At 57.6% G+C, this 51,853-nt stretch overlaps 5 protein-coding genes and 1 non-coding gene across 7 annotated transcripts; 3 read left to right on the forward strand and 3 right to left on the reverse strand.

Moving 5' to 3' along the window:
• The first annotated feature begins 315 nt into the window (after window positions 1-315).
• Window positions 316-12,749, forward strand: SLC18A1 (solute carrier family 18 member A1). The gene is made up of 15 exons (XM_059870570.1): window positions 316-430; window positions 2,354-2,741; window positions 4,914-4,972; window positions 5,141-5,224; window positions 5,418-5,510; window positions 6,256-6,345; window positions 7,100-7,143; window positions 7,254-7,314; window positions 7,459-7,554; window positions 9,148-9,226; window positions 9,322-9,373; window positions 11,049-11,112; window positions 11,194-11,313; window positions 11,398-11,531; window positions 12,334-12,749. The coding sequence occupies exons 1-15, from the start codon at window positions 316-318 to the stop codon at window positions 12,433-12,435; spliced, it is 1,581 nt and encodes a 526-aa protein (XP_059726553.1). The 3' UTR covers window positions 12,436-12,749.
• Window positions 12,750-13,097: 348 nt separating this feature from the next.
• Window positions 13,098-18,974, forward strand: MAK16 (MAK16 homolog). Its single transcript, XM_059870548.1, has 10 exons — window positions 13,098-13,257; window positions 13,587-13,636; window positions 13,826-13,935; window positions 14,775-14,839; window positions 15,510-15,661; window positions 16,808-16,862; window positions 16,990-17,064; window positions 17,885-18,001; window positions 18,125-18,181; window positions 18,401-18,974. The coding sequence occupies exons 1-10, from the start codon at window positions 13,243-13,245 to the stop codon at window positions 18,587-18,589; spliced, it is 885 nt and encodes a 294-aa protein (XP_059726531.1). The 5' UTR covers window positions 13,098-13,242; the 3' UTR covers window positions 18,590-18,974.
• On the reverse strand, window positions 18,942-24,240 carry TTI2 (TELO2 interacting protein 2). Of its 2 annotated transcripts, XM_059870546.1 has the most exons (7): window positions 23,216-24,236; window positions 22,825-23,011; window positions 21,935-22,027; window positions 21,466-21,650; window positions 20,666-20,809; window positions 20,090-20,252; window positions 18,942-19,082 (listed from the first exon to the last, which is right to left on the reverse strand). In XM_059870546.1, exons 1-7 carry the CDS (start codon window positions 23,833-23,835, stop codon window positions 19,002-19,004), a joined length of 1,473 nt encoding a protein of 490 aa, XP_059726529.1. In that variant the 5' UTR covers window positions 23,836-24,236; the 3' UTR covers window positions 18,942-19,001. The 2 variants fall into 2 exon arrangements, with proteins under 2 accessions (XP_059726529.1, XP_059726530.1); XM_059870547.1 differs by lacking the exon at window positions 21,935-22,027 and having other exon boundaries at window positions 23,216-24,240.
• A 241-nt stretch (window positions 24,241-24,481) lies between these two features.
• LOC132340042 (small nucleolar RNA U13) lies at window positions 24,482-24,575 on the forward strand. The gene has a single exon (XR_009489795.1). It is a non-coding gene; the product is annotated as a small nucleolar RNA U13 (small nucleolar RNA).
• Window positions 24,576-25,389: 814 nt separating this feature from the next.
• Window positions 25,390-31,991, reverse strand: RNF122 (ring finger protein 122). The gene is made up of 6 exons (XM_059870549.1): window positions 31,909-31,991; window positions 29,928-30,084; window positions 28,086-28,131; window positions 27,843-27,884; window positions 26,840-26,922; window positions 25,390-26,414 (listed from the first exon to the last, which is right to left on the reverse strand). Exons 1-6 carry the CDS (start codon window positions 31,931-31,933, stop codon window positions 26,309-26,311), a joined length of 459 nt encoding a protein of 152 aa, XP_059726532.1. The 5' UTR covers window positions 31,934-31,991; the 3' UTR covers window positions 25,390-26,308.
• A 2,262-nt stretch (window positions 31,992-34,253) lies between these two features.
• DUSP26 (dual specificity phosphatase 26) lies at window positions 34,254-43,383 on the reverse strand. The gene is made up of 4 exons (XM_059870627.1): window positions 43,211-43,383; window positions 38,780-39,052; window positions 37,120-37,328; window positions 34,254-34,845 (listed from the first exon to the last, which is right to left on the reverse strand). Exons 2-4 carry the CDS (start codon window positions 38,956-38,958, stop codon window positions 34,646-34,648), a joined length of 588 nt encoding a protein of 195 aa, XP_059726610.1. The 5' UTR covers window positions 38,959-39,052; window positions 43,211-43,383; the 3' UTR covers window positions 34,254-34,645.
• Between the last annotated feature and the right edge of the window lie 8,470 nt (window positions 43,384-51,853).

Raw genomic sequence — 51,853 nt, forward strand, 5'->3', positions numbered from 1 at the left:
TGGCACTGGGATCCTGGAAAGGGCACTGGGATCCTGGGGATGGCACTGGGATCCTAGAAATGGCATTGGGATCCTGGGAATGTCCCCAGCCCCTGGGAATGTCCCTCAGCCCCTGGGGATGTCCCCCAGCCCCTGGGGACACACTGAGTGACCCCAGGAGTTTCCTTCCCACGGGAGAAGCCACGGCCCGTGGGAGGTTTGACCTGGAATGTTCTCTGGGCAGGTTTGTGGAGGGGCCTTGATCCCTGAGCGCAGGAGCCCACGGGAGCCTGGCCGTGTCCCCAGCCTGTCCCCAGCCTGTCCCCAGCTGTGTCCATGTCCCCAGGCGGGTCCCAGCCCTGGCTGGCCGCGGGCAGGGCCTCGCCCAGGCTGGTGCTGGGGGTTGTGTTCGTGGCGCTGCTGCTGGACAATGTCCTGCTCACTGTCGTGGGTATGGCTGGGCTGGGGGGCCTTGGGGACACACTGGGGGGCCTTGGGGACACAGTCTGGGGCCTTGGGGACACACTGGAGGGCCTTGGGGACACACTGGGGGGGCTTGGGGACACAGTCTGGGGCCTTGGGGACACACTGGGGGGGCCTTGGGAATACACTGGGGGGGTCTTGGGGACACACTGGGGGGCCTTGGGGACACACTGTGGGGGTCTTGGGGACACACTGGGGGTCCTTGGGGACACACTGTGGGGGCCTTCGGGACACACTGGGGGGCCTTGGGGACACAATGGGGGACCTTGGGGACACACTGTGGGGGTCTTGGGGATACAGTCTGGGGTCTTTGGGGACACACTGGGGGGGCCTTGGGGACACAATGGGGGACCTTGGGGACACTGGGGGGACCTTGTGGACACAGTCTGGGGCCTTGGGGACACACTGGGGGGCCTTGGGGACACAGTCTGGGACCTTGGGGACACACTGGGGGGGCCTTGGGGACACACTGGGGGGGTCTTGGGGACACACTGGGGGGGTCTTGGGGACACTGGGGGGGCTTTTGGAGCTGTCTCATTGGTACATTGTGGGGCTCTTTGGGGCTCTCTCAGGGGTACATTATTGGGGTTCTTTGGGGTTGTTTCTTGGGTACATTGTGGGGTCCCCTGGGGTTGTCCTATGGGTGCAGTGTGAGGTGCTTTTGGGGTTGTCTGATTGATACATTGTGGGGTTCTTTGGGGTTGTCTCAGGGGTGCAGTGTGGGGTTTTTGGGGCTGCTCACGGGACAGTGTGGGGTTCTTTGGAGCTGTCTCATGGGTACATTTTGGGGTTTTTGGGGTTGTCTCATGGGTACAGCATGGGGTTCTTTGGGGTTGTCTGATTGATACATTGTGGGGTTCTCTGGAGTTGTCTCAGGGGTGCAGTGCGGGGTTTTTTGGGGCTGCTCACGGGACAGTGTGGGGTTCTTTGGAAGCACATTGTGGGGTTCTTTGGGGCTGTCTCAGGGTACATTATGGGTTTTTTTGGGGTTGTCCCATGGGCACATTGTGGGGTTCTTTGGGGTTGTCCCATGGGCACATTGTGGGGTCCTTTGGGGTTGTCCTGTGGGTGCATTGTGAGGTTTTTGGGGTTGTCCCATGGGTGCAGTGTGAGGTGCTCACAGGACAGTGTGGGATTTTTTGGGGGCACATTGTGGGGTTCTTTGGGGCTGTCTGATTGATACATTGTGGGAAAAATTGGGGCTGTCTCATGGGTGCATTGTGGGGTTTTTGGGGTTGTCTCAGGGGTACAGCATGGGGTTCCTTGGGGTTGTCTGACTGATACATTGTGGGGCCCTCTGGGGTTGTTTCATGGGTACAATGTGAGGTGCTTTTGGGGTTGCTCATGGGACAGTGTGGGATTCTTTGGGGGCACATTGGGGGGTTCTTTGGGGGCACATTGCGGGGTTCTTTGGGGCTGTCTCAGGGGTACATTGGGGGGGTTCTTTGGGGGCACATTGTGGGGTTCTTTGGGGCTGTCTCGGGGTACATTGTGGGGCTCTTTGGGACTCTCTCAGAATGCATTGTGGTGCCCTTTGTGGCTGTTTGTGGGTACAGAGCAGGGCTCTTTGGGGGCTGCCTCGGGGGTACATTGTGGGGCTCCTTGGGGCTGCCACTGTGGGGTTCTTTGGGGACACAGAGTGGGATGATTGGGGCTCTGTCTCAGGATACACTGTAGGGCTCTTGAGGCTGTCTCAGGGCACAGTGTGAGGGTCTGTGGGGCTCTTCAGGGCTGCCCTGGGTACCCCTCTCCATCCCTCCCTGGGTGATGCCAGGTGACCTTCCAGGACCCCCCAGCTGGCCAGCACCGCTCAGCTCAGCTTCGAGCCAAGCCAGAAACTGCAGGAAAATCCCTCAACCCCTCACTAATCCCTTCCCCGGCTTTTTTCCAGTCCCCATCGTCCCCACCTTCCTCTACATGACCGAGTACGAGGGCGCCAAGAGCTCCGCCAGCCCGGCCCTGCCCGAGCCAGGTCCCGCCGGAGCCCGCGGGGCTCCTCCCTTCTCCTCCCTGCTCTCCTACTCTGACAACACCACCGTGCCCGGCCGGGCCTCCAGCATCCCCCCGGGGCCGCCGAACGGGACAGGGAGCGGCTCCCCCGGGCACCCCCCGAGCAGCCCCCCAGGACCCCCGCCCAGGGCACCCCCAGCTCCGGGCAGGGGCTGCCTGGAGGGAGGGGAGTTCCTGGCGCAGGAGAACACCCGCGTGGGGCTGCTCTTCGCCTCCAAGGCTCTGGTGCAGCTGCTGGTCAACCCCTGGGTGGGCGTGCTGACCAACAGGTGGGTTATTGGAATAAAATCCCAATATTGCCGGGTGGAGCGTGCCTGGGCTCGTCCGGCCCTGGTGCTGGACCAAAGGCAGCAGCTGTGGATGTTTCACCTCAGAGACACCTTTGGCTGGCTGGAGGTTGCAGTTAGGCACTCAGAATGAGTCCAGGCACGGTAGAAACTCAGTTTACCTCTGGTGGAAAAGGTTCAGGCGATGGTGAAGAGGAAAGGGAGCGGATTCTGCCGGAGGGTTAAATCCAGAGTTTATTCCAGGGTGACAGAGCTCTGAATCTCGGTAACAGCTCCAACAGAGTCCCGACCCCATGGTTCCAGTGTCTTATAAACCCACAGGGAGGGGGGAGGGAGAGGATGGGTGAGCCACCAACCAGGTGGGAGGGGGAGGGTCTCAGGGGACAATGACACCTGGACAGGCCAATGACCCCAGGGCTGAGAAGCATCTTTTGAACTTCTGCCAATCACACGACGCCCTTGCTGGAATGTGGAACTGGACAGACAGCACTTAGGAAGGGGGCAAGGGGAGGGGAAGGAAAAAGTTGGCACAGCTGAGGGACAGGATATTGCTTCACACCACAACAGTAGGTCATGGTCACACCTATTGTAAATCAAAGGCAACTCTAATGAAGGGGAGAGAGAGTGATGCATCTGACTCCATCATCAGAAGGCCAATTAATTACTTTATTATACTGTACTATGTAATTTCATCTAAACTGAATCTGCCAGGCACTCACTCTTGCTCACACTGCACAGCGCTGCACTCATCCCCAATTCTCTCATGACAGTCCCACACACACCTGGCCCTGATAGGCCAAGGGAACAAAACATCCTCACTTTGGGTAAACAATCTCCAAATTGCATTCTCCTCTAGCACAGCAAGCGAGATAAGAATTGTGTTTTCCCTCTCTCTGTTCAGAGGGCATGTGAATACCACACACACCTGGGGTTCCTGCCATTCCGGGGTGAGGAATGACACTCACTTTCCACCTGGGAAAGGACAGGGTATCTGAGACAATGATGTCACACGGCTGCACTCAAGCAGAGGGAATGCACACAGCCTGCACCTCTGGGAGCTCCAGATCCTTTTCTATTCCCCTCTCAAATGCATATGCATGCCAGTTCACAATAGGTTCATGCATATTCATTTTTATGATTTGGAGCTAATTCTTCTTTACCAGAAAAAACTCCTGGGTCAGACTGCCCTCTCTCTGTCTGCCCCCCTTATCTCTTCTCCTTCAGCTGCAGCAGTTTCGCTGAGCACAGGATTTTTACCAGAACAGGCAGCTATAAACAGCTTTGTTTTCAAGCTACAGATTTAACTCCAAGATGTACATTTCACCTAAATCAAAATGGATTTCTACTCTGGAAAATTTCCATTCTGCCTCATTTCGGCACTGAGAGCAGAGGATTTTTCCCACCACAGTGGAGGTTTTGCCTTTTAACCCTTTAACCCCTCCCAAAGCTCTGTGCAGTGGTGGAGGGCACCTCCTGACACTTTGATTGCAGGTCAGCTGTTGCCATGGAAACGAGCCAACCCTCCCAAATATCCCAAACTCAGGCCACCCCATAATAACAACTCAAGGGGGGTAAAACATAACTATAAACCTATAAAACTTCTCCTATGATATTTGCCTTTTAACTGAGAGCCAGCCATGGATCTGTCACACACTTGATCCCTCTGCTCCTGCCCGCTGCTGGAACCACCAGGAGCTGAGGAATCGCCTGGAACTGCAGGGATTGCAGGAGGAAAACAGCAAGAGGTAAAATCTATCTATGCAAAAGGCAGCAGTGACACCTTTTCTACCAGCCTGCAGGTGCCTGGTGAGTTTATGTCCCAGCATAAAGTCACTGGTGCTCTCCTCAGGTGCTGGCAGGTGAATACCAGCAGGCAGGGGATAAACAAGCACAGCCTCCCAGCCTGCTGGGGATGGATCAAATGTTATTTTCAGGTTTTCTTTCCCTCCTGCAGATGCTGGGCTGGGCACAGGGGCTGGGGAGCAGAGCTGCGGCCCTGGGGGGGTTTGCAGAGTTATTGGGGGGCACTGGTGACTCTCTGAGCAGCACTTGTGGGGACAGCACCCCCTCAGGAGCTCTTTCCCAGCCCACAGACATTTCCCAGGGGGGAATGAGGAGCCCTTCTGAGCTGGGGCCTCTTTTTTCCCGTTCCAGGATCGGGTACCACATCCCCATGTTCCTGGGCTTCACCATCATGTTCCTCTCCACAGTCAGTGAGTACCGCCCTCCCCACCACCTGCTCCGTGTGACAAGGACAGAGCAGAGCCCCCAGGCCCAGGAAAGGGTGACAAGGACCATCTCTCTGCCCTCTCACCCCTTCCAGAGCCAGCTGGGGCCAGCTGTGCCACAGCTCTGAGCCCAGCTTTGCCCTCCCTCTGCAGTGTTTGCTTTCTCAGGCACCTACACCCTGCTGCTCATCGCCAGAGCCCTCCAGGGCATCGGCTCCTCCTTCTCTTCGGTGGCAGGTGACAGTTCTGGCTGCACCTCAGTCCCTGCAGCAGCTCCCCCTGGCTGGGTTCTCCTCTTCCTCCTCTTCCTCCTCCTCAGTGCACCTGCGCCCAGCCAGGGAGCAGCTGGACCCCCGAATTCCCAGCTGCTCCCCGAGAGGAGCCCCCACGGCCCCAGCTAGGCTGAGGGGGGCTCTGTGTGTGCCCCCAGGCCTGGGGCTGCTGGCCAGCGTCTACCCGGACGACTCGGAGAGAGGCAGCGCCATGGGCATCGCCCTGGGGGGCCTGGCCTTGGGAGTGCTGAGTACGGAGCCCCTGTGCCCAGGGGGACACGGCCACAGCGTCACCTGCTCCTGCAGTGCCACCTTCCACGGGCTGTGTGCTCCCCTCCCTCCCTTTGCCCCTTCCCTGGGCACTGCTGGGTGCTCCCTCCCTCCTTCTGCCCCTCGTTGGCACTGCTGGGTGCTCCCTCCCTCCTTCTGCCCCTCGTTGGCACTGCTGGGTGCTCCCTCCCTCCCTTTGCCCCCTCCATGGGCTGGGTCCTCCCTTCCCTTCCTCCCTTTGCCCCCTCAATGGGCTGGGTGCTCCTCTCCCTCCTCTGCCCCCTTCATGGCACTCCTGGGTGCTCCCTTCCCTTCCTCCCTTTGCCCCCTCCATGGGCTGGGTGCTCCCCTCTCTCCCTTTGCCCCCTCCATGGGCTGGGTGCTCCCCTCTCTCCCTTTGCCCCCTCCATGGGCTGGGTGCTCCCCTCCCTCCCTCCCTTCCTCCCTCTGCCTCTCCCTCTCTCCCTCTGCCCCCTCCAAGGCACTGCTGGGTGCTCCCCTCCCTCCTGCTCCCCCTGCCCCTCCCTCTCTCCCTCTGCCCTCTCCAAGGCACTCCTGGGTGCTCCCCTCCCTCCCCCTGCCCCTCCCTGGCACTGCCTGTGGGACTGACACCTCCCCAGCCACCCAGCAGGGACTCAGAGCAGCCCCAGGCTCTGGGGACAGTGGCACTGCCAGGCTCTGGGCACGGTGGCACTGCCAGGGTGTGACCCAGCCCTTCCCTTGCAGTCGGGGCCCCCTTTGGGAGCATCATGTACGAGTTCGTGGGGAAGGCGTCGCCCTTCCTGGTCCTGGCCTTCCTGGCCCTCCTGGATGGAGGTGAGAAAGCAAAGGGTTGAACTCAGATAAAGGAAATTATTGAAATGTGGATGTGGGGAGGAAGAGACACATCAACATGGGTGGGTGACACCACCAGCACCGGTCATTCCATCATCATCATCATGAAATGAATATTAAATCCTGTTTTTGCCATCTCCAGATGACTGACACTGCCACAGAGCAGGAATGAATCCCTCATTACTTAATAAGCCCCTGATTGCTTTAATGGCTCCAACAGCCCATTCAGTGAAGCTCTTTGAACTGTGAATTCTTTGGCAAGGCCCCTTGTCTGCAGCCATGAGTGGCTCCTCGCCCTTGCTCCCAGACAGAGGCCACGGCAACTTCCCGAGTGCCACAGCAAAGTTCCAGCCAGCAGGAGCTGCCTTTGCAGTGGGAAGCACGGAGTTAATTAAATTACAGCCCCAGTTCCCGTCCTGTTCTGGTTGTAAAGCAGATATCCCTAATGAGGCTTGTGCCTCATGCCTATCAAACTTCCTGCTTTAACCCTTTCCTTCTCCTCATCCCACTCCTGTCACACTCCAGCTCCCCGGCTGGCAGCCCCAGGGCTTGACAAAACCCTTCCAAACCTCTCCAGGCAGTTTTGGGGCTCCCTGCCTGCTTCCAGCAGGTTCCCAAAGAGCTCCTGGGGCCAGGGCTGTGCTCTGGGCTGGCTGGGGCTGAGGGGAAGCACAGGGGGATGGAAGGAAGGAGTGGTGGCTGCAGGAAGGAGCCCCCAGCCATGTTCTGTCCCCAGCCCTGCAGCTCTGCATCCTGCAGCCCTCGCGGATCTCCCCGGAGGTGAGCACGGCGCCGGCTGGGGGAGGTGGGCACTGCCCGGGGCTGGGGGCTGTGCCAGGGCCAGCTGAGGGCACACACACAGCCCCCAGCCCACGTCACCCCCTCTGCAGAGCACCAAAGCCACCCCAGTGTCCACCCTGCTGCGAGACCCCTACATCCTGGTGGCTGCAGGTAAATTTGTCCCCTGCCTAAAGATTCCCTCGCGCCTGCTTGAGACAGCAGCAAAAAAGGGCTAAACCAGAGCTTTTCTCCCTTTTCTTCCTTTTCTTCCTTTTCTCCCTTTTCTCCCTTTCCTCCCTTTTCTCCCTTTTCCAGGAGCCCTCTGCTTCTCCAACATGGGTGTGGCCATGCTGGAGCCCACGCTGCCCATCTGGATGCTGCAGACCATGTGCTCCCCGCAGTGGCAGCTCGGTAGGTCCCGTCCTCTTCCCCTGAGTTCCAGAGAGTTCAGAAGCCCAGAAAAACCCTCCAAGGGCCACGGAGCCCAGCCTGTGACTGATCCCAGCCCTGAGCACTGAGTGCCACATCCTTGGGCACTTCCAGGGACCAAGATGTGGCCCTGCCTGGGCACTGCAGGAGGGGTTGAATCAACACCAATTCCTGATCCAGAAGCCAAAGTTAAAGCAGCTGACACCATCTTGTGCAGGGCAGAGGATGGGCTGGGGCTGGTGAGGCCAGATGGGCTCTGCAGAGCGAGCTGAGGCCGTGCCCAGCACCCCGGTGTTGTAGGGTGTTGTAATACTTTGTAATAGTTTTGGTTTTGTATCTCAGTATTTTCCCCAAATGGTTTACCCCAGATTGTACCCCCTCCCTCCACCTGTGTAATCCCTCCCTTTGCTGAGATCATCCCTGGCTCTCTGGCAGTCACTCAGCATCCCTTCCCCTCCATCTAGAACTTTCAGTCCAGGACGTTGAGTGATTAGCCAGAGGCCAGGGGGTCATCCCCCCAAGTGTTACCCCATACACTGTCCTAAATGTCCATTCCCCACATCCATCCCTTAAATTCACTTATTGTTATTATTATTATAGTCACCCCAGGCAGGTCAGGGTGGGCTCTGCTGGCTGCCAGCTGCCTGGAAAATGGGATGTGGAGATAACAGTGCCTGTGCTCGCTGCAGGAACAGCCAGCAATGGTGATAAAAGCCAAGTGGAGCAGGAATCAGCCCAGGGGTGCACTTAGATCCCAAATTGGATTGCAGGCTGCGAGCAGGGGGCTGGAATTGCTCCTGATCCAGTTATCCTCAGGGACAGCAGGCGCTGAAAGCTTCTCTGGAAGGAGGGAGGGCGAGGGGAAAGTGGCACCCAGGGAAAATGCACTCAGGGCTCCCCTGTCACCATGGGAAACCACAGGTAGCTGAACATCTTAGGGGATATATTTGGGATTTTGTCAAAGTCACCTCAAAGTGATTTAGCAGAAGAAAATCCCAAATATTCCCAAATATGGGAAGAATGTTCCCAAAGAGATTTGAGAGCAGTTTGGATTCAGAGTTCAACACCACCCCTCTCACGAGCTGTTCTAAGCTCAAGGGGCTTCTCTATTTTGTCTCTTTCTCCCGTAACTCTGGGAAAAATAACCCGGAAGGGCTCGGGCTAAAGCTGCAGGACTGAGCACGTTGTGTGCTGTTAGAGGAGAGGAAATTAAACACAAACCAGCCTGCTCCAATAAGGAAGCTGTCCCAGGGAAATGGAGCTGACCACTTTTATTTATTGTCAGCAGGAGAGGATATGAAAAATAAACAACTGGTAAAGCAGCAGGGAGAGCAAATATTTAATTGTGAGCTACATAATGATCCCCGAGCTTTTTACTTGAGCAGCTTTATTCCTCTTTATTTAGTGAGGGAAAAGGTGGAAAGGTGGAAGAGGGAGAAATGGTGACAGGAGATGTTCACGTGCCTGGCCTAGCTCATGATATTCTCCAAATGAGGCTGTTGGGGAGTGGAAAATTGTGAAAAATCTGTGTTTTCTTGGGCACAAGACACTTAAAAAATCCTTTCTGTCTCCCAGGGATGGCGTTCCTGCCTGCCAGCATCTCCTACCTCATTGGCACCAACCTCTTTGGGATTCTGGCCAACAGGATGGGCAGGCAAGTGGGAAATGAAAGATTTGGGCTCAGCCCAGCCCAAATTTCAGCATGTTCTGCTCGAGGCTGAGATCTCCTGCCCTGTGCTCACCTTGCAGGTGGCTGTGCTCCATGATTGGAATGGCTGTGGTGGGAATCAGCCTCCTCTGTGTGAGTAGCACAGGGAGATCCCAGGGGATCTGAGGTGGGATCCACAGCCCTGACCCACAGGGGGATCTGAGGTGGGATCCCCACAGCCCTGACCAACAGGGGGATCCGAGGTGGGATCCCCAGCCCTGACCCACAGGGGGATCTGAGGTGGGATCCCCACAGCCCTGACCCACAGGGGGATCTGAGGTGGGATCCCCACAGCCCTGACCCACAGGGGGATCCGAGGTGGGATCCCCACAGCCCTGACCCACAGGGGGATCTGAGGTGGGATCCACAGCCCTGACCAACAGGGGGATCTGAGGTGAGATCCACAGCCCTGACCCACAGGGGGATCTGAGGTGAGATCCACAGCCCTGACCCACAGGGGGATCTGAGGTGGGATCCACAGCCCTGACCCATGGGGGGATCTGAGGTGGGATCCCCACAGCCCTGACCCACAGGGGGATCTGAGGTAAGATCCACAGCCCTGACCCATGGGGGGATCTGAGGTGGGATCCCCACAGCCCTGACCCACAGGGGGATCTGAGGTGGGGTCCACAGCCCTGACCCACAGGGGGATCTGAGGTGGGATCCACAGCCCTGACCCATGGGGGGATCTGAGGTGGGATCCCCACAGCCCTGACCCATGGGGGGATCTGAGGTGGGATCCACAGCCCTGACCCATGGGGGGATCTGAGGTGAGATCCACAGCCCTGACCCATGGGGGGATCTGAGGTGGGATCCCCACAGCCCTGACCCACAGGGGGATCTGAGGTGGGATCCACAGCCCTGACCCATGGGGGGATCCAAGGTGGGATCCCCACAGCCCTGACCCACAGGGGGATCTGAGGTGGGATCCCCACAGCCCTGACCCATGGGGGGATCTGAGGTGGGATCCCCACAGCCCTGACCCACAGGGGGATCTGAGGTGGGATCCACAGCCCTGACCCACAGGGGGATCTGAGGTGGGATCCCCACAGCCCTGACCCACAGGGGGATCTGAGGTGGGATCCCCACAGCCCTGACCCACAGGGGGATCCGAGGTGTCCCTGAAGGAGAATCCCCAGGGATTTTCACCGTCCTGGCACAGCAAATGCTCAGGGCTTGCACCTCTGGATGGGTTTTGCAGATCTCCAGCTCTTCAGGCTGAGGTTTGGGACTGTTCAGCCTGGGAAAGGCTGCGGGGTGACCTGGGGCTGTCCAGGATCTGAAGGGAAGATGGGGAGAGAGGATTCCCAAGGGATGGAGGGACAGGATGAGGGGAAATGGCTTCAAAGTGACCCAGAGCAGGATTAGATGGGATATTGGGAAGAAATTCCTCCCTGTGAAGGTGGCAAGGGGCTGGGATGGTGTTAGAGCTCTAAACACTAAAAAATTTAAACTCTCTATACTAAAAAACTCTAACTCCTGAGGGAACACTGCATTTAACCTAAAGCCATAAAAAACTTCCAAAATTAAGTAATAACACTAAAATGACAAATGTGTAGTAAATTAGAAGTGTGTAAAATCCCAGAGAAGCTGTGGCTCCCCCTGGATCCCTGGATGTGTCCAAGGCCAGGCTGGAACACCCTGGGAAAGTGGCAGGGGTGGGACAAAAAGAGCTTTAAGGTCCCATTCCACGATTCCACGGCCTGTGTCCCACCTTGCCCCCTCCCACAGCACTCCTGGCCTCCCACCTCCTCCCTCTCCTCCCCAGGTCCCTCTGGCCACCAACATTTATGGGCTGATCGGCCCCAACGCCGGCCTGGGCTTTGCCATAGGTAAGCTGGGGGTGCTGGGGCTGCCCTGGGGCAGCTCCCCCGGGGCTGGGGGCACTGAGGAGCCCCTCACACCCCGGGCAGGAATGGTGGACTCCTCCATGATGCCCATCATGGGCTACCTGGTGGACCTGCGGCACACCTCAGCCTACGGCACCGTCTACGCCATCGCCGACGTGGCCTTCTGCACGGGCTTTGCCGTGGGTAGGAGGGCGTCACCCACCGTGGGGCCACTTGGGGGGCACCCCCCGGTGTTTTGTCACTTGTTTTCGAGGCTGGAATTTGCAGGTCCCTCCACGGGCGGGGCGATGGTGCGAGCGCTGGGCTTCCCCTGGCTGATGGTGATGGTGGGCGTGCTGAACGTGGCCTACGCCCCGCTCTGCTGGCTCCTGCGCAGCCCCCCGGGCACCCAGGAGGGCATGGTCAGTGAGGGTGGGCTCCGTGGGCAGTGAGGGTGGGCTCCGTGGGCAGTGAGGGTGGGCTCTGTGGTCAGTGAGGGCTGGGCTCTGTGGTCAGTGAGGGTGGGCTCTGTGGGCAGTGAGGGTGGGCTCTGTGGTCAGTGAGGGGTGGGCTCTGTGGGCAGTGAGGGTGGGCTCTGTGGTCAGTGAGGGTGGGCTCCGTGGTCACTCAGGGGGTCTCTCCTGGGGTCCCAACTCCCAGGGGTGCTCTCCTGGGCTCCATGGTCACTCAGGGGGGCTCCCCTGGGGTCCTTGGTCACTCAGGGGGCTCTCTGGTCAGTCAGGGGGGCTCCCCTGGGGTCCATGGTCAGTCGGGGGGCTCTCCTGGGGTCCTTGGTCACTCAGGGGGGCTCCCCTGGGGTCCTTGGTCACTCAGGGGGGCTCTCTGGTCAGTCAGGGGGGCTCTCCTGGGGTCCTTGGTCACTCAGGGGGGCTCTCTGGTCACTTAGAGGGGCTCTCCTGGGGTCCATGGTCACTCAGGGACACTCTTCTGGGCTCCATGGCCACTCAGGGGGGCTCTCCTGGGTTCCATGGTCAGTGAGGGACACTCTCCTGGGATGACACCTGTTGGGCTCCATGCCGCCCTCAAAAATGGACAAAAAAAAAGTTAAAACAGGGAAGTTTAGAGGGTCCTTCCTTGCACTCACAGCTTGTGTTATTCCCGGGGGAAAAGTTTACTTTGGCTTTTTCCAGATGTGACATTGCTCCTGTTACCTGTTCAAATGAATCATTACTTTTAATAAAACACCATTTCTGCTTCACCCAGGCCATCCTGGGCCAGGAGCGCGCCATGAAACCCAAAAGCTGCACCCCGAAGGAACCCCAGCGGGAACTGGAGAGCGACAGGGAGGCGGAAAATGAGGAATAGCTGAGGAATGTGTGTGCAGTTTGGAATTGTAACTCTGGGCACAGATCAGGGGTGTGAGGGCAGCCCCTGCCAGCCCGGCCTGCCCCACACTCGTGAATTCCCAACCTCTGCTCCAGGATTTGGAGGCTCCGTCCATTCCGTGAAGGCTTAGCCATGGAATCAGCCGGCACCAAGGATGTCACTGCAATGTCACCGCTCCTCTGGGGACACTAAAAAACCTCATTTGTGTCGTGATATAGTCTGATGTATTGTGCTATGTCTGTGCTGCTCGCCTGTCCTTCCCAACATGCATTAAATTCATCTATTCGTTTGAAGAGCTCTAAAGAAACTGAGGTGGGAATAAGGTTTAGACTCAACATAGCCAGTTAGATTAAATCGCTATATTTAATGTGGCTTTGTCAGGTGCTGCAGCCGGGGAGGGTCTCTCAAGCTCTGAGGGAAAAGCTTGGCAGAGAATCTGCATTTTCTCCCACGGCTCCAGAGTGCAGATTTAACCTGCCCCAAACACACCACTTGGGGCCCCTCAGCGTCTCTTTGAACGAGGCTTCGGGCTCTCTCCACCCTGAGGGGGCGCGGCCGCCATGACAGCGCGGCCCGCCCTCCTTCCCGCCCTTTTCCCGCCCTTTTCCCCGCCCTCAGGGCCGCCGCTCTCGCGAGACTTGGCGCGCCTTCCCCCCCCTTCCTGTAATGGCGGCGCCCTAGACCGCGCGGCCGGCACCCTCAGCACCGTCAGTGCCCGCTGTCACCGCCACCGCCGTCGCCGCCACTGTCGTCTGTGTCACCGCCGCCACCTCTGCCACCGCCACCATGCATTCGGACGATGTGAGTCCCGCCGTTCTTTCGGCCCCGTGTCAAACGCCCGCCCCGCCGCCGGGCCCGGCCGTGCGCCCGCCTCACGTGGCTGGGGGTCCCCTGAGTGTCCCCAGAGCGGCTGTGGCTCTGAGGGGACCGGGGGGCTGAATGGGGACTTGGCAGCAGCTCATGTGCTGTGCCTGGGCGCTCTCCCTGCAGGGGGACACCCAGCAAACCCCGATGTTTGTGGGGTGTCCCCCGTCAGAGCCGCCCCGCAGGCTGCCGGAGCTGGCGGGACACGGGGGTGAGGGGTGTCACCGTGTGTCACCGTGTGTCACCCGCTGTTTGTCCCCCCGCAGGTTGTCTGGAGCATGCTGGGGAACAGGCAGTTCTGCTCCTACAAGATGACGTGAGTTTGGGGGACGGGGTGGGCTGAGCCCAGGGGGGCTCTGGGGGATCCAGCAGGGACGCGCTCGGGTCTCCCTAAAGTGTCCCCTCTGTGCCACCACATGCGAGAGTCACAGAGGATGGGGTGAGCTGCGGGAGCAGTGGGGTCTTCCTGCCCTCCCCTGATGAATTCCTGTCCCGTTTTTTGCAGCACCAAAACGCAGAATTTCTGCAGGAACGAGTACAACCTGACGGGGCTGTGCAACCGCTCCTCCTGCCCGCTGGCCAACAGCCAGTACGCCACGGTGCGGGAGGAGAAAGGTGGGAGCAGGGATTCCTGCGTGGAAAGGGGATCCCGGGGGGGTTTGGAGTCCCCATTCCCCATGGGAATGGCTGGATGTGGCACTGGGGATCAAAGGCTGGGTTTGATCTTGGAAGTCTTTTCCAGCCTGGATGGGTCTGGGATGCAGTGGGCAGGGAGGGGTGGGTGGCGCTGCCTGAGGGCAGCCTGGCTCTGGGGAGGGGCTCTGGGGGTTTGTTCCCTGTGAAAAACACCAATCACTTGTTTTTTTTTTAATTTTAAAAGTTTAATGATAATAAAATGGTTATAAAAATAGCAATATAATTGGAGTAATAATAATGTGGACAATTTGGATTAGGACAATAAAAACAAAGAGTTACAAACAGTCTGAGTTCCTCTTTCTGGGCAAAATAAGCCCCAAAAGGCCCCACGTTAACAGAGGATTAACCCTTAAAAGCAACAGCCTGTTGCACATTCCTACACCGCATCCATGGTGCATCAATTCCATTCACATACAGCATTCTGTCTGGGCAGGGTCAGCTTCTGCCTCTGGATCCTGACATGAGCAAGGCAGGAAGAAGTTCATTTCTTCTGATAAGGGAGCAATAAATTGTTTTTCTCTGAAAGATTCAGGTGTCCTGTGGCTGCTGTCTCACTGCGAGTCCTTTCTTTAGAAAAAAAAAGTATCTTACATAGCACAGCTTCTACTTTAACATTTTGTTATAACCCAAAACTATTTAAGACACTACTTAAGAGAATTAACACAGCACAACATTCTAACACAACACATCTAATATTCATTTGAATATTTGAAAAGCCAGTTACAAACCAGGCATTTTTTCCACCTCCCTGTTCCCAGGTCGCTGCTATCTCTATATGAAGGCCATCGAGCGGGCGGCGTTTCCCCGGCGCCTCTGGGAGCGGGTGAGCTCGGGGACACGGCAGGGACAGCAGCCCTGGTGTCCCACAGAGGGCAGGGAGGCTGTTCCAGGGGAGGGACAGGGTGGACAGCAGCAGGAATTTCTCCATGGAAAGGCTGCTCGGGCATGGAACTGTTGCTGTCGAGGCAGTCACAACACAAAGCAGAGACCACAAGCAGTCTCAGATGGGAACTCTTTGTTATTGAACGTGGCTGACCTTTTATACACTTTCTAATTTTTCATACTTCTTCTGCCCTACTGGCCACAATAAATCAACGTGGTGGAAAGTTACAGTGACTTCAGGTAACTTTCTAAAAATACTTTGTCCAGCTGCAAAGTTCTCATCTTTCTTCAGTTCCTCACTTCTCTTGGTCTCCTTGGTCACAGCCTTGGAGAGAGCTCCTTATCGCTTCTTCTTGCTTCTCAGCTTCTTCCTTCTTCTCACTCCTTTAGCTAACAGGCCTGCTGTTAGCCCCTTCCACATGGAAGTGCCCAGGGAGGTTTGGAATCCCTATCCTGGAGGTGGCACTCAGTGCTCAGGGATGGGGACAAGGTGGGGGCCACCTTGGACAACTTTTCCTTAACGATTCCGTGACTCTGGGGGCCATGCAGCCCCTCCCAGATGTCCCTTTTTTGTCCTGCTCTGTCACCCAGCCCTTCCCCTGTCTCTGCAGGTGCTGCTGAGCAAGAACTACGAGAAGGCTCTGGAGGAGATCGATGAGAACCTCATCTACTGGCCCCGCTTCATCCGGCACAAGTGCAAGCAGAGGTTCACCAAGATCACGCAGTACCTGATCCGCATCCGCAAGCTGACCCTCAAGAGACAGTAAGGGACACGGGAGTGACCATGGGAGTGACCTGGTGGCTTCTGGAGCCACTGCCCCTCTCCTGTGCTGCTGGGACATGGAGCTGGTCCTGTTTTCCTGAGGGGTTTAGGTGGATCTGACACGGATAAACTGCAGGAACGCAGTGTAGAAATGCACTGAGGGAATGTCCTGAGCTGGAGGGAACCCACAGGGCCCCCAACAACCCCACCTGTGCATCCCTGGCTGCAAGAATGCAGCGTAGAAATGCACTGAGGGAATGTCCTGAGCTGGAGGGAACCCACAGGGCCCCCAACAACCCCACCTGTGCATCCCTGGCTGCAGGAATGCAGTGTAGAAATGCACTGAGGGAATGTCCTGAGCTGTAGGGAACCCACAGGGCCCCCAACAACCCCACCTGTGCATCCCTGGCTGCAGGAATGCAGTGTAGAAATGCACTGAGGGAATGTCCTGAGCTGGAGGGAACCCACAGGGCCCCCAACAACCCCACCTGTGCATCCCTGGCTGCAGGAATGCAGTGTAGAAATGCACTGAGGGAATGTCCTGAGCTGGAAGGGACCCACAGGGCCCCCAACAACCCCACCTGTGCATCCCTGGCTGCAGGAATGCAGTGTAGAAATGCACTGAGGGAATGTCCTGAGCTGGAGGGAACCCACAGGGCCCCCAACAACCCCACCTGTGCATCCCTGGCTGCAGGAATGCAGTGTAGAAATGCACTGAGGGAATGTCCTGAGCTGGAAGGACGCAGAGGGATCATTGATCCCAACTCCTGGCCCTGCACAGACACCCCAACAACCCCTCCTGTGCATCCCTGGGAGCAGGGTCCAGCTCTGGCAGCCTCGGGGCAGTGCCCAGCACCCTCTGGGGGAAGAGTCTTCCCCTAAAATCCAACCTGACCCTGCCCTGCCACAGCTCCAGCCATTCCCTGTCACAGAGAGCCGAGACCAGAGCTGCTCCTCGGGAGGAGCTGCTCCTCCCATGATCCCTCCAGTCCCTTCCCCATCCTTTGGACGCTCTCTGCCAGCTTTAGATCTTTCTTATCCTGAGGCACCCACACCTCAGGAGGTTCCCCACGTTTGGAATGCTGCAGTTGCTGGCTGGTGCTGCCTGTTCCTGCCAGGGGCTGTGACATTCCCTGTTCCCTGCAGGAGGAAGCTCGTCCCGCTGCGCAGGAAGATCGAGAGGCGCGAGAACAGGCGGGAGGTAAGGAGTGCCCCGTGTCACCTCGAGTGCCCTGTGTCACCTCGTGCCACTGCCCCTGTGTCACCTCGTGCCACTGCTGCTGTCCCCAGTGCCCCTGGGCCTCACACAGCTGCTCTGTGCTCCCTAGGAGAAAGCCCTGATTGCTGCCCAGCTGGACAACGCCATCGAGAAGGAGCTGCTGGAAAGGCTGAAGCAGGACACGGTGAGGGTCGCACGGAGCTCACAGTGGGAGCTGCCCTGGGGAATGGGGCTGCCTGCTCCCCAAAACACAGGGAGCCCCAAAACACAGGGAGCCCCAAAACACGAGGGCTGCCCTCCTGTTCTGTGCACAGGGAGCCCCAAAACACAAGGGCTCCCCAAAACACAGGGAACCCCAAAACATGAGGGCTGCTCTCTTGTTCTGTGCACAGGGACCCCCAAAACACGAGGTCTTCCCTCCTGTTCTGTACACAGGGACCCCCAAAACACAAGGGCTCCCCAAACCCGAGGGCTGCCGTCCTCTTCTGTGCACAGGGAGCCCCAAAACACGAGGGCTCCCCAAAACACAGGGAACCCCAAAACATGAGGACTGCTCTCTTGTTCTGTGCACAGGGAGACCCAAAACATGAGGGCTCCACTCCTGTTCTGTGCACAGGGAGCTCCAAAACACCTGGGCTCCCCAAAACACAGGGAGCCCCAAAACACAAGGGCTGCACTCCTGTTCTGTCATTGGGAGCCCCAAAACACAGGGCTCCCTAAAACACGAGGGCTGCCTTCCTGCTTGAGCCCCAAAACACGAGGGCTGCCCTCCTCTTCTGTGCACAAGGAGCCCCAAAACATGAAGACTCCCCTTTCTGTGCACAGGGAGCCCCAAAACACAAGATCTCCCCTCCTGTTCTGTGCAGGAGTGTGGGCTCAGAGCTGGAAGGGGCTGATCCCCACCTCACTCTGATGCTGCCCCATGCAGGCTGTCAGTGCCCTCCCAGCTCAAAGTCCATCTTCCTCCTCCTGAGGCTTACGGAAAATCCCAATTTTCCTTTCAGTATGGAGACATTTACAACTTCCCCATCCACGCCTTTGACAAGGCCCTCCAGCAGCAAGATGCGGAGAGCGAGAGCGAGTCGGATGCAGAGAGGGAAGAAGATGATGATGATGATGAGGTAAAGCTTCCAGCCCTGCCCTGGTGGTGAGCTGAGCTGAGAACAACTCAGAAAATCCTTGTGGTGGCCTTGGTGGCTCTTCCACGACACTGCTGTGTCAGTCCCTGCCTCTGTTCCTTGCAGGACGTGGATAAAAGGGAGTTTGTGGAAGCAGAGGAGAGCGAGCTCAGCGACTTTGAGGTGGGTGAAGCACCAGGTACAAACTGAGGCTGAGCTGCACGGGCACCTCCACCCGTGGGTGCCTCTGGGGATGGGTAAGAGGCAGCAAAATCAGCTGTGGAAGAGAATTGTTCAGTGGGAGCCCAGCCCAGCTCCTCTGCAGCCAGGGATTGTGGAGAGGTGATTTTGGGGTTGCACAACCTGCTCTGACATCACTCTGTTCACTCAATTCTCCCTCAGGACATGGATAAGCTGGAGACAAGCAGTGAAGAGGAGCAGGAAGAGGAGGAAGAAGTAGAGAAGAAAGCCTCCCACTCCAAATCTAAAGGGAAGACGCCCCTGAAGGGCCCAGCCAGGAGAAAACGTCCCTACATCGAGATAGAGTACGAGGAGGAAACAGAGCCCAGCACCAAGACAAAAGCAGCCTGAGCCCTCCTGATCCCGTTTTGTACTGACTGACAGAACTCCAGATGTGTCACCAGCATCTGTCACCCACCTCCACCCCTCACAGGACCCTCAGAACTCCTGGTTTGATACTCCACGCATTTTCTGGGGTTTGTGTCCTGAGCCCAGGCAGTTGCAGTGAGTTTGTACAGCTGGGTGAAGCCCAGCTCAGAGGAACACCTCCCACCTCCTCTGCACCCTCAAAAAGCTGAGCCCAGCCTCCACTCCAGGAAGGGCCCTACCCTGGGGGGCTCTGCTGCTCCCTGTAAGGCTGGAGAAACCTCAGCTGTGTCTGGGGGAGGTGTAGGGCTCACAGGTGGGACAAGAACGACAGAACTTTAAATAAACACAACAGTTTTATTGTACAAAAGGAGCTGAGCAGTGTCAGTCAGGCACCTCAGGTGCTCTCCTGCACCTTCCTGAGGCACTCCTGCAGCTGGCTCTCCTCACAGCAGCTGTGCAGCCCTGCCAGCAGCACCTGCAGGGAGCAGAGCAGCACTGCCAGGGCCCTGGCACTCTGTGATGGTGTCACCCACCCTCCCCAGCCCTCTGGGGGAGCACAGCTCACACTGAGCCCATCAGCAGCCACTGAGTCACTCATCACTGCTGCTGGGGAGGGGGAAAACAAACCCCTGCTGGGCTCAGAGGGGAGAGAGAGCCAGCAGAGAGCCCTGGCAGCCCCAGGGAGCCCTGGCTCACCTTGACCTGGCCCTGGCAGCCCCAGGGAGCCCTGGCTCACCTTGACCTGGCCCTGGCAGCCCCAGGGAGCCCTGGCTCACCTTGACCTGGCCCTGGCAGCCCCAGGGAGCCCTGACAGCCCCCAGGGAGCCCTGGCTCACCTTGACCTGGCCCTGGCAGCCCCAGGGAGCCCTGGCTCACCTTGACCTGGCCCTGGTAGCCCTCAGGGAGCCCTGGTAGCCCTCAGGGAGCCCTGTCTCACCTTGACCTGGCCCTGGCAGCCCCCAGGGAGCCCTGGCTCACCTTGACCTGGCCCTGGCAGCCCCAGGGAGCCCTGGCTCACCTTGACCTGGCCCTGGCAGCCCCAGGGAGCCCCGGCTCACCTTGACCTGGCCCTGGCAGCCCCCAGGGAGCCCTGGCTCACCTTGACCTGGCCCTGGCAGCCCCAGGGAGCCCTGGCTCACCTTGACCTGGCCCTGGTAGCCCTCAGGGAGCCCTGTCTCACCTTGACCTGGCCCTGGCAGCCCCCAGGGAGCCCTGGCTCACCTTGACCTGGCCCTGGCAGCCCCAGGGAGCCCTGGCTCACCTTGACCTGGCCCTGGCAGCCCCCAGGGAGCCCTGGCTCACCTTGACCTGGCCCTGGCAGCCCCCAGGGAGCCCTGACAGCCCCCAGGGAGCCCTGACAGCCCCCAGGGAGCCCTGGCTCACCTTGACCTGGCCCTGGCAGACCCAGGGAGCCCTGGCAGCCCCAGGGAGCCCTGGCTCACCTTGACCTGGCCCTGGCAGCCCCAGGGAGCCCCGGCTCACCTTGACCTGGCCCTGGCAGCAGCGATCCAGCAGGATGAGGCACTGGGTGGCCCTGTGCAGCAGGGCAGCCCTGACGGGCTCGGGGGTCGGGCCCCGCTCCGTGTGAACGTCCCAGAGCAGCCTCAGCAGGGCCTTGAGGAGCACGGGGAGCCTGCAGGGCATCCTGCAAGGGAAAGAGCTCATCCCAAACCCTTCCCAGGCAGGGACAGCACAGCCTGGGGCTGCTGTGGGGCAGGATTGCTGCCAGGACAGCCCTGGACAGGCAGGAAGCTCGGGATGGTGCTGGGATGCTGGCACTGCCCAGCCCAGCCCACAGCACAGGGTTTACTCCATGTTGGTTTCATTTATGCTTTTGGAACAGCACAAGTTGGGTCCAAATGAGGACCCAGCTTAATTCAGGAGCCATGTTTTTCAATAATGCCAGTGGGACAATTTTCCCTCAGGATTTCAGGGCTTTTCCTCAAGAAAAAGTAACTTGGGGTTTTAAAGTGGGAACATTCAGGATAGGAATGAAACATTCACTTCAGGACAGGCTTCCAGGACAGCTTTTCTGTGTGTGATCCCCCAGAGAGGTACCTGGGCCAGGCGTGCTCTATGGTGCACTGCAGAGTCTCCAGGATTCCCAGCCTGGCCTCTTCCCCAGGGCCATCAGAGACCTCCAGGTAGCCCAGGATGACTCGCTCCAGCCTCTTCAGGTGCCTCACGATGAGGATGCCGAGTCTGGTGGTACAAACACACCCTGAGGGGGGAGGACAGATCCCCTGGATCCCAAAAACACCCTGAGGAGGGGGGACAGATCCCCTAGATCCCAAAAACACCCTGAGGAGGGGGGATAGATCCCCTAGATCCCAAAAACACCCTGAGGAGGGGGGATAGATCCCCTAGATCCCAAAAACACCCTGAGGAGGGGGGATAGATCCCCTAGATCCCAAAAACACCCTGAGGAGGGAGGACAGATCCCCTAGATCCCAAAAACACGCTGAGGAGGGGGGACAGATCCCCTAGATCCCAAAAACACACCCTGAGGAGACAGCATACCCTTGGATACCAAGCCCAGGGCCCATCCCTGTGCTCTCACTCCCTCAGGGAGGTGGGCAGGGCCCCAGGTGCAGCTCCCACCCCCTCAGGGAGGTGGGCAGGACCCCAGGTGCAGCTCCCACCCCCTCAGGGAGGTGGGCAGGGCCCCAGGTGCAGCTCCCACCCCCTCAGGGAGGTGGGCAGGGCCCCAGGTGCAGCTCCCACCCCCTCAGGGAGGTGGGCAGGACCCCAGGTGCAGCTCCCACCCCCTCAGGGAGGTGGGCAGGGCCCCAGGTGCAGCTCCCACCCCCTCAGGGAGGTGGGCAGTGCCCCAGGTGCCCCTGTCCCCTCTGTCTCACCTGGTGACAAAGGCAGGCAGGGTCCCTGCGTAGACCCTGCGCAGTGCCAGCCGGTGCTCGGCCTCCATGTGGGTCAGCACCAGCTGCAGCACCTGGTCCCAGGGGGACGTGGCTCTGCCGTGGCCCTGGCGCCGCTGGCATCGCTCCAGCACGGGCAGCAGGTCCAGCAGGCACAGCAGCACTGCCTGGTTTGGGGACAGATGGGGAATGTCAGCTCGTGTTCTCTCCAAAACACAACAAACCCCGACCCCGTGGCCACACACTGAGCTGAGTGCTTCAGAGCTGCTCCCTGCCCACCTGGAATGGGGCAGGAGGGAAGAGCTCTTCCCTCTGGGGTGTTTTCCTGGAATCTATTTCCTGGTGACAGCCTGGCTGGACTGTGACAGGGAACAGGCTCAGCCTCCTGCCTCAACCTGAGGGGCTGCCACCACCCCAGGGCACCCCAAAGCCCAGGGCAGCCCCGTCCTACCTGGATGAGAGGGGCCTCCCGTGAGTACAGGTGGTTGTAGAGGGCGTGGAAAACCACCTGGGCCCTGTTGAACTGGCACAGATCCGCTCCTGGCTGCAACAGCAGAGAGCAGGACGTTACTCCTGGGCAGCACAGGAACCTAAACCCAGCGAGGAGCTGCAGGAAATGCAAGTTAAAGCTTGCCATGGCCTTCCCAAAGCCTGGGGAATGTGAGGAACTGCAGGAAATGCAGGTTAAACCTTGCCATGGCCTTCCCAAAGCCTGGGGAATGTGAGGAGCTGCTGGAAATGCAGGTTAAACCTTGCCATGGCCTTCCCAAAGCCTGGGGAATGTGAGGAACTGCAGGAAATGCAGGTTAAACCTTGCCATGGCCTTCCCAAAGCCTGGGGAATGTGAGGAACTGCAGGAAATGCAGGTTAAACCTTGCCATGGCCTTCCCAAAGCCTGGGAGGTATGAGGAACTGCAGGAAATGCAGGTTAAACCTTGCCATGGCCTTCCCAAAGCCTGGGGAACGTGAGGAACTCCAGGAAATGCAGGTTAAACCTTGCCATGGCCTTCCCAAAGTTTGGGAGGTGTGAGGAGCTGCTGGAAATGCAGGTTAAACCCTGCCATTCACCAGGAAGAGAAGTTAGGAACCTGACCTACAGCTGGAGCTGGGTCAGGCTGGATTTTAGGGACAGGTTGTTTACCCAGAGGATGCTGGGCATGCCCAAGGAATGGGCACAGCCTGGAAGCTGCTGGAACTCCAGGAAACGCTCATGGATGAGATTGTTGGGGTTCTGCGCAGGGCCAGGGCTCGGATCCCTGTGTGTCCTTCCCAGCTCAGGACATTCCGCGCTTGCCCCTCCCTTCACACACCAGCCGCAGAGGGCTCCACGCCCTCCCTCACCACGTTGAGGACGATGTGGTGCAGGCAGCGCACGCCCAGCACTTTGTTCTCCTCCTGGAAGTCGTCGGAGAGGAGCAGCGCGGGCGGCAGCACCCGCTCCAGGTGCGGGCACAGCCAGGGCCGGCTGACACGGAGCAGAGACCAGGAGAACACGTCTTTGGAGGCAGGGTTACACTTCCAGGTGTCTCTGGAGAGACAGGCACAGCTCAGGGAACACACAGTGCTCATTTCCCCTCCACTTGAGGCTCTCAGCTGGCAACAAACCCTGACAACCATCCCCCACCACCTTCCATTTGGAAAGCTCCTGGTTTATCATCTCTCGAGCCTCAGAAATTTCACAGTATTTCCTACAGAGACCCTCCAACCACGCCACACTCCGCTGCCCACTCACTTGGTTAACTCCTGCTTCAGGAGCCCCATCACCTCTCCGAATCTTCCTTCCTCATCCCCCTCCTTTCCCCGCAGGAATTCCTCCACGGACCCGCAGCCCGCAGCCCGGACCAGCCGCTCCAGCAGCTCCTGAGCCACCGCCCGACTCCTCGCCGTGGTCCAGGGCCTCTCATCTTTGTGCGTGACAGCAAAGATGAACGCGTGTCCCAGCACCCGCTGCGGGACGGGCCCCGCCGCCGCCGCTCCCGGTGGCTGCTGGCTCCGGGCATCTTCCAGCTTCTGCAGGAGCACTAGGAACGCGGCGCCAACGCGCTCCGCCCGCTCCGCCACGGCCGCCAGCGCCGCGTCCCGGCCGGGCGGCTCGGCCCCGTCCTGCTCCCGGCGCGGCGGAGCCGCCAGCCCGCCCAGGGCCGCGGCCAGCCGGCCCAGCGCCGCGGAGCCCGCCGAGCCCCGCAGCCAGCGCGGGTCAGCCGCCTCCAGCAGCGCGCTCAGCTCCCGCAGCGCCCCGGGCCGCTCGGCCAGCGCCAGCCCGGCCCGCAGCAGCGCCTGCTCGGCCGAGGGGGCGGCGGGGCCGGGCTCCCGCTCCGCGCTCGGGCTGCGGCCGCTGCTGCTGCCGGCCATGGCCTCACCCGGGCCCCGCGGGACCTGCCCGCCCCGGAACCCCGCTAGGGACACATCGCTGGGGGCAGCGCCGTCTGCGGGAGCGAGGGGACCCCCGGGACACCTCAGAGACCCGCGAGATCCCTCACAGACCGCTGAACACCCGCGGGACTCCCTCAGAGATCCCCGGAACCCCCTCAGAGACCCCCGAGATCTCCTCAGAGACCCCGAGCACCCCCGGGATCCCTCAGAGACCCCCGAGCATACCCAAGATCCCTCACAGACCACCGAGCACCCCCGGGATCCCTCACACAGCCCCGGGATCCCTCAGAGACCCCCGAGCATCCCCGGTCCCGTCACTGCAGCGCCGCCGCCACCCGCACCACGCGCGCGAACTGTCGCAAACCCCCCCGCTTGCCGTAAAGCCGATGGCGGAGGGGGCGCGGTTTTGTGAGCATAAATTTGCATCGCTAATTTTCGACGGCGGAGCGCGGCAGGGCGGCCGTGCGGGGCGGGGGAGAGATGGAAACGGAGATGGAAGGGACGGGAAGAACGGCTTAAAGAGAATAAACGGAAAACCGGGGAGAGCTGAGCGGGGCGGTGATGTCGCCGTGACCGCAGGAGCAGTAGCTCGTCAGTAGGCTCGGGCGCGGCGGGCGATCTGTTGATCCTTCCGGTTCATGGAAATGATGAATGGGAGCGGCACGCGGCTGCGTGACGTGTGCGCCCTGCGTTACGACATTGCACAGTCCCATCTGACCGCCGGGGGGTCATGACGTCACCATGACGTCAATTTACCGTTTTTGTGTCAAGATCAGCAGGAGTTTGGTAGCTACGAACCTGCGATAGGTGACGTCGCTGCTGATGTCATTGGTATGCTGTGTGATGTGCCTGCGGATTGGCTCTGTGATGTCACTGCCCCATGTAGGAGGATGTTATGGGGTATATGATGTCACTGCTGACATCATTCCCATGGTGTGTGAAGTGCCTGGTAATCGACTCTGTGATGTCACTGCTACGTCATTCCCACATGTCAAAACGAGTTAAATTCAATAGTTAGGAGGATGTTATGGGGTGTATGATGTCACTGCTGACATCATTCCCATGGCGTGATAGTGCCTGGTGATTGGCTCTGTGATGTCACCACCACGTCATCTCCTCCCCCTGTCGCTAATCAGTCGGAATGAGCAAATTAAGGGGGGAATGCACAGCCCCTGGGTTCTCTGTGATGTCACTGCTGATGTCACATTCTCCAGGAATCAGCAAATCATCAGGAATGAGGAAATCCGGGGATTCACCCTGATATGGGCACAGCCTGGGGAGTGGCTGGACCTGGAGGGGTCAGTGATGTCACTACTGGCGTCATCATCTCTCAGATGTGTGAAAAGCGGGGAAACTGGGAAGATTCGGGGGGTCCTGCCCCGATTTGGGCACAGTTTGGGGGCAGTTTGATGCTGTTTGGGGCAGCTTGTCACCACCTTACAGGGCCACCGCCAGCAGTGTCCCCTCCTTGGGGGGCTCACACCCCCCTGGGGCCCCCTGACCCATCCCCGCAGCACCCACAGCTCAGACGGGTTAAAAATCATCCATTTAATAATTTTTTTGACACAAAATGTACAGAATTCAGGAATTCAGGAGATCCCTCTGGCTGTCCTGGACTGCCCAAAGCCCTGCCAGGGGGCTCAGAGACCCTGGCACAGAGCCCCAGACCCCTGGGACTTTGATTGTGACCCATGGAAAAAATTACCAACCTTATCTGAGGATCTGCAAGCCCTGACAGTTTGAGTAGAATGACAGTGAATTTATCATGGGGTGAAAAATAGATTTTTGGGGTTTTTAGACTGGGGGCTCAGGGGGCAAGATGGAGGAATCTGGCCGTGTCCAGCCTTTCTCCTTCTTCTTCTGGGTGGTGGTGGCACTTCTGGATGGGTTTAGAGAAAGATCTCAAGTGTCTAACAGAGGTGATGGGCATCGGGAAGTTATTGTAAATATTGTACAGGTAGTTTACAATATTTAGGCAGGCAGAATGCCTCTGTCTGTCCTGCTGAACAGACCTCGGCAGGCCAGAGAAAGAATTTTATAGATAAGAAACAATAAACAACCTTGAGAACGAGAATAGGAGGGCCCTGACTCCTTCTTCCACCACCGGGCTGGGAAAAGAGATTTTGTGACACATCTGGGGGTCACTGTGAGCAGCAGAAGCCCCGAGACAATCCCTCTGCCCTGCGGGGATCCCGAGGGGCTCGGGGGATACGAAAACAACTCCGTGCAGCAAAGGGGGTGAAGAGGACTCCGACCCGCAGCCCGGGGCTCAGCTTCCCGCCGGGAATTCCGCGGGGAGCACAACCCGGACGAGGACAAACCCCAAACCGAGCCGCGGCGAAAATCCCAACCGGGAACCTCCGGCTCCCCGCAGAGGGACCGCGGGCAGGCGGGGTGGATCCCGCCGGATCCCGCCGGATCCCGCGGGATGCGATCCGGCCGCGGGGCTGCCTCACACCAGCTCGTCCAGGAGGGTCCCGATGCCGGCGCGGGGCTGTTTGCGGGGCTCGTTGCACATGGGGCACACGCAGCGAACCTCCAGCCACTCCAGCAGGCATCTGCGGGCAGGAACGCGGGAATTGGGGAATGCCCCATTCCCACCGGGAATTCCCGCGGGCAGGGATTCGGGAATGCCGATTCCCACCGGGAATTCCTGGCATCGGGGGCAGGAATGCGGGAATGCCGATTCCCACTGGGAATTGTGGGGATGCCGATTCCCACCGGGAATTCCTGGCATCGGGGGCAGGGATTCGGGAATGCCGATTCCCACCGGGAATTCCTGGCATCTGCGGGCAGGAATGCCGCCGGGAATTGGGGAATGCTGATTCCCACTGGGAATTCCCGCCTCCTGCGGGCAGGGATGCGGGAATGCCACCGGGAATTGCGGGAATGCTGATTCCCGCCGGGAGTTCCCGCAATTCCCGCGGGCAGGAATTCGGGAATGCCGATCCCACCGGGAATTGGCCGCTCCCGCCGCACTCACTTTCTGTGGAAGGCGTGCTGGCACGGCAGCACCCCCAGCTCCTCCTTCAGCCGAAAATCCTCCAGGCAGACGGCGCAGGTCTGCTGTGGGAGGTGAGACAGCGGCTGAGGGCGGGTGTGAGACGCCACGGCTCGGGAAATCCCGGGAATTCCCAGCCGGGAGCTCAGCCCAGTCCCCGAAGCACCCGCGGGGACGGGGATTCCCTCCCGATCCGGGCCCACACATCCCGGGACAGCGCGTGCCCGGCCTGTCCCGTGTCCTGAGGTTATCCCGGGTCATCCCAGCCTGTCCCTGAGCACAGGGGACATGTCCCGAGGGTTATCCCGGTTCACCCCAGCTCCGTGCCCAGCCTGTCCCTTGTTCCCAGGGTTATCCTGGTTCATCCCAGCACCATCCCCTGGGTTATCCCGGTTCACCCCAGCTCTATCTCCGGCCTGTCCCCTGTTCCCAGGGTTATCCCGGTTCATCCCAGCTCCATCTCCGGCCTGTCCCCTGTTCCCAGGGTTATCCCGGTTCATCCCAGCTCCATGCCCAGCCTGTCCCGTGTTCCCAGGGTTATCCCGGTTCACCCCAGCTCCATGCCCAGCCTGTCCCCTGTTCCCAGGGTTATCCCGGTTCACCCCAGCTCCATCCCCGGCCTGTCCCCTGTTCCCAGGGTTATCCCGGTTCACCCCAGCTCCATGCCCAGCCTGTCCTGTGTTCCCAGGGTTATCCCGGTTCATCCCAGCTCCATCTCCGGCCTGTCCCCTGTTCCCAGGGTTATCCTGGTTCATCCCAGCTCCATGCCCAGCCTGTCCTGTGTTCCCAGGGTTATCCCGGTTCACCCCAGCTCCATCCCCGGCCTGTCCCCTGTTCCCAGGGTTATCCTGGTTCATCCCAGCTCCATGCCCAGCCTGTCCCCTGTTCCCAGGGTTATCCCGGTTCATCCCAGCTCCATCTCCGGCCTGTCCCCTGTTCCCAGGGTTATCCCGGTTCACCCCAGCTCCATGCCCATCCCGCTCACCCCGTGCACGTTCAGCCGGCGGGCGTCCCCTTTCAGAACGACCTGAGGGAGAGAAGGAGGGGCGGATTTCACACCGGGATCGCCCCGGGACGAGCTGAAGGGAGCCGGCAGGGCCGGGATGAGCCGGCAGGCTCCGGCCAGGGTGTCCCCTCCCAGAGCTTCGGAACGAGCAGGATCGGTCCCGCTGTGTCCCCGCTGTGTCCCCGCTGTGTCCCCGCTCCCCCCCAGCCCCTCCGGCTTTACCTCCTTGTACCCGAAGCGCTCGCTCTGCGCCTGCTGCCGCAGCTTGCTGGAGAGGGGGGACAGAAAGGCTCCGTCAGTTTGGCAACCAAAACCACCCGGGAGGCCCCCAAAAACGAGGGGAACGCGCCCCTCCCGCCCGGGATTTGGGACCGGCGGCTCCGTTTGTGCGGGAGCAGCGCGGGAATGGGCAGCAGAATTTGTTTGCCTTGAAGTCGTTGGCAGCGCTGCATCCCCCGCAGCTCCTGCCGTGACCTCGGCCGGGGAAGGAGCTGTCACCCTGCTCCTCTAAGTTCTTCTAATCCTTCTGACGTTCACATCCTTGTAAGGACACATTTCAATAGGATCATCGATGTCGGTATGGAACACGAAAGAACAAAGACGCACATTCCTGCTCTCAAGGTGAAGAGCAAAAGGGGAAGTTTATTTCCTGACTCCGACATTCATAGATTTCTAAAAGTGTCAGTGGGTTGGAGGGTGGCAGTGCCACCTCTCCAATGACACTGGGCAAACCAACAGTCCATGGAATTTCTCCTCCTCCATAAAAGTATGCAAACCAATGAATTATTTACAGAAAGTGTGAGAAAGTTCTCTACGAGAATGTCAACAGCAGAAAGCTTAAAAAACCTTCAAAAATCAGGGTGACACATCTCCTTCACAGATGAGGAAAGCTGAGGTTTATAGCAGCACCACAACATTACCTGCTGGCAGAGGCAAGAGCAGGCCAGAGATCCCCCTGCAGTGCCAACAGCAATGGCAACATTATTTTGCCTTTAGAAAAAAATTAATATAAAAATAAAGAAATAAAAAACACTTCAATGGAACTAAGCAGCTAAAAGTGTGTGAAAACCTACATTGAGTGCATTCCTCATGCCCTTTTCTGTAAATACTTATTGTTTTGCATTCTTTTCTGGAAGAGGAGAAATTTGATGGACTGTTGGTTTGTCCAGAGTCACTGGAGAGGTGGCACTGTCACCCTCCAACCCACTGTCACTTTTGAGAGTCTATAAATGTTGGAGACAGAAATTACACTTCCCTTCTTTCTACCTTGGAGGTTCCAGCGTGGGTGTGGTTTTATTTCGTGTCCTATAGAGTCATGGACACATTTTATAAAAAATCCTTTTGCCAGGATTTTTCCTCCTGAGGAGCTGAGAGGCCTCAGAAATTAAATGCAAACAAAGATTCTCTGCTGCTGTGGGGTGCAGCAGGTGGATCTGGGATTGGTCTCTGTGGTTGCTTCTCATTAATGGTCAATCCCAGCCCAGCTGTCCAGACTGTCTGGGTCACAGACAAACCTTTGTCATTCATTCCTTTTCTATTCTTAGCCAGCCTTCTGATGGAATCCTTCCTTCTGTTCTTTTAGTATAGTTTTAATATGATATATATCACAATTTAAAATAATAAATCAGCCTTCTGAACATGGAGTCAGGATTCTCATCCCTTCCCTCGTCCTGGGACCTCTGAACACCACCAGGCTACAGCGACAGGGAGCCTGGCACAGAACCCTGGGCACGGCCTCTCCTCCAGCCCAGCCCCCAAACGCTCCCAAAACCGCCTGAGGGACTCAGGGGACAGCCCAGGGACAACACTGAGCCGGCCCTGCAGCAGCAGCAGCTGCAGCCTCGGCTTTTGGGGTTAAAAATAGCAGGGAGAGCAGGGAAAGGCCCATCCTCCCTCTCCTTCCCTCTCCTTCCCTTCCCTGCCCGCACAATGCGGCCCCCGCACGTTCCCTGGACAACAGGAGCCCCTTCCTGCGCTTCCTGCCCTGCTCCGGGGGGTTTGTCCCTGTTTTCTGGGACAAAACAGGACCTGGGAGTGCCCAGGGACACCGAGCCCCCGGCTCACCCGATGAAGCAGCAGCAGAAGATGAGGCAGAGCACGAAGATGAAGATGCCGGTGCCGAAAATGGCCATGTAGAGGTTGAGGGGCAGGTCCTGGAAGGGGATGGGCGGCATCCTGCAGGGTTCACCGCCATAAACCAGCCCCGGGCTGCAGGGGCACCCTGGGGGGAGGAGAAATTCAGCGCTGAGGTGGGAAAACGTAAGAGCAGAGAGAGGCAATGGAGCTCGCCAGGAGGGCAGGAAGCAGCACGAGGACACTGTCCTGTGTCTGGGAGTGGCAGAGTCCCCTGCAAGGACAGCAGCCCAGGGTGGCACTGGCAGCACAAGGACACTGTCTGGGGAGTGGCAGTGTCCCCTGCAAGGGCAGCAGGCCCTGGAGCAGCCCAGGGTGGCACTGGCAGCATGAGGACACTGTCCTGTGTCCAGGGAGTGGCAGTGTCTCCTGCAAGGGCAGCAGGCCCTGGAGCAGCCCAGGGTGGCACTGAGCAGCCCAGTGTGGCACTGGCAGCACAAGGACACTGTCCTGTGTCCAGGGAGTGGCAATGTCCCCTGCATGGGCAGCAGGCCCTGGAGCAGCCCAGGGTGGCACTGGCAGCACAAGGACACTGTCCTGTGTCCAGGGAGTGGCAGTGTCCCCTGCAAGGGCAGCAGGCCCTGGAGCAGCCCAGGGTGACACTGAGCAGCCCAGGGTGGCACTGGCAGCACGAGGACATTGTCCTGTGTCTGGAGAGTGGCAATGTCCCCTGCAATGGCAGCAGGCCCTGGAGCAGCCCAGGGTGGCACCGGCAGCACAAGGGCACTGTCCTGTGTCCAGGGAATGGCAATGTCCCCTCCAAGAGCTTCTGAGACCTGGCCCGAGGAGGCTCCTATAACAGCTCGGTGTCCCCCACGCTGCCCAGTGTCCCCCAGGCCACACCAGGGATGTGTTTGGGACAGGAAGAGCTGCTGGGTTTATATTTAGCTTCAAAGGCCACAACCCTTCCATAAATCCCAGCAGCCCAGCCTTTGTTGCCGGGGCTTTGAGGGTGGAATTCCCAGCGCAGCTTCTGCACTCGTGGGTCACTAAAATAACCCGGTTCTCTTTGCACCGAGCCCTCCTCAGCTCAGCTCCTCGCTGCCGAGGGCTCCTCCCGGCCAGGGGCCCCCGGAATGAGTTCGTTCCACTTTTGCAGCACCAAAGGAGGTTTGAGGTCGGTTTTGTTGGTGTGAGCGGCCAAAGCGCGGCCAGTCCTTTTCCCCGGGCGCTTTCTCCGGGAGAACCGGGCAGGATGAGGGGCCCCGGGGGCACCACGGGGCACCGGGCGCTCCGGGAACCCCGAGGGGTGGAGGGAGGAGCGGGGAGGGAGCGCCCGCCCCACACGGAGCGGCCGGGGGTGCCCGGGGAATGCCCGAGGATGGCCGGAGATGCCCGGGGATGGCCGGGGGATGCCCGGAGGTGCCCGGGGGCTGCCCGGAGATGCCCAGGGATGGCCGGGGGTGCCGAGGGGATACCCAGGGGATGCCCGGAGATGCCCACGGGATGCCCGGAGATGCCCGGGGGTGCCGAGGGGATGCCTGGAGATGCCCGAAGGTGCCCGAGTGCTGCCTGGTGATGCCCGGAGATGCCCGGGGATGGCCGGAGGATGCCCACGGGATGCCCAGAGATGCCCGGGGATGGCCGGAGATGCCTGGAGGCTGCCCGGAGATGCCCGGGGGTGCCGAGGGGATGCCCGGAGATGCCCGCGGGATGCCCAGATATGCTCGGCGATGCCCAGAGTTGCCCGGAGATGCCCACGGGATGCTCGGAGATGCCCGGGGATGGCTGGGAGATGGCCGGGGGTGCGCGGGGGCTGCCCGGAGATACCCGGGGGTGCCGAGGGGATGCCCAGTGATGCCCGGGGAACGCCCAGGGGATGCCCCGCTCCCCCCGCAGCCAGTGCCCCCCTTCCCGGGCAGCAGGGAGGAGACACCCCCTGCCCACCCCGCCTACCCCTCCCCGCGCTCACCGTGGCACCACTGGAACGGGGGCATCGGGCGGCTCCGCCGGGCCGCGGCTGCTCCTCCGGGCCATGGCCGTGCCCGAAAACCCCGCCCCGGCCCCACAGCCCACCCGGGGCCGCCCCCGGCCCGCCCCCGGCCCGCCGCACCCCCGGCGGGTCCGTGCTCGGGCGGGGCTGCGCTCAGAGACACGGGCCCGGCCCCAGGGCATCACCTGGCGCAGGTGGCACCCAGCCCAGCCTCGGGCACGCAGCTGCCCTTTGGGGGCTCGGTGTCAGGTTTGGGACACCAAAGTTAGATAGTCCGAAAAAAGTCGTTGTTGGAAGGGTTTTCCTCTCCGTGCTGAGCTGAAGGCAGGAGGGAATTCCTGGCTGGGAGAGGCTGGGATGGAATTCCCAGAGCAGCTGGGGCTGCCCCCGGATCCCTGGCAGTGCCCAGGGAGCACCCTGAGATGGTGGGAGGTGTCCCTGCCATGGCAGGGGTGGAATGGGGTGAGTTTTAATGTCCCTCCAACCCAAACCAGACTGGGATGGTGACACCCAGCCCAGGCTCGGGGACACCGGCCAGCTCAGCAGTGACACATGGGGTGAGGGTCCTGGTGTGCCCCAAGGCACAGAGCTGTCCTAGTATGGCCCCAGGTCCCTGTCCCCCCCTTTTCCATGATCCCAGCTCAGCCCAGCTGCTCCGGGGGCTCTCCGGAAGCTCGGGAAGAATGGAGCTATATCGGGAGCGGGAGGACAATGAGGGCTGGCAGCCGCCGGGGCCGAGGCCACCCGGGCCACCAGGACCCCCCTTCCCGGCCCTGGCACCCTCCCGGCTCAGCCCTGCTGCTCCTGGGCGTGTTTGTCACAGCCGGGGTGGCCACTGGGAGCTGCCTTTGGGACGCTGGCACGGCCACCTCGTGCTGGACAGTGACCATGGGACTGCCAGCCCTGCTGGGTGACACTGGGACTGCCTGTTCTACTGGGTGATACTGGGACTGCCAGCCCTGCTGGGGGACACTGGGACTGCCAGTTCTGCTGGGTGACACTGGGACTGCCAGCCCTGCTGGGTGACACTGGGACTGCCAGTTCTGCTGGGTGACACTGGGACTGCCAGCCCTGCTGGGGGACACTGGGACTGCCAGTTCTACTGGGTGACACTGGGACTGCCAACCCGGCTGGGTGACACTGGGACTGCCAGTTCTACTGGGTGACACTGGGCCTGCCAGCCCTGCTGGGTGACACTGGGACTGCCATCCCAGCTGGGTGACACTGGCACTGCCAGCCTGACTCTGCCTCCCACAAGGAGCCCCCTTTGTCCCCACTGCTGGGAAAAAGAGGGGACAACCCCAGGACAGGCCCTGAGCGGGGGCTCAGGTTTGGGTGAGGGCTCAGATTTAGGTGGGATCTCAGATTTGGGCGGGATCCCAGGTTTGGGCACTGAGCAGGATCCCAGGTTTGGACACTGAGCAGGATCCCAGGTTTGGACACTGAGCAGGATCCCAGGTTTGGGCAAGATCCCAGGTTTGGGCACTGAGCAGGATCTCAGGTTTGGGCACTGGGCAGGATCCCAGGTTTGGGCAGGATCCCAGGTTTGGGCGGGATCCCAGGTTTGGGCACTGAGCAGGATCCCAGGTTTGGGCAGGATCCCAGGTTTGGGCACTGAGCAGGATCCCAGGTTTGGGCACTGAGCAGGATCCCAGGTTTGGGCGGGATCCCAGGTTTGGGCACTGAGCAGGATCCCAGGTTTGGGCAGGATCCCAGGTTTGGGCACTGAGCAGGATCCCAGGTTTGGGCACTGAGCAGGATCCCAGGTTTGGGCGGGATCCCAGGTTTGGGCACTGAGCAGGATCCCAGGTTTGGGCAGGATCCCAGGTTTGGGCACTGAGCAGGATCCCAGGTTTGGGCACTGAGCAGGATCCCAGGTTTGGGCGGGATCCCAGGTTTGGGCACTGAGCAGGATCCCAGGTTTGGGCACTGAGCAGGATCCCAGGTTTGGGCACTGAGCAGGATCCCAGGTTTGGGCACTGAGCAGGATCCCAGGTTTGGGCAGGATCCCAGGTTTGGGCACTGAGCAGGATCCCAGGTTTGGGCACTGAGCAGGATCCCAGGTTTGGGTGGGATCCCAGGTTTGGGCACTGAGCAGGATCCCAGGTTTGGGCGGGATCCCAGGTTTGGGCACTGAGCAGGATCCCAGGTTTGGGCACTGAGCAGGATCCCAGGTTTGGGCACTGAGCAGGATCCCAGGTTTGATCCCTGGACTGAGTCTGGGGACACTCGGGTCCATCTCGACCCCGAGCACTCAGGTGGCGCTCAGTCCCCCAGTCCCGTGCCAGATGCCACCCTGAGCTGTCCCCAGTCCCACGAGGCTCTTCCTTAGCTCTGCCTTTATTGTCACAGGGTGGCAGGAGGCACGGAGAACACCCGAACACGGCGACAGGAGCTGGCCTGAGCCCGCACACCACACCTGACATCACCACGGACACACGGCACGCGCGGCAGGGGACACACAGAGCTGTCCTGGCAGCCAGGGACACAAATGCCAGGGGGGACAACAAAGCCTTGGAGGCTCCCTGGAGGCCACGGGGATGGAGCAGCCGGTGAGGTGGGGCCGAGTCCCTCCAGAGGCTCCGGGAGCGCGCGGGCTGGGGTGGAGGCCATGGCCAGGAGTGCAGGTGGAGGGTCTGGGCCGGACCAGGGGGGACCCCCTGAGCTGGGGGGGCTGCGGGGGAGCCACGGGCAGAGCTCACACAGCCGCAGCCCCTCAGGAGCTCCTCTTGAGCCGCAGGGCGTTGTCCAGGGCCACCAGCTGGCGCAGGAAGCCGCGGTTGGGGATGATCCCGCGGTGGTCCTTGACCGTCTTTATGGCTTCGACCAGGGGCATGTGGTGGCGGATCATGAGGTAGGCGAGGACCAGGGTGGCCGACCTGCTGACCCCGACGGCACAGTGCACAAGGATCCTCCCTGGGGGGACACGGCGGCCGCGTCACGGCAGAGCCAGGAAAATCCCACATTTTCAGCCCAAGAAGCCCACATTTTCAGCCCAAAATCCCACATTTTCATCCCCAAAATCCCTGCATTTTCAGCCCCCAAATCCCACATTTTCATCCCCAAAAATCCCACATTTTCATCCCAAGAATCCCACATTCTCAGCCCCAAAATCCCACATTTTCATCCCCAATATCCCACATTTACAGCCCCAGAATCACACATTTTAAGGCCAAAATCCCTGCATTTTCAGCCCAAACCCCCTGCATTTTCAGCCCCAAAATCCCACATTTTCAGCCCAAAACCCCTGCATTTTCAGCCTCAAAATCCCTGCATTTTCAGCCCAAAACCCCTGCATTTTCAGCCCAAAATCCCCGCATTTTCAGCCCCAAGAATCTCACGTTTTCAGCCCCAAAATCCAACATTTTCAGCCCAAAAATCCTACTGATTTGAAAAGGCTGAAAAGGCTGTTCTGGATAAATGTTTCTGGCTGAGAGAGCTGGATGTAAAAACCTGGAGGATTTTTGAGATTCCCGGGGTTTATGGTGCTCTCACAGCTCTGGCTGTGCCCTGGAGCACCCGGAGCTGAGGTGCAGGTGGGCAGCAGGTGGTGAGGGACCGAGGTCACCCTCGGGACAAAGGGTGTCAGTGTGTCCTGACAGCCCAAAACGGACAGAACTGGCCCAGCAGCAGCTCAGGACACAGGCTGGGGCTGCGACCTGAGGGGACAGTGCTCCCATCCAGCCTGTTCCCTCTGGGGAGGGCGTGATGCCATGCAGGGGACACCACTGGGGTCATCCCATGAGGGGACACCATCGAGGTGATCCCATCCAGGGGACACCATCAGGGTGATCCCATCCAGGGGACACCACTGGGGTCATCCCATGAGGGGACACCATTGAGGTGATCCCATCCAGGGGACACCATCAAGGTCATCCCATCCAGGGGACACCACTGAGGTGATCTCATGAGGGGACACCATCGAGGTGATCCCATCCAGGGGACACCATCAAGGTGATCCCATGAGGGGACATCATTGGGATTATCCCATGAGGGGACACCATCGGGGTGATCCCATGAGGGGACATCATTGGGATTATCTCATTAAGAGACACCATTGGGGTGATCCTACAAGGAAACATCATTGGGGTGATCCCATGAGGGGACACCATTGGAATTATCCCATGAGGAGACACCATTGGAGTGATCCCATCCAGGGGGCACCATTGGGATTATCCCATGAGACATCACTGATGTGATCCCATGAGGAGACACCATTGAGGTGATCCCATGAGGAGATACTGTAGAGGTGATTCCATCCAGAGGACACCACTGAGGTGATACCATGAGGAAACACCATTGGGATTATCCCATGAGACATCACTGAGGTGATCCCACAAGGAAACACCATCAAGGTGATCCCACAAGGAGACACCATTGGGATTATCCCACGAGGAGACACCATGGAGGTGATCCCATGAGGGGGCACCATTGCGATTATCCCATGAGGAGACACCATTGAGATGATCCTATGAGGGGACACCATTGGGGAGATCCCACAAGGAAACATCACTGAGGTGATCCCATGAGGAGATATCAACAAGGTGATCCCATCCAGGGGGCACCATTGGGATTATCCCATGAGGGGACACCATTGGGGTGATCCCACAAGGAAACATCACTGAGGTGATCCCATGAGGAGACACCATCGAGGTGATCCCATGAGGAGATATCAACAAGGTGATCCCATCCAGGGGGCACCATTGGGATTATCCCATGAGACACCATTGAGGTGATCTCACAAAGAGACACCATGGGGTGATCCCATGAGGAGACACCATCGAGGTGATCCCATCCAGGGCACACCATCGAGGTGATCCCATGAGGAGACACCATTGAGATTACCCCATGAGGAGACACCATCGAGGTGATCCCATCCAGGGCACACCATCGAGGTCATCCCATGAGGAGACACCATTGGGGTGATCCCATGAGGAGATATCAACAAGGTGATCCCATCCAGGGGGCACCATTGGGATTATCCCATGAGGAGACACCATTGAGGTGATCTCACAAGGAGACACCATTGGGGTGACCCCATGAGGAGACCCCATCCCAGCCTCGAAACCCCTTTGATTCCCAGGAACCTTAACACCAACCACCACCAGACCACCACCCCCTCTCCCCACCCTCCCAGGGCTGCTCCCCCCATCCCTTCTCCCTCTCCTCCCCCTTCCCCTGCCGGGGGACCTTCGTTGAGGGCCTGGTGGATGAAGTCAGCGGCGGGGTAGAAGTAGGGGCTCATGTCGAAGGAGGGCGAGTCGTGGGCCTCGATGCCCAGGTAGCGGATGCCCGTGCCCTCGTAGTAGTCGGCGCCGCCGCGCCAGCGGCAGTGCGAGGCGTTCAGCACGTGGGTGATGCGCAGCTGCAGCAGCTCCCGCCGGTTGGACGCGATGTCTCTGCAGGGACAGCAGGGAGGGGACACCTCAGAGCACTACGGGTGTGCCAGGACACTGGAAAGGCTGTTCTGGATAAATGTTTCTGCCTGAGAGAGCTGGATGTAAAACCCTGGTGGATTTTTGAGATTCTTGGGTTTCACGGCGTTCTCACAGCCCTGGCTCTGTGGACACCCTCCCTGTCACCTCCCTCCTCCTTTGTCACATCTAGATCTCTGCAGGGACAGCAGGGAGGGGACACCTCAGAGCACTCCAAGTGTGCCAAAACACTGGAAAGCTGTTCTGGATAACTGTTTCTGCCTGAGGGAGCTGGATGTAAAAACTTGGCAGATTTTTGAGATTCTTGGGTTTATGGTGATCTCACAGCCCTGGCTCTGTGGACACCTTCCCTGTCACCTCCTTTCTCCTTTGTCCCAGGTAAATCTCTGCAGGGACAGCAGGGAGGGACACCTCAGAGCACTATGAGTGCCAGAACACTGGAAAGGCTGTTCTGGATAAATGTTTCTGCCTGAGGGAGTTGGATGTAAAAACTTGGCGGATTTTTGAGATTCTTGGGTTTTATAGCAATCTCATGGCTCTGGCTTTGTGGACACCCTCCCTGTCACCTCCATCCTCCTTTGTCCCAGGTAAATCTCTGCCAGCACAGCAGGGAGGGACGCCTCAGAGCACTAGGAGTGTGCCAGGACACTGGAAAGGCTGTTCTGGATAAATATTTCTGCCTGAGAGAGCTGGAGGTAAAAATTTGGCAGATTTTTGAGATTCTTGGGTTTATGGTGATCTCACAGCCCTGGCTCTGTGGACACCCTCCCTGTCACCTCCCTCCTCCTTTGTCCCAGGTAAATCTCTGCAGGGACAGCAGGGAGGGACACCTCAGAGCACTAGGAGTGTCCCAGCCCAGTGGAAAGGCTGTTCTGGATAAATGTTTCTGCCTGAGAGAGCTGGAGGTAAAAACCCTGGTGGATTTTTGAGATTCTTGGGTTTTAAGGTGCTGTCACAGCCCTGGCTGTGTGGACACCACACCTGTCACCTCCTTCCTCCTTTGTCCCAGGTAAATCTCTGCAGGGACAGCAGGGAGGGGCACCTCAGAGCACTCCAAGTGTCCCAGAACACTGGAAAGGCTGTTCTGGATAAATGTTTCTGCCTGAGAGAGCTGGATGTAAAACCCTGGTGGATTTTTGAGATTCTTGGGTTTTAAGGTGCTGTCACAGCCCTGTCTCTGTGGACACCACACCTGTGACCTTATCTCTTGTCCTTCAGCTGAAGCAGTTTCTCCATCACAGGTTTTTTGTGAGAACAGGCAGTCAGACTAAGCTGCAAGCTGCAGCCTTAACTCAAAGATGTCCATTTCACCCGAATCAAAACGGATTCCTACCCTGGAAAATTCCTGCTCTGCCTCACCTGCCACGGGGATCCCTGCCAGCACTACCCCAGCCCGTGGAACTGGCCACACTTACTGGTCTCCCAGGTAGAGGCCAGGCCACACCTCGTCGGCGTGGTTGCAGGCGGTTTTGCCGGTGTAGAGCAGCCGCTCCAGCTCGAAGACGCTGAGGATGGGGTGGCTCCCGCGCTCGTCCCGCGGGGCGCGGCTCGGGGACCTGCTGCTGCTCCTGTAGAGCCTGGACAGGAAAGCCATGGGCGCTGCCCAGCCCCACAAGGCATGCCTGTGGGGGCGGGGAGGCCGGACGGGGGCCTGGGGGTCACTTCTGCTGCTGCTGCCACCCACGGTCCTGTCAGGGAGCAGAGGAGAGGCCGTCAGGAGAAACCCCTCTGTCACTGACATGTTTTCTGAAAAATCCTTTCCTTGGGATTTTCCCTCCTGAGGAGCTGAGAGGCCTCAGGAACAAACTGCAAACAAAGATTCTCTGCTGCTGTGGGTGCAGCAGGTGGGTCTGGGATTGGTCTCTGTGGTTGTTTCTCATTAATGGCCAATCCCAGCCCAGCTGTCCAGACTGTCTCGGGCACAGACAAACCTTTGTCATTCATTCCTTTTCTATCCTTAGCCAGCCTTCTGATGAAATCCTTTCTTCTATTCTTTTAATATAGTTTTAATGTAATCTATATCATAAAATAATAAATCAGCCTTCTGAACATGGAGTCAAGATTCTCATCTCTTCCCTCACCCTGGGACCCCTGTGATCACCATCACAATCGGTGACCCCGAGTGAAGAAATCACCACACCCCTCCTCAGCGAGGGGCTGGGAATGGGGCTGGAGCACCAGGAGGGGCTGAGGGAGCTGGGAAGGTGTTGGGGTGTGGGGGGACACAGGGCAGATGATGGACTTTGGACCTGGTTAACATCAGAGGTTTGGTAACAGGATGCCTTGGCAAAAGCAAACAGAACTTTGAAAATTAGAGCTGGATTGCAAGATTCAAACGGGTTTTCCCTAAAAAGAAAATCCCATTAAACTCTGCAAGCAAGAGATGTTGTTAAATGCATAAGTCCGTGTATGATTTTAACTAATCATTGTAGTACACATCACTGTCTCCCTGAAATGGAAGTGTTTGTATCCCACAATGAAATCGGGTTCTGATCTCCGAGTCAGCATCCCCATCTCTCTCCATCGCCGACAGAAAGGGGCTCAGCCCGGAGAAAAGGAGCTCAGGGGGGCCTTGTGGCTCTGCACAGCTCCTGCCAGGAGGGAGGGAGGCTGAGGGAGCTGGGAGGGGGCTCAGCCTGGAGAAAAGGAGCTCAGGGAGGTCTTGTGGCTCTGCACAGCTCCTGCCAGGAGGGGACAGCCGGGGGGGTCGGGCTGTGCTCCAGGCACAGGGACAGGAGGAGAGGGAACGGCCTCAGGCTGGGCCAGGGCAGGCTCAGGGGGGGCACAGCAGGAATTTCCCCATGGAAAGGGGGCTCAGGGCTTGGCACTGCCCAGGGAGATGCTGGAGTCACCAAGGAACAACTGGAGGTGGCACGGGGCTGGAGACAAGGGCCCAGAATGGACTCGATGATCCTGGAGGGCTTTTCCTGCCTCAGGGATTTTGGGATTCTGTGCTGCTGCCAGCTGGGACCTCTGACTCCATCCCTGCTGGCCCAGGGCAGGCAGGTCCCACCCTGCTGATGCCAGGTCGCCCACCCAGGGCATTCCCCACATCCCTGCTGTGACAGACGAGCAATGCCCTGGCGGCTCTCGCAGTTAAAGGGCAAATATCATGGATCTATCTTAGGAGTTTTATAGATTCATAGTTAAGTTTCACCCCCCCTTGTGTTGTTATTATGGGGTGGCCTGGGTTTGGGACATTTGGGAGGGTTGGCTCGTTACCATGGCAACAGCTGACCTGCAATCAAGGTGTCAGGAAGTGCCCTCCACCACGGCACAGAGCTTTGGGAGGGGTTAAAGGGTTAAAAGGTGGGAAAAATCCTCTGCTCCCAGCGCCGAAATATTTTCTCTATCCAACCTTCTGCCGTATTTTTTGATAAGTTTTTAATAAGCCTTTTTAAATCTTTGGAAAATGAGTAGCACTTCTCACACTTCCAAGAAGGAAAACTGCTGGGGAGAACTTCCAGCTGATGGGGCTGGGGAGAGCTTCCAGCTCAGGGCTGGGGAGAACTTCCAGCTGATGGGGCTGGGGAGAACTTCCAGCTTCCAAGGGTGGGGAGAACTTCCAGCTGCCAGGGTTGGGGAGATTCCAGTTGCCAGGGTTGGGGAGAGCTTCCAGCTCAGGGCTGGGTAGAATTTCCAGCTGCCAGGGCTGGGGAGAATTTCCAGCTGGTGGGGCTGGGAAGAGCTTCCAGCTGCCAGGGCTGGGGAGAATTTCCAGCTGCCAGAGCCTCCACGGGCCCAGCGTTGCTCCAGCCCCGCGGCTTTGGGCTGAGGCCACCTTGGCAGGAGCTGCCCTGCCCAGGAGCCCCTCCCGTGGCTCTGCTGCCAGGGGACGGTGCCAGCTCGGGGCTGGCGCTGCCAACCCGCGCTGGGAGGCGAGGAAAGGCGGCCAGGGCTGGGCACGGCACCAGGATCGGGCAGGAAAAGCCCCGAACAGGTGGAGGATTCCACATGGCACCAGGCAGCCTGGCCGCGGCACAAAACCCCGGCGGGGCAGCATTAACCCTCCACGGGCACGGCCCCGCGGCTGCTCGGGAGCAGCCGGGGCCGCTCTGGGCTGGGAAGGGTTAACCGCAGGCATGAGCAAGCTGCTTTTAGCCAGCAGCTCCTCCAGGGCACGGATCTGCATCATCCGCTGCTGTCACACATCTGCAAGGACCCTGCCCGGGCAGCGCCCGCTGCCAGGCTCGGTCAGAGCGGCGTTTTTGGGCTCCCTTCGCTGCTGCCCCTCCCGCAGGAGGAGAAATGAGAAATTCTCCTTCTGTCCGAGCAGCGCTGCCCGGCTGGGCTGGGGGAAGGGCAGCGACCTCGGTCCCTCCTGTGTGACATTCCCGGGACCTTCTCTGTGACATTCCCGGTCCCTCCTCTGTGATATTCCCAGTCCCTCTTCGGTCCCTTCTCGGATATTCCCGGTCCCTCCTTTGTGATATTCCTGGGATCTCCTCGGTGCCTCCTGTGTGACATTCCCGGGGCTCCAGCCAGCCGAGGAGGAGGAGGAGGAGGAAGGAGCCCCCAGAGCCTCCAGCCATGTCTTGGCAACGCAGAGGGAAACGCGCCAAGGGCAGGGGGAGCTCGGAGGGAGCCCAGGGAGAGCCAGGGGGGTCCCCATGTCCCTTCCCTGCACCCGGGGTGCTGCCAGCCCTGCCCAGGTGTCACCAGGACCAGCTCCTCCTGCTCTGACCCCGGCTGGGAATCCGGGCTGGGACAGGCTCCGGGCAGGGCCGAGCTCCGGGAACCTTGTGTGACCTTGGTGGCAGCGCGGCCGCGCGTCCCCAGCCCCGGAATCAGCGGCTGGATCGTGGGGAGGGCCGGAGCGGCGGAATTCCAGCTGCTCCTATGGCCACAGCTGGCTGGAAAAACAGCCATGCCCACCCAGGCCGGGCTGCCAGCCGCGCCCGGAGCCCCCCGCAGCCCCCCAGGGTCGGGAGAGGCCCCGCGGCCGGAGCTGGAACAGCCCCGGGCACCTCCCGGGCACGGCTGGCCCCGGGCGGGGGGCAGAGCCGGGGATCGCTGGGAGGGGGCATGGAGCCCTGGGAGGGGGGGACAGAGTCCTGGGAGGGGGGCATGGAGCCCTGGGATGGGGGGACAGAGTCCTGGGAGGGGGGGACAGAGTCCTGGGAGGGGGGCATGGAGCCCTGGGAGGGGGGCATGGAGCCCTGGGAGGGGGAGGATGGTCCAGGGGGAGGGGGGGATGGTCCTATGGGGTGCAGGAATAATCCCGTGGGGTGCAGGGATGATTCTGTGGGGTGCAGGAATGATCCCATGGGATGTAGGAATCATTCTGTGGGATGCAGGGAGGGTTGAGGATTTAGGAATGCTCCCGCGGGGTGCAGGAATGATTGTGTGGGGTGCAGGGATGATCCCGGGGGTGCAGGGAGGGTTCAGAATTCAGGAATGATCCCGTGGGGTGCAGGGATGATTCTGTGGGGTGTAGGAATGATCCCATGGGATGTAGGAATCATTCTGTGGGGTGCACGGAGGGTTCAGGATTCAAGGATGATCCCGTGGGGTGCAGGGAGGGTTGAGGATTCAGGAATGATCCCGAAGGGTGCAGGGAGGATTCTGTGGGGTGCAGGGATGATCCCGTGGGGTGCAGGGAGGGTTCAGAATTCAGGGATGCTCCCGTGGGGTGCAGGAACAATCCCATGGGGTGCAAGGAGGATTCAGGATGCAGGAATGATCCCGTGGGGTGCAGGGATGATCCCGTGGGGTGCAGGGAGGGTTGAGGATTCAGGAATGCTCCCGTGGGACCCAGGACAGGTCCCGCGGGTGCCGCAGGGAGCCGGGCGGAGGCTCCGCGCCCCGGGGAGCCGCGGGGAGGGCTGGGGCACCCCGAGCGTTACCTTGGCGAGCGCCGGGAGCCGCGGCAGGAGCGGGAGGAGCGGGATCAGCTCCGGTCGGCCATGTCTGGCTGCCGCCGCCGCGGGAGGGAGGCGGATGGAGGAGCAGCTATTTTAAGGCATGACATGGCCGGAGGCAGCGGTGTTCGTGCCGGGCTGGGCGCGGAGGGGACGCGCGGACACCGCGCAGCAGCGACAGCGACAGCGACAGCGTCCCCAGATCCTCCGCGGAGCCTCCCCCGCACCCCGGCGGAGCCACGGGAGCGCAGGGACAGGGGGAAATGGGGATGGGGTTTGGTAGTTTTTGGTGTTTTTAAGGTTTTTAAATTTTTTTTTAATTTTGAGGGTTTTTTTTTGTAATTTTTTTGGGTATTTTTCCTTCCCAGGCGATTTTTGGGGGTATTTTTAGGTATTTTTTTGTATTTTTCCTTCCCAGGCAACGTTTATTTGTATTTGTTTTTGTCTTTTTTTCCTTTTTAGGCGATTTTTAAAATTACTTTTTGTATTTTTTATTAATTTTTTTGTATTTTTCCTTTTAAGGCAATTATTTTTTTCTATTTCTGAATTATTTTTTCTATTTTTCCTTCCCAGGCAATGGATTTTTTTTTTTTGGTATTTTTTGTATTTTTCCTTCCAAGGGGATTATTTTTGGTATTTTTTAGGGGTTTTTTTGGTATTATTCCTTCCCAGGCACTGTTTTTTGGGTTTGTTTTTTTGGAGTTTTTTTTTTTTTTGTATTTTTTCTTCCAAGGCAATATTTTTTGTATTTTTAAATTATTTTTTTGTATGTTTCCTTCCAAGGTGATTTTTTTTTGTACTTTTTTCCCACCTGACCTCATCCTCCCCCCTCCCTTTTTGTACATCCAGGCCTCGGTGAGGTTTTCTCCTTGTGCAAAGAAAATAAACCTCGGATTTCCGTGGGGATAGCAAAGCAAGGAATAGCTTTTTCCCCAGGAGGGGGAAAATAATAATTTTTTTTTTTAGATTAAAAATTTTTAAAAAATTAAAAATTTTAAAAAGGGAAAAATTTTAAAAAATAAAGAAAAATTTTAAAAATAAAGAAAAATTTTATAAAATAAAGAAAAATTTAAAGACATAAAGAAAGACTAAAAAAAGAAAGAGGGAAGGATTGAAGCAGAGGTTTTTTTGTTGTTTTGACAGTTTCTAAACGCTGCCTTTGGTTTCACAAGTGCTGCAATGTTTCACTTCAGCATTTTCCAGGTGGAATTTGCTCCGTTTCCCTTGGAAGCGCTGCTCTCCCCACAGAAAGTCTGACTGGGATCAGGCAGTGGGAATGTGGGGGGAAAAACAAGCCTGGGAGAAATGGAAACGAGCTGCTCCAGGCTGAATCCTGGGATTCTTCCGCTTGGGATGGGATCAGAGGGATGGGATGGGATGGGATGGGATGGGATGGGATCCATGGGATGGGATGGGATCCATGGGATGGGATGGGATGGGATGGGATGGGATGGGATGGGATGGGATGGGATCCATGGGATGGGATCCATGGGATGGGATCCATGGGATGGGATGGGATCCATGGGATGGGATCCATGAGATGGGATAGGATGGGATCAATGGGATGGAATCCATGGGATGGGATGGGATCAATGGGATCCATGGGATCTGATGGGATCCATGGGATGGGATCAGTGGGATGGGATGGGATCCATGGGATGGGATGGGATCAGTGGGATCCATGGGATCCGATGGGATCCATGGGATGGGATGGGATCAATGGGATCCATGGGATCCGATGGGATCCATGGGATGGGATGGGATCAATGGGATCCATGGGATGGGATGGGATCCATGGGATGGGATGGGATCAGTGGGATCCATGGGATGGGATGGGATGGGATCCATGGGATGGGATGGGATGGGATCCATGGGATGGGATCCATGGGATGGGATGGGATGGGATCCATGGGATGGGATGGGATCCATGGGATGGGATCCATGGGATGGGATGGGATGGGATCCATGGGATGGGATGGGATGGGATCCATGGGATGGGATGGTATCAGTGGGGTGGGATGGGATCAGTGGGATCCAGGGGATGGGATGGGATCCATGGGATGGGATGGGATCCATGGGATAGGATCCATGGGATGGGATGGGATCAGTGGGGTGGGATGGAAGCGCAGCTGGAAAAGTTCACAGATGCAGCCACTGGAGGCTGCTCTGGTCATACATAAATCACCTCCAGCCTCCTTCACCTAAACCACAGAGACAACTCCTGCAGCCTCTTCCTTCCCCCAGCTGCGGGTAAAGCTGGAAAACCCCTCCTGGAGAGGGGGGATCCCTCAGCTTCCAGCCCCATTTCTGAGGAATTTATGGAAAACCCCTCCTGGAGAGGGGGGATCCCTCAGCTTCCAGCCCCATTTCTGAGGGATTTATGGAAAACCCCTCTGGGAGGGGGGATCCCTCAGCTTCCAGCCCCATTTCTGAGGGATTTATGGCCCTGACCTTCACCTTGTGCCTCCCTCTCCCCTCCAGGGACATTCCCATTGTTATTCCAGCCAGGTTCCTGCGGGATTCACGCTCAGATCTCCTCTTCAAACAGATAATTAAAAGGTAATGGTGTTTGTATTGCAGAGAAAAATAATAATAATGGTAATAATGATCCCAATAAACAGGACTTGGCTGCTCAGGAGAGTTTGTCAAACGGCTCCTGGAGAGGCTGGGCACACTTTAATGAGTTTGAAGAGCAGGATTTACAGGGCAAACTGACTCAGCTGTTCACAGGTGACTGCTGAGGTGGAGGTGCTCTCAGGGGCAGCCGGAGCCGTGACTGCAGCAGGACACAATAAAAATAAAATGATAATAAAGAAAGGGCATTAAAACCCCATCACTTTTACAGCAGCGGGTGTGCAGGAGGGAGCTGCGGCTCTGCAGAGTCCGGGAGCCATCCTGAACTAACGGCTCGGCTGCTCCAGGCCGCTCACGCGGGCTCGTTTCACGCAGGATGAATTACAGGAACTGAAACTGCCTGCCCTGGGAGAGCTTGGGGCAACTTGGGGGTTACTCAGGGGTTACTCAGGGGTTACACAGGGATAAGTCTGGGATAACTCATGGATAACTCAGGGGTAACTCTGGGGTAACTCTGGGGTAACTCAGGGGTTACTCACGGGTAACTCAGGGGTTACTCACAGGTAACTCATGGGTAACTCAGGGGTTACTCAGGGGTAACTCAGGGGTAACTCTGGGATGACTCTGGGGTAACTCGGGTTACTCAGGGATAACTCTCGGGTTACTTGGGGCTAACTCTGGGGTAACTTGGGGGTAACTTGGGGATAAATCAGGGTAACTCAGGGGTAACTCAGGGGTTACTCAGGGATAACTCTGGGGTAACTCAGGGGTTACTCAGGGATAACTCAGGAGTTCTCAGGGGTTACTCAGGGGTAACTCTGGGGCAACTCGGCGGTAACTCTGGGGTAACTTGGGGGTAACCCGGGGATAAATCAGGGGTAACTCTGGGGTAACTCATGGGTTACTCACGGGTAACTCAGGGGTTACTCAGGGATAACTCTGGGATAACTCACGGGTAACTCAGGGATAACTCTGGGGTAACTTGGGGGTAACTCTGGGGTAACTCAGGGATAACTTAGGGATAACTCATGAGTAACTCATGGGTAACTCAGGGGTAACTCTGGGGTAACTTGGCCGTTACTCAGGGGTAACTCTGGGGTAACTCAGGAGTAACTCAGGGGTAACTCAGGGGTAACTCACGGGTAAATCACAGGTAACTCAGAGATAACTCGGGGGTAACTCAGGAGTAACTCAGGGATTAGAGGGATAACTCAGGGGTTATTCATGGATAACTCGGGGGTAACTCAGGGATAACTCTGGGGTAACTCAGGGGTAATTCACGGGTAACTCAGGGGTAACTTGGGGGTAACTCGGGAGTAACTCAGGAGTAACTCAGGGATTAGAGGGATAACTCAGGGGTTATTCATGGATAACTCAGGGGTCACTCAGGCGTCACTAAGGGTCCCAGCTGGGTCTGGGTCCCATGCCCGGCCCAGGGCCCTGCTCTGGGGGCTGCACCCAGCCCCAGCTGGAATTAAAATTCCTGTAAAAGCAAAAAGCACCGAAGGCAAACCCCCAGCGAGCCCCAGAGCAGCCCAGGGGAACTGAGCCTTGGCTGCACAAATGTCCCCTAAAATTGGGGTCCCTTCTTGGTGGGACACAAAAGCTCCTGTGGCTGCAGAGTCCTGGAAGGGGAGGTGGCTGCAGGTCTGGGATTAACCCTGCTGCAAACACAGGCAGCCCAGCCTAACAAAGCTGAGGAATCCAATGCTGGGAGCTCAAATCCTGATTTTCTCCTGGTGAAATCGGCTGCACCCACCCAGAGAGAGCTCAGGCCTGACCCTCCCTCTGCTCTCCTTGGAAGCAACGGGAAATATCCAGGATTTTGCCTCTGATCCCCTCCCCTGCTGGGTTTTGTCACCCACTTGGGCACTTCATCACGGTTCTCCTTCCCTTTGGAAAGCGCTGACGTGTAATTATTGCCGTGATTAACGCTCTTGTGCAGCTAATTGTAATTACACCTTCCCATCCCCAGCCTCAATTACTCATCCTCGCCTCAGCCCAATGTTTTCCTCTCCTCGAGTTTCTGGAAGTTGTCTGGCCTGGATAAATATTCCCAGCAAACCATGCCAGCATCCCAAACTCCTCTGTTTCCCCCACGGGGATTAATTTCGGGCCACAATAATGAATAAAGGCTGGATCATGGGCTGGTGGAAATCAGAGCAGCTCCCCCTGTGCCACCACGCTGTCACCATGATATTTTATAAAAAATTCTTCTCCTGAGAAGCTGGGAATCTTCAGCTTCTCCCTGTTCTGCTGCTTTGGAATGTGATTTGGAGAATTGTTTATCCAGTGTGTGAAATTATTTTAATTTAATGACCAATCACAGTCCAGCTGGGTCGGGACTCTGTGTCTTGGTTTGGAAAGCCAGGTGTCTGCTAAGGAAGGCAGGAGCCTCCCTGAAATGGAAAAACGCACACCCCCTCCCTCTGAATTGCTATAAATTTGAAATTAAGGGGCTTTCAGGCAAAAATATGGGAGCAGGAATAACAGTTCTTTATTAGGGAAGAAAATAAAAGGATAAAATAAACACTGCAGTGAACCAAACCAGCCCTGCCAGAGCCAGAGCACAGCCTGACACCCTGTGGGTCAGGGGGCTGGCAGCAGTCCCACTGGAATTGTGGCTCAGCCCTCCTGCAGTGCCAGGGCTGGTTCTGCTGGAGCAGGGATCCTGGAGAAGGGTGCAGTCTGCCTCTGGAGATCCAGGGGAAGAGGCAGCTGCTGCTCCTCTGGGAATCCAGTGGAGAAGCCGTGCTGGTGTTCCAGAATCTCCAGATTATATCCAGTTAGGAATGCCTGGCTCCTCCCCCTGGGCTCACATCTCCCAGTGGGATGCTGCAGTTCTTATCAGCCATGCAGGGACATCCAATGGCCTCTTATCAGCAGGTGTCCCCCGGAGGGAGGAGTGGGTGTGGAAGAGATCAGGAAAACTCCCCAATGGACAGGAGAGATCTGCCATGCAGGTGGTGAACAGAACAAATACACCTTGCCTTGCAGTCTGGGACACTCTGGTCAGTCACGGGTTTTTATTATTCATTCTTGTCCAGCCTTCTGCTGTCTCCTTTCTCTTTCTTTAGTGTAGTTTTAATATAATATAATATAATATAATATAATATAATATAATATAATATAATATAATATAATATAATATAATATAATATAATATAATATAATATAATATAATATAATATAATATAATATAATATAATATAATATAATATAATATAATATAATATAATATAATATAATATAATATAATATAATATAATATAATATAATATAATATAATATAATATAATATAATATAATATAATATAATATAATATAATATAATATAATATAATATAATATAATATAATATAATATAATATAATATTTATTATAATCTTTAATATCATATTTAATATAATACAATATAATATATTAATACAATACAATACAATGTAATGTAATGTAATGTAATGTAATATAATATAATATAATAATTAATATAATACAATACAATATAATTATAAATATAATATAATACAATACGATACGATATGATATGATATGATATAATGTAATGTAATGTAATGTAATGTAATGTAATGTAATGTAATGTAATATAATATAATATAATATAATATAATATAATATAATATAATATAATATAATATAATATAATATAAATCAGCCTTCTGAGAACTTGGAGTCCCTTCTCATTTCTCACCTATTCCTGGGGACCTTCCCACCACCACCACACCGCGTGGATTTACACAGGGGAGGTGTCAGAATTGCCCTGAGACGCCGCTGACATCCCAGGAAATATTGCTGAGGGAGTTCCCACGCACCAAAACCCCCATAACTGATGAGATATTGGATCCTGGGACACGAGACAGGTGATGGACTTTGGACCTGGTTAGCATAAGGGATTTGATAACGGGGTGCCTTGGCAGGAACAAACTTGGAGGATTAAAAGAAGATTCAATCAGGCAGGTTCACCCAAAAAAGGAAATCTCATTAAACCCTGCCAGCAGGAGATGTTGTGATGTGCATAAGTTGGTGTGTGGGATTTTAACCTTTGCAGTAAACATTACTAAAAATTACTGCTCCTAAAGCAGTGCATGAGCATTGGCTGTCCATAATAAATTCGGATTCTGATCACAAAATCAGCCCTCCCTGGCCAGGGACAGAGGCAGGGACAGCCTGGTGCCAGCCATGGCCAGGGACACAGAGCAGAGCCCGGTGCCACCCTGGCCAGGGACACAGAACAGAGCCTGGTGTCACCCTGGCCAGGGACAAAGAACAGGGACAGCCTGGTGCCAGCCATGGCCAGGGGCACAGACAGGGACAGCCTGGTGCCACCCTGGCCAGGGGCACAGACAGGGACAGCCTGGTGCCAGCCATGGCCAGGGACACAGAGCAGGGACAGCCTGGTGCCAGCCATGGCCAGGGACACAGAGCAGGGACAGCCTGGTGCCACCCTGGCCAGGGACAGGGACACAAAACAGGGACAGCCTGTTGCCACTCTGGCCAGGGACACAGGCAGGGACAGCCTGGTGCCACCCTGGCCAGGGACAGAAAACAGGGACAGCCTGGTGCCAACCCTGCCAGGGACAGGGACACAAAACAGACACAGCCTGGTGCCACCCTGGCCAGGGACACAGACAGGGACAGCCTGGTGCCAACCCTGCCAGGGACAGGGGACACAGAACAGAGACAGGCTGATGCCAGCCTTGCCAGGGACAGGGACAGAGAGCAAGGACAGGCTGGTGCCACCACTGCCAGGGATAAGGACACAAACCAGGGACAGCCTGGTGCCACCCTGCCAGGGACAGGGACAGAGAGCAGGGACAGCCTGATGCCACCACTGCCAGGGACAGGGACACAAACCAGGGACAGCCTGGTGCCAGCCCTGCCAGCTCCTAGTCCAGATCTGAGCTGTGACTGCAGTAAGATGCCCCCCTGCCCCTGCCTGCAGTGAGAGGTGACAGGAAGCTTTTCTCTTTTTAGAAAAATATCAATTTTCGGCCTTCAAAGGCTCCACACCTCGGCTCTTGTTCCCGGTCCCAAACTCTGCTGGGTGTTTTCCCTCAGCTGGAACTCACCTGAAAAACTCCACCAATCATCCCCCTGCCCTTTTTCCAGCCTTGGTGCCCACCCTGCATCCTCTGAGACCAGAGATCCTCTCCCCCCAGCGCTGAGAGGGAAGGGGAGGCAAAATAAACGAAATTAAAAATGAAATAATTCCATTGTTGTCTGGGTGCTTCCCAAAGGAACCCATCAAAGTCGGGAGCATTACTGGAGCTGATGGCTGTGGATCCACAACCAGATCAACGGGGAGATTGGGAAGCTGCTGTTCCACTCAGCTGGGGCTGCAGGAAGTTCCCAGCCCTGGCTAATTGCATCGTTTGGCAGCTTTAATTAAGCACAGCCTCCTGAAGGAGCTGCTCCAGACAGAGCCCGTGCATGGCAGAGCTCCCAGAGCTCCTGGGGTGTGCCCTGAACTCCTTGGAGCAGCTCCTGGCCCAGGGGTGGGAACAGGGGAATGATGGATTCCATGGAAAATCCTCAGATTTGGGTTCTCCTGCCCCCAGACATGGGAACAGGGGAATGATGGATTCCATGGAAAATCCTCAGATTTGGGTTCTCCTGCCCAGGGATGGTCACAGACAGCTCTGGGAGCTCATCACGGCACACAGAACAGGGAAATGATGGATTTCATGGAAAATCCTCAGATTTGGGTTCTCCTGAAACCAGGGATGGTCACAGCTCTGGGAAAGGACAGCTCCAGGCTCTACAGCTGTGGGGAATCCCATTCCAGCTTTAGCTGCTGGAAGGGTTTATTCCCCCCGGGAATGAGGAGCAGAAAGTCCTGTGGCCACATCTCAGCCTCCAGAACCTTCCAGCCCACACAGCTCAAGCCAAGTTTCCCCTCAGTCCCAAAAAGAATGGATTAACCTTTTCCAGTTAATTTCTCCAACCCCCAGACTAATTATCTTTTCATTCTTCTCCCATCCTTTCCCTGCCAGGGGATGGAAACCAGGACAGGACCCCTGGGCTTTCTAAGCC

The sequence above is a fragment of the Haemorhous mexicanus genome, chromosome 30, assembly GCF_027477595.1.
Source record: "Haemorhous mexicanus isolate bHaeMex1 chromosome 30, bHaeMex1.pri, whole genome shotgun sequence".
NCBI lineage: Eukaryota > Metazoa > Chordata > Aves > Passeriformes > Fringillidae > Haemorhous > Haemorhous mexicanus.

Bases quoted from the DNA above. Each gene is read 5' to 3' on its own strand.
- MAK16 (XM_059870548.1), top strand. The intron at 14,840-15,509 runs GTGAGCTCGGGG...CTGTCTCTGCAG, and splicing joins CCCGGCGCCTCTGGGAGCGG to GTGCTGCTGAGCAAGAACTA. The intron at 17,065-17,884 runs GTGAGGGTCGCA...TTTTCCTTTCAG, and splicing joins AAAGGCTGAAGCAGGACACG to TATGGAGACATTTACAACTT.
- DUSP26 (XM_059870627.1), bottom strand. From the start codon at position 38,958: ATGGCTTTCCTGTCCAGGCTCTACAGGAGCAGCAGCAGGTCCCCGAGC. The intron at 37,329-38,779 runs GTAAGTGTGGCC...CTGTCCCTGCAG, and splicing joins GGCCTCTACCTGGGAGACCA to AGACATCGCGTCCAACCGGC. The intron at 34,846-37,119 runs GTCCCCCGGCAG...GTGTCCCCCCAG, and splicing joins CCACCAGGCCCTCAACGAAG to GGAGGATCCTTGTGCACTGT.
- RNF122 (XM_059870549.1), bottom strand. From the start codon at position 31,933: ATGCCCCCGTTCCAGTGGTGCCACG. The intron at 26,923-27,842 runs GTGAGCGGGATG...CACCTCCCACAG, and splicing joins GCCGGCTGAACGTGCACGGG to CAGACCTGCGCCGTCTGCCT. The intron at 26,415-26,839 runs GTGAGTGCGGCG...TCCTGCCCGCAG, and splicing joins CAGCACGCCTTCCACAGAAA to ATGCCTGCTGGAGTGGCTGG.
- TTI2 (XM_059870546.1), bottom strand. From the start codon at position 23,835: ATGGCCGGCAGCAGCAGCGGCCGCAGCCCGAGCGCGGAGCGGGAGCCC. The intron at 23,012-23,215 runs GTGAGTGGGCAG...CTGTCTCTCCAG, and splicing joins CTGAAGCAGGAGTTAACCAA to AGACACCTGGAAGTGTAACC. The intron at 21,651-21,934 runs GTAGGACGGGGC...TCCCCAAACCAG, and splicing joins GGGAGGCCCCTCTCATCCAG to GCAGTGCTGCTGTGCCTGCT.
- SLC18A1 (XM_059870570.1), top strand. From the start codon at position 316: ATGTCCCCAGGCGGGTCCCAGCCCTGGCTGGCCGCGGGCAGGGCCTCG. The intron at 7,555-9,147 runs GTAGGTCCCGTC...TCTGTCTCCCAG, and splicing joins CTCCCCGCAGTGGCAGCTCG to GGATGGCGTTCCTGCCTGCC. The intron at 11,314-11,397 runs GTAGGAGGGCGT...TGGAATTTGCAG, and splicing joins CTGCACGGGCTTTGCCGTGG to GTCCCTCCACGGGCGGGGCG.